The sequence below is a fragment of the Dromiciops gliroides genome, chromosome 1 (genome assembly GCF_019393635.1).
Source record: "Dromiciops gliroides isolate mDroGli1 chromosome 1, mDroGli1.pri, whole genome shotgun sequence".
In the NCBI taxonomy this organism is placed as follows: domain Eukaryota; kingdom Metazoa; phylum Chordata; class Mammalia; order Microbiotheria; family Microbiotheriidae; genus Dromiciops; species Dromiciops gliroides.
The window spans coordinates 90,897,184-90,969,272 of record NC_057861.1 but is presented as its reverse complement, the minus strand read 5'-3'; the positions used below and the strand labels follow the sequence as shown (position 1 = coordinate 90,969,272).

Sequence of the window (72,089 nt, the reverse complement as noted above, 5' to 3'; positions counted from 1 at the left end):
ACAATGCAAAAGGAAAGCCTTCAAAATGTGAGGTAGATACTCTATTGTGGATTTTTGGAAGGACATGAGCAAGAAGACATCTTAAATGATTTCCCATTTGGCGTATTAGAAATTGAATCCACATTGAGAAAGTTATGGATTGAGGATATCAATTATTCTGAAGAATTAAATGTATCTTCCATATCAAACTATAAACTTTTAAAGTCAATATGCTTCATCTACCCATCTATCTCCAAAATTTCTAGCAGTGTTACATAGTAAGTGTTTATTAAGTGTTAATTATATAGAAGGTTTCCTCAGTTTTCCTTTTAACATTGCCTATGGAGATAAGGCCAAACTTGTCTGGCTTTCTGAAAGCCAATGGATTTTTAAATCTCTGATTCCACAAGATTAATGTAATTGTATATTCCTAGAAAACTTTCTTTGCTTTACATTTAAAAAATAAAATGAAACAATGAAGTTTTATTATAACATATATTCATAGAGATTAATTTTAATTAGTTCATATTTCAAAGCATTTCCTAAATTTAATTAGACAGAGAGGGCTGCACAGTGTTCCAACCCTGGCTGTAATTAATGAATAAAGAATGAAATTAATGTTTCTCCATTACCCATTATGACATCATAGGTGTTAATGATCTGTTTATTGCTTCTTTGCTGATGGGTCAATATCAATTAAAAGGAGGCATCACTTCAGAAGAGGAAAACCTAGAAGCATCCTTTGTCTTTTGGGCTGATTTAGTTTACATACTTGTATAGGTAGCATTAGACAGTTCAGCTTGGCCTTAAAAAAAAGATGGGGTAAGAGACCCAGTACTTAGGAAAATTAAAATAAAACAAATAAAAACCTCCCCAAAAAAGTAAATTTTCACTATTTATGGAATAGTTGAATGAATTATGCTATGAACATTATTGTGTTATAACATATAACAGCAAAAGGGGATTTAGAGAATGATGTAAAAAACAAATATTTATAAAGTATCTCATATGTGTTAGGCACTGTGCTAAACTCTGGGGATACTAATAAGAAAAGAAAAGTTACCTCTTGCCCTCAAAGAGTTTGCAATCTATTGGGCAAATGTAATACACAAAATAAAGCAGCAAAATTTTGGAGATATTTCTAGAGAGTACCTGGCACAACGGAAGATGAATATGCTGGTGGAATTAAAACCTAGCATACTAGCTGGTGGCTATAAAGTGATGTGGAGGAAGTTTTGTGCTATAATCTCCACCTCTATAACCAGAGAGATATAAGCAGCTGAGGTTATTCATGAAGTGTGAGTAACAAAGGTAAAGCAATTTCCATGATGATGAATTTCATGGTGATGAGATTATCTGGTGACGAGTTATCCTGGGAAAGGCATGATGATGGAGTGGAAACCAAGTAAAGTATATGGTAGCAAATGAAAATATAAATGATGCAGAGTCAGAAAAACAATACACACAATGACTACAACAATATGAACAAAAACAATACTAAAAAGCACCTAAACTCAGATAAATTCAATGGCTCATTTTGGTCCTAAAAATCAGATCATAAAGTGCTTTCCTTCTCTGGTTAGAGAGGTTGGAAAAAATGGGTGTGTGATGTTATACAGCTGCTAGTCTTGTCTATTTAACTCTTTCTTTTCATGACAAGAAAATGATTCTATACAGAAACATATTGGTAAATGAAAATTATATAAAATTCATGTAAAAGACATCAAGAAAACTAAAAAGAAAAGAAAGGTCTCTTTCTTTCTTTCTTTCTTTCTTTCTTTCTTTCTTTCTTTCTTTCTTTCTTTCTTTCTTTCTTTCTTTCTTTCTTTGTTCCTTCCTTCCTTCCTTCCTTCCTTCCTTCCTTCCTTCCTTCCTTCCTTCCTTCCTTCCTTCCTTCCTTCCTTCCTTCCTTCCTTTCGGTGAGGCAATTGGGGTTAAGTGACTTGCCCAGGGTCACAAAGCTAGTAAGTATTAAGTGTCTGAGGCTGGATTGAAGTCAGGTCCTCCTGAATCCAGGGCCAGTGCTCTATCCACTGTGCCATGTAGCTGCCCCCCACCACCTAGCTGCCCCCAGGTCATTTTCAATGTAATTGAAGAATTGCAAAAAGGTCCTTTAAACTCTGATTTCAATAAATTCTTCCCCTGCATTTGCCTAATAATATTGCATCATAATGCTTAAAATTTGAGGTTTATAGTTTGTGACTTGAATATTTCTCAGGCTGTTTCTAAAATGCAAATATGTCCAAGATACATTGCAACATTAAGTTTAGAATTAAAAAACATCAGAGTAAAAATAAAATTAAAATGTTCACTAAATTCATTAGGTCCAAAGAGTTTGCACTATGAACTAAGGTGGAAGATAGAATCACAACTGAGACTTGAATTCAGATCTCCAGAACCCCACTCCAGTGATTTTTCCACCATATAAGATTTCTTTGGAGTCATAATATCATATAAAGGAGAAATAATCAAAATCAGTTGAACTGCCTCTTTCACATTACATTCTATTGAACCTTACTTTTCAGATACTCTCATGTTAATGACTAATAATGAATTTCTATAATTCTAGTATACTATTAGATTCAAGAGCAACAATATTGGCTAGGTGGTGCAATCAATAGAAATTTTATCGATACAGGAAGAAGTGAGTTCAAATCCAGCCTCAGACATTAACTACCTGTGTGACGCAGGACAAGTATGGAAGTGGGAAGTGACATGTCCAAAGTCACTAAGGGAGGCAGTGGAATGATTCTGGCCATAACTCTGTCTCTTTGAACTAGTGATCTCATAATATTTTAATGTTATGTGAGTTTAATCTATGAAGATAAAAATTAGACTTCTCAACATCATATGTTAGAATCATACCTAACCTCTCTAAGCTTCAGTTTCTTCATCTACAAGATATGAATAAGTAGAACACCTGTCTTGTCCATCTCACAACATCCTGATAGGCCAGTGAACTTATGTTTAAAAATTGGGAAAATTCTAGGATAGAATACTAAATAGATGTTTTGGTTAAATATAGAAAGAGAAACTACAGCTACAAAGCTGTAGCATGAGTTCATATTTTTCTAGAATAGATCAATAAAAATATGTTTTCATTATATCTAGAAAGAATAGTTGGAAATATAAAACTATGGCATGGGTTCACCCAAGCAGGAACCTGCAATGATAAAATAATATAATATATAAATATATTATATATAAATATAAATATATAAAATAATATAATTTTGTTTTTACATAGAATTACTTAACTATAGATTAAGCGATTGTTTCAAGTATAGTTTATATAGAATTTTCAAAGATTTTGAAAAAAATGTTTCATATAACTCTAGAAATTAATCAGAAGATGCTATATTCAAATGAATTCATAACTGGTTAAAAGAATAGATCCAAAAAAAGTATTTCTTAGTGAATTGTTCATGACAATATGGCCAGAGATCTCTAATGGAATAATTCAAGGTTTTGTATCTGGAATAGTGCCAAATACATTTTTATCATTGATTTGGAAAAAAGAATAGATGGTATGGTCTTCAAGTTTGCAAATGACACAAAGTTAAGAGGTATAGCTAGCATACTGGATAAGAGAACCAGGATTCAAAAGGATCTTGGCAGGTTATCTCCTAAATTGGATTTAATGATGTATTCAATCAATCAACATGTACTGAGCTCTTACTGACACTGTGCAAAGCACCAATGACAAAATCAACAAGGATAAACATAAAACCTTGCACATAGCAAAATACAATCACCTCAGGGGCAGCTAGGTGGTGCAGTGGATAGAGCACCCGCCCTGGAGTCAGGAGTACCTGAGTTCAAGTCTGGCCTCAGACACTTAACACTTACTAGCTGTGTGACCCTGGGCAAGTCACTTAACCCCAATTGCCTCACTAAAAAAAAATACAATCAGCTCCACGAGTAGAATGTACATGGGAGAAAGCACTCAGCCCTGATTCACTCCATTGGTGACTGGGAAAGTGCAAGAGGATCGCCCATTATCCAGAACTGCTGCAAGTGTGCAATATTGAAATGACATACACTGTTGCTCAACTTCTCTGATCACCAAATTTTGTCATAATTTTCCACAAGTCCTCTTGACTGATGGTATCAAAGACCTTTCTTAGATCAACAAACATTGTGTAGAGACTTCTATTCTGCTCCTGGTTTTTCTCCTGGAGTTATCAGGCAGCAAACACCATATCAATGGTTCCTCAGCCCTTTCTGAAGCCATACTGACTCTTGGGTAGACAGCTATCTTCCAGTTAAAGGATCAGCCTATTAAGGAGGATTCTGATAAGAATATTGCCAGCAATAACTAGAAGGAAGAGAACCCCTGGGATTGTCACAGGACAACCTCTTTCCTTTTCCTTTATAGAAAATGCACAATAGAGACATCCTTGAACTCTTAGGGGATAACCTCCTCTTGTACTTTCTCTCTCTCTCTCTCTCTCTCTCTCTCTCTCTCTCTCTCTCATATATATATATATATATATATATATATATATATATATATATGTGTGTGTGTGTGTGTGTGTGTGTGTGTGTGTGTGTGTGTGTGTGTGTGTGTGTGTGTACGCGCACGTGTGTGCATGTGTTTCTGTGTATACACACACAAGCACATATAAATCTTTTGTATGAGCTGCCTTATAAATACCAGCTGGAATAGAAATAGTACCAGGTGCTTTGTGACATGAGAGGATCCTTATGACATTTAAAACCTCTTCTCCAGTTGAAACTTTGACTAGAGATGAATTGACTTCAACCTGATATTTATGGTCAGTGTTTTCAGCACTGATTGATGATGGTCTGTTAAAAACAGTATGGGGCACTATCTCTCCAGGATCGTACCCTTATCACTCACTAATCAATGTAACTCCATCAGCACTAAGTAGCTGAGATGAACCACAGAGCTTTGGCCCACAAATCTCCTTAAGGGTATCATAAAAGCATGTTGGATTGTTACTATTAGTGTAAAACTGAACTTCATCTGCCTTCTTACTAGGCCAAGCATCCTGTATCTCTCTAAGCTTTGTTTGCACTTGACTTTTGATAGAAATGAATTCTGTCTCCTTAGAAATGGGTGAACCATTCTGCTGCTAAACCCTGAGGAAGTCTCTTTTTTCTTTTGCAGCTTATGCATTGCCTCATCATTTTTGTCAACCCAATCTTGAAGTTTATTAGTTTTCTGGCCCAGATAAATGAATGTGCTGTTGTACCCCAAATCTCTGAACGTTGACCATTTCTACTCCACTGTTGCCAACTGTGTCTAGACTCAGCTTTTTCTCCAAGTTAGCAATGAACTGTTCACATTCAGTGTGCTCTAATCCGTTGACATTAAGTCTTCTGGGGGATCATCTTGCCATGGGGCCACTGCTTTTGTTCAATGTGAATGTTTAAATCTCTGATTGGTCTAGCATGCTTCACCACAGGTCACTTTCATCACTCTCATATCCTGTCTGTCTCTTTTCCTTACAATGACATAGTTTATTAAATGTCAATGCTTGCTTAGAGGGTGCATCCATGAAGTTTTATTGTGTTTAAATGAACAGAAAAGAGCTTTGGTGACGAGAAGGTCATAAGAACACAAGTCTTCAGTAATAAGTGACCACTGATGTTGCTGCTTCCAACTTCATTCCCCAAGGACTCCCTGTCATGTCTGATAGTCTGTGATTACTCTGGAATTAAAATCACCCAGAATTATAAACTTGTCCTCTTTCAGCCATTGATAATGAGATTCTCCAGGACTTTTCTTTGACCTCATTAGGGTTTGTCATGCTGAGAGCATACACACTGATGATAGTGGTGTGACACTTTCCTGAAAGTGGCAACACATTGTCATGAGACATTTGTACACCCCTTTTGAAAGGCATACAAGCTTGTTGACTAGATTGATTTTGATGGCAAAACCTACACTACTGTCACAGCATTACCCATTACTGGCCACTCCAGGAAAACAAGTATCCATCTCTGACTTTGGTAAGCTGGCCATCATTCACTAGCTTCATTCACTGAAGTCTGTTATTTGGATATGATACCTTCTGAGTTCCCCTACAACAGAAACTATTTGTCTTTCGGGTCTACTGGATTTTGTGTCACCCATTAGTGTGCACACATTCCATGTTTTCATGGTGATCACAATCATCTTTGTAAAAAGTTTTTTGTAAATTTTTGTTTTGGATTTGAGCACAGAATGGAATCCCCATCTGCCATAGGAAGAGGGCCAGGATTGGGTGAAGCAGACAATTTTTAAAGTACCTTTTCTAGTTCCTTCCTCATGCCAGGATGTGAGCGGTGTGGTCCTTCAAAAGTTTACGCTAAATCGTTGCTGCTAAATCCCATTGCTACTTCAGTCCAGTGAGAAGATGACCTTATGCCTGTGTGCAGGGCTGTGGCTACAGCTTCCAGTAGTCAGCTTCATCACTTGCATGTCACAAGAGGATTTTTAGGTAGGTAAAAATGATAGAATGGAATCTGTGACATCTTTTGACTTGCTCATAAATTGGATTTGAGGTAAAGTTGTGTGAAGTTGTTGGCCTCACTGTCTTTTGCAGAGTCATCAAAGTCCAATGGCAAGACAGAAATCAACACAAATGGTGATGACTTCGAATGCAGTGGATGGCTTTGGCATTTTCAATATCTAACCAAGCTCTAAGTGTTCCACAGTGCTTTAGCTGCCTTTATGAGCATTGGAACAAATTGCTCCCATCTGCTTATTTTGTTGGGGGCAAGTCTTCACATGCTTAGTGTAGATACCCCCTAACTCACTGATGTGTTTGATACCCTTCAGTTCCTCTCCACCTGGTTTAGCCTGTCTGCCAAAATGTTTTTTTGGGCTATGATCATTGTATGTGCTACAGCTCCTTGGAGCCACACGTGAGAGTTGAGTGAATAAGATGGACACCAAAATTGGAAAGCCAGCCTGTAAGGCTCAGTAGCTCTGATACCAAGGCAACTAGTCTTCCCTGAACACATGCTAAACTGACATATAAGAATCCATTGAAGGAACCTAGCATGTTTACCCTGGAAAAGACTCAAGGTCAGGTAGAAGGATAATGAAAGGGGCCTTCAAGTATCAAAAGACAGATGCGTTGAGGACAAATTGTAGGTATCCTTTGGCTCTAGAATGCTATGGGATAGACAATGAATTGGCAAATTATGGCACATAGGTGAGACCAATTCCACTATTGCTTTTGTATGGCCCCTGGGGTAGAATGATTCCATAGGACATACCAGAAAGTAGGCAATTAGATGGATTTGGCCCTAGGACCATAATTGACAAACCTGTAGTATAGACCAAGTAGCTGACTTACTCTGTTTAGGCTCAGAAGCTAAAACTAGAAGTAATTGGTGGAAATTGCAAAGGGATAAATTTAGGTATGAAGTCAAGAAAAAAAATTGCTGATAACTGGAGTTATCTAACTTTAGAGGTGGCAGATTATCCTTCCTTGGAAGTCTTCAAGAAAAGGTTAATAAACACTTCTCAAATATGCTATAGCAGTGTTTTCATTGATATATGAATTGGATTGGATAGATTCCTTCTACAAAAAGTCCTTCCCAACTTTGAAATTCTATGATTTTTCTGGTTCTTGGATGTATCAAATAAGGCAACTTATATGAAAGCACTTCACAACATTAAACACTAAGCAAATACAATACAAATATAAATAACAATTTAAATTATCATCATCACCATCATAGTCAATGTCCTATGGGAATTATTCTCACAATAGGTTTTGGAGGGAGTTAATGTGGGCAGCTAGGTAGTACAGTGAATAGAGCACTGGCCCTGAAATCTGGCCTTAAACACTAACAAGCTGTGTGACCCTGGGCAAGTTCATATCAATTTCCTCATTTATAAAATGAGATGGAGAAGGAAATGACAAACCATTCCAGTATTTCTGCCAAGGAAACTGCAAATAGGGTCATGAAGAGTAAGACATGATTGAAAAAGAGAGGCCCTGAAAGCCTTTGTCATGCAATGGAGAGAGCACAAGATTCAGAGCTAGAAGATATTTTCAAATCCCAACTCTGCCGTATACTTTCTGTGTAACTTGGGATAAGTCAATTCTCTACTCTGAGCCTCAGTTTCATCATCTATAAAATGGCAGATTGGAATAGATGACCTCTACTATCCCTTCTTTATCTAATACTCTGTAATTTTAGTTCCTCAGTTCAGGGGTAAGATAGTGTGAGAGGAAAGATGAGAGAACAGGCTACTTTTCATGGCCCTTTTGGCACAAGTCCAGTGTTGGATTGGTAGAAAGTCTTCCCAAGTGAATGTTGAATCTTACTTAAATTGTTTTTAGCCTCCAAGCCAAGAAAGCTTGGTTAGAATCTGAGCCTTCCACCCCATCCATTTCTAATTTTGTTATATGGTGATTACATGGGCCGTGTAAGGAAAATGAGGCAAAGAATTCCTGCCATGTAATTATATTTTAAAAGCCAAGTAATAGCAGCTACTTTTATTAGCAATAACAATTATCAGGCCTCTTAACATTGCCTCGGATAAAGAAATTCTATGTAATGATTTGATGGTGACAGTTTTATACCCATGTCATATTAACATGAATAATTGATCTTATGTCAAGGGGAAATGATGTACACTTGCTTTATTAAACAGCCGTATACTGCAAGAATAGAAACACAAAATGGGAAGAAAGTGAAAAATAAACCTTGCTGTGTTATAGGGAATATTTTCCAACAATGCCACAATAATGGCCTAAATAAATGCTTGTTTACTGATATAGTGTAAGCCTTGAGGCTAGGAAGAATATATTAGCATTGCAGTCATTAATGTGGAAGGGATTTTAAAGATTTTTTTTAATCTAAACTTCTTCAGAATTTTTTTCATTCAAGAACTTAGAAAGTTGAGGCCCAGATTAGGGAAGTGATTTGGATGAAGCTAAACAAGATGGTTCCATCTTTAGATAGTTATGAATATTAGAAAGTCCTTCCTAATACTGAACTGAAATCCCTTTCCTTAAAACACCCAGACTTTATTTTGGTTCTGCATTTCAAACCAAGTAGAAAAAGTCTAATCCCTCTCCCATATGGCAAACATTCAATCACAAAAAGGATAGCTATTTTGTAATCCAAAGTCTTCTTGAGGATATCCTTATAGGACCTCCTTTCAAGTCCCTTCACCATCCTCCTCCTCCTCTGGATTTTTTTTCTGATTGAACAATGCCACTTTTTTGGATAATAAATATTTTTATTTAAAGTTTTGAGTTTGTGATTGAAGCAGACTCATGGAGGAGGACTTGAAGAAGAACCAAACCAGACTGGAACTCTAGGCTAGATAGGCATTTTCTTAACTTTCTGAACTCCACATGAATACCTGTATGCTTTAATAAATGCTCAATGCCCAAAGTCTGGTGCTAAAGCTTCTAATTTAAGGTGCACACACTTTATATTATGTATATTTTATATATATATACATATATACATATATATACATATACATACATATACATATATATATATATATATATATATATATATATAAAATATATGTACAATAGATCCTTTTCCCTTTTGGAGATGTCTTTGGGATATAAACCAAGCAGTGGTATTGCTGCACCAAATGGTATACACAGTTCTATAGCCCTTTGGAAATAGTTCCAAATTGCTCTCCAGATCAATGGCACTTTTAATTGAAGCATCTAGAATGAATAGGACATAAAATCCAGGAGTGGTCAGATGTGAATAGTGTATAACAGGGGAAAGGGAGGAAGAGGAGCATCAACTTTGCATGTACAAGTATAAATAATAACTCATTTAATCCTTCCTACTAACTTTGTTCCATTGACACATTTATGCCCTCCTCTATGTTTCTTAACATTACTAGGAAATCATAAGCACATGTGACAGTGATCTATTTGTGCCTTCTTTGCCCTAGTTTGTTTTTAGGGCACCATCTTCTGTCTGTCCCGGGTAGGGACTATGACTTTCAGAGAGGAAATGAGTTAGCTTCCTACATCCTGTTCACAGCTATTTCCCATGTAGGAAATAATGTCAAGATTAGTGTGCTCTCTAAGGCTGAAGTTTTTTTTTTTTTTCTGTTTTTGTTTTTTTGTGGGACAGTGGGGGTTAAGTGACTTGTCCAGGGTCACATAGCTATTAAGTGTCAAGTTTCTGAGGCCAGATTTAAACTCAGGTCCTTCTAAATTCAGGTCCAGTGCTCCATCCACTGCGCCACCTAGCTGCCCCCTGAAGTTAATTTTAAAGATCAAAGAAGAGTGAGATTCAATTCAATAGAGAAATATTATGCTAAAGATACAATGCTAGGTTGGAGGATATGAAAATGAATTTTAAAAAGACCCAGTCCATCATGTACTTCATAGCGTGTTGTTTAAAAATCTAAATGTGGGTGATAATCTGCCCCACCACCACCAGTTTTTGGGGGAAACTGGCTAAAATCACTGATAAATTCACCAAGAGTTTAGGCTTTTAAGGCTTTATTAAAAGATGTAAGATAGTAAAGAGAGAGAAAGATTGAGAATAGATTTCTTATAGCATGGAAATCCTAGCTTTCCTACCATAACACATGAAGTCCTCCCATCACACCGATGTCTCGAACAAAAGAGGAAGTCAGCCCTCAGCCAGCATCTGCTTCCTACTTCATGTTCTCCTCCCAGAAATGGGAGGCTCCTCAAGTTTATTGGCTGGTAACTTTGATAGACAGTAGCAATGAACAAACATCACTTCCTGACGCCAAGGAACTTGACCACAGGACTTGCCCTCAGATGCCTTCTCCTCATGGTGGAGCTTTCATGTGGCATCACTCCAATCATTACAATAGTTGCATATTATATTATTTCAATATTATTAATGTATCATTAATTATTTACTAGCATATTCTATAATAATTATATTTGATATTTTATTTGAGCATATATTATTGACTCATTGTTACTAATTTATTATATTATTTTCTTATTCAAAATATATGGGGAAGTAAGAAGGCAGATATGGAAACAGAAGAATAAGATATAGAAAAATATGATGGAACCTCAGCAACCACATTTTTCTAATTCTTTAGGTTCAAATCAAGTCCCAGATACTTATGAGCTATGTGTGACCCCTGGGCCTAGCACTTAACACCTGTTTGCCTCAGTTTCTTCATCTATAAGTGGGTATAATAATAGCACCTTCAAGGGTTATTGAGTGATAAAAATTTGATAATATTTGTAAACTTTATAGCACTATGGAAATTCTAGATTATTATTATTGTCGTTTTTCTTGTTATTATCATTACTTACTCATATTCCTTCTTATCTTGCTCTGAATGTGTAGACTACTGCTAATTCTCCTTCTGGAATACCACCCCACATAATGTCTGTCAATACATTTTTTCCTTTATCATTGGGCTGAATAAAATCACCCAAGAATCTTTCCATAACTAGGCTCACAACATTTATCACTCCTCTTCTCTGTCTTCTCCAAATACATATGAATGTAGCTTTTCCTTGATTATCCTAGGTTGTGTTCACCTTTGTCATAAACTCTTAGTAATTTTATGGTGCAATATTTGCTCTAAATATGGATAAATTCATCTAGCAGATGAAATAAGACAGGAAACTACTGTAGTGTAGTGGAAAGTGTTCCAATTCAACTTAATTTAAATCTAACCCTACACATCAGACATTTTTGTAATTGCTTAGGCATGTAATTTGTCCACCTCATTAAACCTTCAAACCATTCCATCCAGAATTATCAGGAGCCAGTTCCCAGACTTGGAGGAATAAGCACTGAAGGTGTTTCCAAACTGAGTTGAATCAGCTTGACAATTAATTTGAGGGCAGGGGGGTCTCGCGGGGGGAGGGGGGATTCCCTACTAGTGATTTAATGTAAACCAGTGTCTTTTCCACTCCTCTTGTCTGACTTTGTCTCCACAGCCCTTTTCTTTACATCTTCCTCCCTTTCTCCAATTCTTTGAGTTCCCCCCAATTTGTTTCTATTTTCTTCTGTTGTTCCTTCTTTTGCTGCTGACTCTACCTTTCTTCCTCAATTTGTTTATCCTAATTCCTTCCCTCTCCCATCAATTTCTCCTTCTTATCTATCTCAATCCCTTTTCTATATTATTTCTCTCTTTTTGTCTCAACCTCTCCTCTATCTCTTTCTTATTTCTGAGAACTCTTGCTCTTTTCTCTCATATTCATCTCTCTCTTGTCTCTATCTTGGTCTTTGTCTCTCCTATCTCTTTCCTCATCTCTTTCCCTTTGTTCATCTCTCAAGTTTCTCCCCCACTTTCCCCCTATTTTTGTCCTCTTCTTTTCATTCTGTGCCTCTCTCCTTTCTTGCTTCCCATCCCTCCATACCCATATGTGCCCATATATATGTAAGCTATAAGATAAAATTGTATTACTTACCTTAGACAGGCCATGATATCATTTTCTCTTGCTCACCCTGACCTTGATGCTCCCTTTGAACAATAGAAAAAATGTTCTTCTACTTTCATTCATTCATGTCCCTGCTGATTTTATAGTTATGCTGAGAATGTCACTTTTTCCTGCTCTGTCATATTTCAAACTCTATGAATATCATTCTCAGAAGGCTATAATATTTCTTTTCCATTTAATAGGTAACAAAAATAGGGTTCTTCACCAAAAACAGGTCACTATTTGGTGAATTAAAGAGTGAGAAATCATGTGAAATAGGAGGTAGTTATGTGGTGCTGTGCATAAAACCCAGGACCCGAAGTCAGAAAGACCTGAGTTCAAATCCCGACTTAGACACCATTTGTGTGATCCTGAGCAAATCATATAAATTCCCTGTGCCTCAGTTTCCTCATCTATAAAAGGGCAGTGATAATAGCACATCCTAGGGTTTTTTTTTGCAGCCAGCCAAGACAACTTTGAAGCACTGAGGAAAAGAAGTGGATAATGTTTGAGAACCAGCCAAGTCATACATGAAATAAGGTGTCATCCAGCAACGATGCCACATTTGGAATGGGGCCAAAGTATATAGACAATGTGTTGTAGAAATATTTTACTGACTTGGGCGGGGGACTAATCTAACTGGAGGACTAATCTGGGGACTTTCGACTGGCTGGCTATCTGACTGCTATTAATTTAATATGGGCCATTAAAAAAAATTTTCCCCACTGCTCTGCTTTTAATATAATAATGGCTGTTGCCACCTCTTGCCTTAGGGAGCTCCAGCTTTCTCCAACTTCCTCCTTCACTCCAACTCCCCTGTGCTGACTGCCCCTACCAAATAGCCCTCTGCTTCACTCTTTAACTTCTCTCTCACTACCGAAGCAATGAACCCCTGAAAAGCCCCTTACTCCATACCTCTCCTTCTTCTGTCTGTCTCCTCTCTTACTTTTGTCAGCTGGAGCTCTCTCACTTTCTCCAACCTCCACACTGTCCTTCTATTCTCTTAATTTTCCAGCCTCCCTCTCAGCATCTCTAGTATCTGAAGTTCTCTTCTCTTAAATTTTCAATACCCTCCTTCACTGTCTAACCCCCCTGTATATATCTTCCTTCTAACCCCTCAAACCTTGGGCTCTCTGCACACCAAGCTAATCGGCCAGTGGTGCTAGGACTGTGCCCAGCTGGGCTCAAGGGGCCCGTGCCCCATGCTGCGCCTGTGCACCTGGGAGGCCTCTGCATGGGCTATGCTAGGGCCTGGCAGGACAAGCCTGGGATCTCCATGGCAGCTCCCCTCAGGGCATAGGGAGCTGGGGCTTCATTTTTTTTTTCCCAGCCGTCTGACCTGGCATCCTGAAAAGCCCATGGAGCTTCTTTGGCTCAGCTGAAGTAGAGGGGGAGGGGCACCAGCCCCTCACACAGAAAAAAACCCTGAGAGCCTAAGGCTTTTTAATCTCAGCCCAAAGGCAGGGTTCCCAAATCAAAAGAAATTTCCACAGTGGTAATTATGAACTCATGCTCCTCAGGGACCAAAGTGGTATATGAGAAAGTATGTCCTCAAAGTGTTTTGGGGAAGAAAATGCTTAAACCCCTGTTTTTGCTATATCATCCAAGTAAATATTTCATTGTGAAAACTAATTGTTTCTAATTTGTGAAATGGAACTGGGTGCTAATCACTGGCACTTACCAATGTGGGGTTGTGCATGAACCATACTTCGAGCTTAAGTCAATATCATTACAGAAAAACACCCAAAATCATGAGGGGAGAAATTAGTCACTTTTGCTGTGGGAAAGTGAGGCTAGAATACTTGCTACACAACAATAAAATATTTTTTAAAAAACAGATTGCATGGAAGAAAAGGCCACTTAATTGATAATTGGGTTCAGCAGAAACAGTTTTGTCTTATTCATCATTGAATCCACTCTAGTTCCTGAAAATGCATTTTCAAGAGCCACCCATCAATGCTTGCTATAATTGATGAATAAGCTTGGGTAAATTACTTAACCCTGGGGAAACTATTATGTCGGTCAATCAGCATTTATTAAGCACCTAATATGTACAAGCTTCTGACCCAAATTATGGGGATTAAAAGAAAGCCAAAAGAAAGTCCCTTTTATCAAGGAGCTCACAGTCTAATTGGGGAGATAACATCCAAAATGTTATAGTTATATACAAACAAACCGTTAACTAAATTGGATATAATTTTCTCAATAGAAGGAAAACACTAGAATTAAGAGGGATCGGGAATAATTTCTTGTAGGAAGTGACATTTTATGATGAGGATGAGGATGTTTATGAGGATAATGATGATGATGATGAAACATATGGTACTTATTTTGCTGGCTATTGTGAAGAAAAGTCTTTGTCAGTATAAGGTACTATATAAATGTTATCTATTATTTTTTCAATAATCAACATCATGTGTATATTGTAAGGAAATCTCTCTTTAAAGTACTATATAAATGTAGTTTACTACAAAAAAAAGATGAGCAGGATGCTATTAGAAAAAGCTGGAAAGACTTACATGAGTTGATTCGAAGTGAAATGTACTGTACACAAAATAACAGCAATATTGTAAGAAGCTCTGCTGTGAATGACTTAGTTATTTTCAGCAATACAGTGATCCAAGGCAACTCTGAAGGTCTTATGAAAAATGCAATCCATCTACAGAGAAAGAACTGATGGTATCTGAATACAGATTGAAGAATAATTTTTTGTTAGTTCATTTTTGAAGGTTTTTTGTCTGTTTTCTTTCACAACCTGACTAATGTTGAAATGTTTTGCATGATTACACATGTATAACATATTGAATTGCTTGAGTTCTTAAGTAGGAGTGGGGAGGGAGGAAGGAAGAGAGTTTGGAAAACAAAGTTTTAAAAATCGATGTTAAAATTTGTTTTTACATATCATTTAGGAAAATAAAATTCTCAATAAAGGACAGTGCTATTAAGAACAAATTAAAAAATATATTTTAATCTGGGACTTGAAGGAGACCAGAAAAACCAGAAGGAAAAAGTGAGGAAAGAGAACACCATATATGGGAATGGGGGTTGATCCTTTTAAGATTTTGTGATGGTTTCATTATCTTTTATAGAAAACCTAGATATGACATGTATGTCATGTTTCCACCACAACATAATAGAAAGAACCCAGATGTGGTAAAGTGTAAAACATGCTATAAGAATAATTGACTGTTTTGTATAAAGTATAGAGCACCCTATGGACTACGTGATGATAGATTTAGAGATGAAATGTATCTTAGACGTCATCTAGTTCAAGCCCCTGATTTTAAAAGACAAGAAACAGAGGACAAAAAGTTAGGTGATTTGCATTAAAGTACATATGTGATAAGTGGCAGAATTGGGATTTGAAATCCTATCATCTTCTCCTAATCAATCAATCAATAAGTACTTATTCAAGCACCTATTTTATGTCTGGTGCTGTGATTAGTAATAGAATACAGAAACAACAATAGCAACAAAAAGAACAACTCCTTGCCCTGACATAGCTAATACTTTAGCAGGAAGACAACATGTACATCTATAAGTACACACAATAGATAGGTAGCTATATGTATATGTATATGTGTGTATACTATACCCTATATACCTACATACTACATTTATAAAACAACACAGAACTGTCAGAGGGGCTGGGTGGTCACTTGTCATTTCTTTACTTAAGGGATCCTTAGCTTTGGCCCCAAGTTTTCAGATCAGGTCCAGTTACCAGGGAAACTAGTCTCTAAAGAGAGAGTTTAGGTTCTTTGTCTTTTAACTCTTTGGATCTTATACCCACATCTTCACATCATCACTCAACTTAGGCCAAAGTTTAAGTTAGGCTCATGAATATGGTTTCCACTAAAAACTTTAAACATGAAAGACTCAAAAGTATCCATTAATATTGAGTTAAATATAAAGCAATAACTTATACCTAACATTATGCTCCAAAAGTACAAAAGGCATAAAATTTCCTTTTGGTCCCCATCATATGGCGAGTCCTAGTCCCAATTGCCCCCAGTCCCCTACTTGTTGGTCCAAGCTCTCTAGAGATTGTGAGGCTGATTCTTCCTCCCTAGACCCTTCCCAGTCTTCTGCTTGCCAGGAAATCCACAAACAGCAGGCTTGACTACTCTTCTTCCTCCCTTCCTACCAAGCTCAAGTCATTGATACCTAATTACCTGTGCCATAACATGGTCCTATTGCCAATGGCCAAAGTCAATAGGACAATACTGGAGCTGTATCAAAATTCTAAAGCAAAAGACAACACTGAAAATTGCTAACTTATGAAGTGATGCTGGTGAAGAGAAGGTTGAAACAGTGGAAAGGTTTCTGAACATATTGACTTCCCAGGATGAGGAACCTCTGTGATTCAGACCTGAAGAAAATTTTAAATGATAAAAGATTTTTTAAGCTCTTATTATGTGGCAGGCACTATGATAAGTTCTAGGATACAAGAAATGATCTCCAACCTCAAGGAGCCCCAATTCTAGTGGGAGGGGAGACAAGATACAAACAACTATATATATGATAATCAGAGAAAGAAGGCACCAAATGGGGGTGGTGGGGTAAAGGCGGTCATAGAAAGACAATGGGAAAAGTCCCTTTCAGCTTTCAGGATTTTATTTGGGACTTGAAGGAAGTCAGCAAAACCAGGAGGCAGAGATTAGGAGGGAGAGAATTCTAGGCATGGGGGAAAGTCAGAAAAAGGAATTTCTGATGCAATAAACAGCTGGAGAATAAGAGTTTCAGGATAAGAAATATAGCTACTATGTAAACAATTCAAAATCTATTCAAAATGTCAAGAAAATTATACCCCACATAAAAATAAATATTTTTACTGTTATCTTTCCCAGTGTGCTATGGGCAACTGATGGAGACTCTTGAAAGCCTGGATCATTTTTAACAAGATTTGAATCCAACCTTCCCCTTCTCCCATAATGTCTTCCATAGCTATAACAATTGATACTTTGCATTTTATATGTCTATTATACTCCTGAGTGGGAAGGAAATTGGAATCTTATGACACCAAGGCAAAACAAGGCTCTAGTAGTAAATAATTAAAAACAACTCTTTTATTTTTCCTGTGTAGGGGCCTGTTTTAACTCTTAGGTAGTAGGAGGTGGGCATGAGAGGTAAGAGAAACAAGGGAAAGATACAAAGAGAATTGTCTCTGGACCTCAGGCTCAATGGCCACTGTTACAAGAAAGAGGAGAAAGAAGAGTTTCAATGGTCCTGCATATATATCATTACTCCTTGGCTTTGGCTTTGGCTTTTGCCAAAGCAGTGGAGAAGCCAGATGGACTCCAGGTTCCTACATTGCAGATAACCTACATTAGAGCCAGCAGCCTATTGCTCCAAAAGTGGGCAGCACTTACCTATCCCTCCCCCAAATACACACAAACTCACACTAAGATAGCATACAGAAGTCTAGTGCACAGTGAATTTGTTTCTCACCTCTGATGTCTCAAGCAGAGAGGCACCAAGGGTTTCATGGGCCTAAGTAACTTCCCATCATGAAAAATTCTTGACAAAAGGAAGAGATCCAGGAAGAAAAAGAGGGGAAGCTCCCAAGGAAAGATAGTTTGTTCCAAATATAACTTTGCCCAGGGATCCATAGAAGTTTTCTGAATCATGGCAGCATTGTTCACAATAACCCAACAGGTAGAAGAGGTACCCTTATGTGACAGAAGAGGAAACTGAAGCTTATCCAGGATAACTGACCTCCTCATCATCCTAAATAAAACAAGATCATGGATTCATGGCTATAGAGCAGAAAGGAATCTTAGGGGCCACTGGGTCAAACTATGTCATTTTACAGAAGAAAAACTCATGGCTTAGATAGGTGAAGAAACTCATTGAGGCAAAATTTAAACTTTTCTGTCTTGCACTCTCAGGTAAATGTATTATCTACTATACTACCCTGCATGGGTCAGGTAGGTTGTGATAGGAAGAATAGTGGAGGAGACAAGCCCCTGGGCAAAACTGGGAAGTTCATGTTTCTTTTTTGTTCTGAAGTCTTCATTTCTGGTTCTCCCCTGTCCCCCATCCACCCATTCTAATTACTATTCTCATCTTTTCTTTTAAAACACAATAACTGAGGCACCTAGGTTGCCCAGTGGATAGAGCACTGGCCCTGGAGACAGAACTTGAGTTCAAATCTGGCCTTGGACACTTACTATGTGACCCTGGGCAAGTCAATTAATCCCAATTGCCAAAGAAGTAGAAGAAAGAAGAAGAAGGAGGAAGAAGGAGGGAGAAGGAGGGAGGAGGGAGAAGGAGGGAGGAGGGAGAAGGAGGGAGAAGGAGGGAGAAGGAGGGAGAAGGAGGGAGAAGGAGGGAGGAGGGAGAAGGAGGGAGAAGGAGGGAGAAGGAGGGAGAAGGAGGGAGAAGGAGGGAGGAGGGAGAAGGAGGGAGAAGGAGGGAGAAGGAGGGAGGAGGGAGAAGGAGGAGAAGGAGGGAGAAGGAGGGAGAAGGAGGGAGAAGGAGGGAGAAGGAGGGAGAAGGAGGGAGAAGGAGGGAGGAGGAGGGAGGAGGAGGGAGGAGGAGGGAGGAGGAGGGAGAAGGAGGGAGGAGGAGGGAGGAGGAGGGAGGAGGAGGGAGGAGGAGGGAGGAGGAGGGAGAAGGAGGGAGAAGGAGGGAGAAGGAGGGAGAAGGAGGGAGAAGGAGGGAGAAGAAGAAGAAGAAGAAGAAGAAGAAGAAGAAGAAGAAGAAGAAGAAGAAGAAGAAGAAGAAGAAGAAGAAGAAGAAGAAGAAGAGGAGGAGGAGGAAGAAGCCGCCTTGTGGGTGCTTTGTCTTCTCCTTTCCAATACCACTTCCAGGAAATCATTTACTATGATTCTAGACAGGTTCTTATAGATACCATAAGATTTGCAAAAAAAAATCCACAAGAAGAGTATAGCATCATATATAATAAAGTGGTCTGGATGGGTTGAACTCAGAACAATGGGTTTCAAGTCCTATATCTAACACATTCTTGCAGAATGACTTGTGGTAAGTCATTTAACCTCTGTTTCTTTGTAAATTGTGAATAACAATACTTGTAATTTATCTTAGGTTCCTTATGAGAAAAGTATGTTTTCTAGCAATAAAGGGTTATTAAAAGAGTAGATATTAAAGATTACATCTTCCTGGTTACCAAGTAACTTCTTCAAGAGGATTCATGTGAAATCTCACACCTTGAAAGAAACTTGGTAGAGTAAAAAGAAAAAAAAACATGGAACTTGGAGTCAAAAGACAAATTTTGAGTGTAGATACTATCACTTTGTAGCTGAGTAGCCCTGAACAAGTCTGATGGGCAACATAGTAAACTGTTAGACCATGAGATGAGAAGTCTCAAGATCAAATCCATCCTCAGACACTTAGTAATTTTGTGACCCTGAGTAAGCAACTTAACTTCTTTCTGCCTCAGCTTATTTGTAAACTGAGGATAATAACATCACCTAACTTTCAGGGTTCCTGTGAGGATAAAATATGACTTATTTTGCAAAGTGCTTTGGACACCTTTAAGCACCATTATAAATGCCAGCTGCCATGATAATGAGAATGATGATGATGAAGATAATGCTCCTTGAGCCTCAGTTTCCTCATCTGTAAAATATGGAAAATCATATTTACACCAACTACCACTGGGGTTACTGTGAGGTAAACACTTGGCAAGTGGAAAGTGATTTCATTTTCCAAGCATGAAAAAGGCAGCCTGTCACCATTAGCAGCTGAAAAACTAGATTGAATCCAAGCCTGAGTGTCACCAACGTAGATTGGATGCAGAGGTTCTGTAGAGGACACCAAGCAATCTATGAATAAGTCTCCATGAATCATAGCCCAGGCATCCACCAGGGAAGCTATTCAATTGTCTTTTATCCCAATCAGCCTCAAAGTCTGACAGTTATTTGAACATTGGTTATGCCAAGGGAAAAAGGCCTATTTGTGACCTTTTTTTCCAATACTTACTCTTGGATTTTCTTGGGAAAAAGAACAGGGTAGAAAGTAATGAAATTTTCTTTCATCCAATTAAAAATATTCTGACTGAACTCTCACACCCACCCATGCCTTGCCAGGAATATTTTATAACCCATGTTCTAGGTCTACTCTCTCAATCTCTAACCACACGATAAGACAAAGACTACATTTTACAGCTACTTTATTCCCTAAGGGATCTGATCTAAGGTGAACCCTGAAGGGACAAGAATTGATTATTCTAATGCTATAGCTCATGAGTCCCAACTGGTGTGCTGTCTCCACATATCATGATCAAAAGTTGATATCATTTATCATTTAGTCAATCAGATCATACTATATATAAATTATATTCACTGAGGTGGTTTTGTAAGAACAATTAGTAAAAAAAAAAAATCTCACCAAAAAGTCTACAACAAAGAACTTTCCTACCAGAATATATGGACTTAGAAAACAGGCATGATAAAGAAGTGACTCACAGCTTCTGGTTCTTGGACATCCTTTCTTCTCCTTTATGGGGTTCTTACAAACATTCACCTTAGGTACAATGTTCCTTCCTCTCCTGGGCTTCTTGTAGAGGTTCGGAAACTGCTTTTCCTTCAAGTGGATACTTTGTTCTCAGCTTCCAATGCTGCCACTACATAGGTTGTTCTGAGAAAATCGATAGTGCTAAATTATTAGTGGGAGATTAAAAAATTCTAGAACTCTAAAGCATGTAATGTTTTGCTCTGGTCAATGGTAAAGGCAATAGAGACCAAGACCAAGAACAAAGCTAAAGTTGGGGCTCTTTTCCTCTCATTCAAGTAATTTTAAATTTTTATTATTATTATTATTATTATTGTTGTTGTTGTTGTTGTTATTATTATTATTATTGGTGAGGCAATTGGGGTTAAGTGACTTGCCCAGGGTCACACAGCTAGTAAGTGTTGTTGTCTGAGGCCGGATTTGAATTCAGGTCCTCCTAACTCCAGGGATGTTGCTCTATCCACTGTGCCACCTAACTGCCCCCTCAAGTAATTTCTTATAGGTGATTGACTGGGGGGTGGGGAGGTTCCACTACTAAATTGCCAGAGGTTTGACTTCATGAGTTCTATAATGACATGCTATTTTATACAAAATTTAGAGACAATGACCAGTTTCTCAAACAATCCAAACATATTTCCTGTGTGGTATCACTTTACTTTACCTAATGGCTTTCAAGGACTTCTGAACCAATGAAAGCCTATCTCAATTTAGCCTAAAATCTTTTATCAATTGACTGATGTTTAGGCTTTCTTAATACTTATTTCACACTGCAATTGATCCATTGTTTTCAACTGACAAATGCAACAAGGCATACCATGTTATCATTTTTAATAGATGATCGATTGAATCAATTGACCTCCAAACACATAAAATTTATAATTTCTTCAATGTATAAAAGGTACATATTATGTTTATGGCAGAGTAATGGGTCCTTGAGCATGCAGAAGACAAGACATGTACATTCATAAATTCAATGCCAGGTTGATTGTAATAGAAATAATGTAAGAGAAACAAACAGAGAGCCCTAGGAAAACCTCAGAAGGGAGAACTTATCCCTTCATGTAGAAAGTGGCTCCAAGCAAAGGTCTGAAAGACAAGAAACGTTTAACTAGTGAATACAATCAGAATGATGCATGGTGAAACTGGGTTGGCAGTAGTGGATAGAATACTACAGTTGGAGTCAGGAAGATCTGTGATTGAATATTGTAGCAGCAACTAGCTATGTGATTCAGGGAAGTCATTGCATCTCTCTGTTACTCAGTTTTTTGTTGTTTTTTTGTTTTGGATTTTTTTTTCAGATATAAAATGAAGCAGTTTGACTCAATAGTCTGTAGTCTTTCTAATTTTAAATTTAAGATCCTATGATTGCTTTCCATTTGAGAGTGCAATTTAATGGAGGCAAATGTGCAGAGATGAAAAGGAATATAATGAGATAATATCTCCATGATTAATTCAGTTTGACTGGGTCATAAAGGAAGTGAAATGAATGATGATCAATCAATCACTCAGTATGTATTAAGCACCAATTGTTAAGCTACATAGCACTGTACCAGGCACTAGAAACACACATAAAATAATAAAGGGATTCCTATTCCCCAAGTGTTTACAGTTTATCAAGAACATTTAATTTAAGAATAAGGTTTTTTAAATTATTATTCTAAAGGCAATGGAGAATCACTAAAGGCTTTTGGAAGGGTGTTTTGTTTTGTTTTGTTTTTTTACATAGCAGTGTGAATTATGGATTTGAGAGGGGTGATGGATGGTTAGTGGATGAAGAAAAATGGAGACAAGAAGATCAACTATGATTCAACTGCAAGTGTCCAAGGGAGATGATAAGAAACTTGAAGTAGGTTGGTGATTGTGTGAATGGAGAAATTGGGGTCAAATGTGAAGAGAAAGCACTTGACAATGAGGTTTAAGAGAAAAAGAAGAAACAACATTGACTCTAAATATCTCTTACTTGCAAGGCACTATGTTAGGTGTTGGAGATGTAAATACGAGCAAAAAATTCTACATTTGATGCATATTGGCCTAGTGAAACTTGGCCTCGGTTTCCTCAGTTGGAAAATGAGATCAGCAGGCTCCAGGACCTGTGATGTCTCTTCTAGCTCTAGACTCATGATTTTATGAACTTTTAGCTTTCCTCAAGGCTTTGATCCCATGTGCCTCCCATTACCTTTGGCAAGCCTTTTCTCATACTCTTACTTGTTATCATTAATTCTATCCTATAATTATCATTTATATGAATTTGTTTACATGTTATACCTCACACCCCATCAAGTGCCATGTAAATGCCTTGAGAGCAGAAAATATTAGTCTCTTTATCTCTAGAGAGGCAGCATGATAGATTGAGAGATGACTTTGGAGCCAGGAAGACATGGGTTGAATTACTATTTCTGATATATAGTGGGATGCAGACCTAGGAAAGTAACAAACTCAGATTCAAGCACTTTATACGGTTTTAAATGTTAGGTAAATTTTAACTAATATATATTAGTTACATTATTACATGTTAACTTTTGTAAATGCTTCATCACAATATATATCCCCTAAGATACTTACTGGGTTGATTCAAGGGAGGTATTTTAAGATGTAAAACATTATATAATAATAGCTTTCATCTTTATAACCATAATAATACTTAAAAGATCTACCATTTATAAAGCAAATTAAGATTTTCAGAAAATTTACATGTATATTTCATTTGACCCACACAACCTTGTGAACTACGTACAACCATTATTCCCATTTTACAGATGAAGAAACTAGGTCTAAGAATTATTAAATGATTTCTTAGGATCCCACAGTTAGGAAGTACTTGAATCAGAATTTGTATCCACTATACCACATAATAACTGAAATTAACATGATGCTTTGCAAAAGACAAGTATAATAAGGTACTGGCCAATAAGCTCTATCCTCCTGTGCCTACAGAGTTCAGAAGTCCAAGGAACCTCTTGCCAGGAAAGGAGTGATGATGTGTAAATACTTTAGAAATACTTTGGAGAACATGTAGACCTGTTATTTGGTTTAGTCTGCAAACGACATGGAAAATGGGAGTTTCTTTGGCAGGGATTCTGGAGCTGGAACTATACTTGGCCTTGGCCTTTTTCCCTTATTTGGACCATTGTTTTTGGTTTTAATCCTGTGCTAACAAACTCCACTGAGACAGTGCTGTAAAATGAATTTAAATTGTATTGGTTAAGATCCCCATGACCATACCACCTATTAGTATAGTAGGCAAGTATGTGAATTGTCAATGTAAAGTAACAAGAAATAGGAAATACAAGTGTAAGGGGAAACATGGAAATCACTTGTCAAAATGACCCTTAAATTAATTAGGTCACAACTAGAAACTATGTGCTAAATTAGGAGAAGCCAGTTAGGCCCCAATAAATGGTCCGCAGAATGCAAGGTGCAGAAAAGGCACCAGATATGCTCAGTAAGTCCAGAGAAACATTATGCTAAAAAGGAAATTTTACGTTGGTCTGGATAACTTTGAGATGACATTCATATGCTAATGAGTATACCCTCATGTATGGATAAGACAAAATTTTCTTTTTTCTCTCTTTTTTTTTTTTTGATGCAAGAAACATTTATTTTATTTTTTTCCAGTTTCTTGTAAGGGTAGTTTTCAACATTCATTTTCATAAGATTTAGAGATCCAAATTTTTCTCTCTCCCTCCCTTCCCCCCCTCCACAAGACAACAACCAATCTGATATAGGTTATATATGTGCAATCCACAAGTGCTCTTTTTATCAGTTCTTTCTATGGGAATGGATGGTATACTTCATCATTACTCCATTGGGATTGTCTTGGATCATTGTATTCCTGAGAGTAGTTAAGTCATTCATAATTGCTCATAGAACAATACTGCTGTCACTTTGCACAATGTCTTCCCAGTTCTCCTCACTTCACTATACATCAGTTCATTTGTGTCTTTCCAGGTTTTCTGGGATCATCCTGTTTTTCATTTCCTATAGCAAAATACCATTCCACTACAATCATATACCACAGCTTCTTCACTCATTCCTCAATTGATGGATATTCCATTGATTACCAATTCTTAGTGACCACAAAGAGTTGCTATAAATATTTTTTGTACAATTTCCCCCCTTATTTCTTTTTCATGATTATTATTGTTAACTGTTTCCCTCCATCCTATTCCTTTCCCCTTAATATTTACTCTATTATCTATCTTCTTTCACCCTATCCCTCTTCAAAAGGTATTTGCTTCTGTCTGTCCCCTCCCCCAATCTGCCCTCCCTTCTTTTACCCCTCTCTCTTTATCTCCTTCCTCTCCTATTTTCCTTCAGGGTTAGATAGATTACTCCACCCAATAGAGTGTGTATGTTATTCCCTCCTTGAACCAATTCTGATGAGTGTTAATCTCATTTACAGCCCATCTTAAATAGATTAATCCACTCAATTGTGTGTGTGTGTGTGTGTGTGTATGTGTGTGTTACTCCTACCTTGAGGCATCTCTAATAAGATTAAGGTCTTTGAGCCTATTCTGAAGAGTGTAAAGTTCATTTATTGTCCTGCTCCTTCCCCATCTATTCTCCCACTTCTTAAGCCCTTTCCTGTTTCTTTCTTGTGGGATTTCACCCCATGCTACCTCTGCCCTTCACCATCCTCCAGTGCATCCCCCTCATTCCTCAATTTTACCCTACAGATGTCCTCATGGGACAGCAGGGTGACACAGTGGACAAAGCATCCACCCTGGATCTAAGGGGACCCCAGCCAAAACCCAGCCTCAGATACATGACAGTCACACACTGCACAACCCCAGGCATGTCTCCCAACTCCAATTTTTTCATGGTTCTCTAGGGTCTTATATTTGAAAGTCAAATTTGCCATTCAGTTCAGGTCTTTTCATCATGAATACCTGAAAGTCTTCTTTTTCATTGAAGTCCCATATTTTCCACTGAAAGATTATCATCAGTTTTGCTGGATATGTGATTCTTGGTTGTAATCCCAATTCCTTTGACCTCTGGAATATCATATTCCATGCCCTCCATTCCTTTAATGTAGAAGCTGCTAGATCTTGTGCTATCCTGACTGGGGCTCCACGGTACTTGAATTCTTTCTTTTTGGCAGCTTGCAATATACTGTCCTTGACCTGGGCCCTCTGGAATTTAGTTATAATATTCCTAGGAATTTTCCTTTTGGGATCTCTTTCAGGAGGTGATCAGTGGATTCTTTCAATTTGTATATTACCTTCTGCTTATAGAATATCAGGTCAATTTCCCCTGACAATTTCTTGGAAGATGATGTCTAAACTCCTTGATCGTGGTTTTCAGGTAGACCAATAATTTTCAAATTATCTTTCCTAGATCTATTTTCCAGGTCAGCCATTTATTCCAAGAAGTATTTCACATTGCCCTCTATTTTTTATTCATTTGTATTTGCTTTATTGTGTCTTGGTTTCTCATAAAGTCACTAGCTTCCATTTGTCCAATCCTCGTTCTTAGGCAATTGTTTTCATCATAGAGCTTTTCCATTTGGCTTTTCAAGCTGTTGACTTTTTTCTCATGTCTTTCCTGCATCACCCTCATTTTTCTTTCCATTTTTTCCTTTACCTCTCTAAGTTTATCTTCAAAGTCCTTTTTGAGTGGCTCTATGACCTGAGACCAATTCATATTTTTCTTGGAAGCTTTAGATATAGGGGCTCTGATGTTGGAATCTTCCTCTGAGGGTTAACCTCAATCTTCCTTGTCACTAAAGAAACTTTCTTTGTTTCTTTATTGAATGTCTGCTCATCTTGGCTTTCTTTTACTTGACTTTTAGCTCCTTAAAATGGGGCACAGTTTCCAGGCTGCCTATCCCAAGCTTCGGGAGGTCCCAGGTGGTATGATTTAAGGAGGAGTAGGTTCTTTACTCACCTGGCCTGTTCCCTGGCCTGTAGATGACCCCAGACCAACTTGCTAATCAACCAGCTTTGTGTGCTGTGGTTATCAGCTCCAACGAGCCTGTGCCCCTCCCCACCTGGCCCATTGCTACTCAAGCCTACCTCCTGGTTCCCAGCAGTGGTAAAAAGCCCAAGTTCAGTCTCAGCACCAGCAGAGACCCCTGTAATCTCCCCCCTGCCAAGGGCTCAGTCCTCTCACCAGACTTTGAACCTAGTTCCAGACGACACTGGCACTGCAGCTGATTCAGAGGTCTCTTTCTCTGGCAAGGCCTTTCTGGGACTGGATCTTTGTCAGGGTGACCGTGGGGTTGGACTCCACTCCTATCTCAGCACAGCAGCTCCCTCCTTCTGACCTTCCAAGCTGTTCTTGGTTGGAAAATAATCTCATCACATTCTTCTGTGGATTTTGCTGCTCCAGGAATTGTCCTATGGCATTATTTGGATGATTTTTGGAGTGATAATGTTGTGAGTTCAAGAGCTCACTGATAAGACAGACTTTTCAACCTCCATTAGAACCTTCTAAGAATGGAAACCCAAAACCCTGCCCTCATGTTCAGGAGTACCCCTGCACTCTTCAAACTGCTACAGGTACATGCTTTCTGATGGTCCCTCTTCTTCCCTTGTCTCTTCCCCACGGTATACGACACCTTCTCCTACCCCATTCCCCACACAATCCACATGTTTTCTGCTTCTGTAGTCTCTATACCTTATTAAAGTGTGATTGATGCATTATTTTCCACTTGCTGCTAGCTTGATATTTCCTGTTGAGTATCCAAAATACTGGGCTTGCTTACCCTGACTCAACCAGAACTCCCTTGTAGCCCTTTTTCCTTAAGTCATAAGTCAGATAACTTGGCTGGGACAGTAATCTGTTGTTAGCTGCAACTTTCTTGGATGAGCACAGTACCATGAACCCACTGGCAGAAATCAAGAGCTGAAAACTGAACAATTTGTCCCACCAAATAAGGACTTCCCCTCACAGCTGGATTTAATAAAATATAAAGTGAGAGAACTTGTACCCTTTCCCTCTGAGGCTAACATGCCACTGTGAATGCAGACTTTTTTTTCTTAGTCTCTCTTAGTCTTTGTCCTATTGAGAAACAAGAGTTTGAGCCCATTCTCCAAGAGACCAAAGTATTATAGGGGAGATTATACTCCTAATGTCTTTGGTAGGGTGTGGGGCTCCTATGCTTGTATTTCCATTCTACTCTATCTTCTAGTAAATACCTCTTTTTCAAAGCTAATTGATTTAAATTGGCTAAATGGAATTAGGGTACTGGTCAATAGTAGTTAACAATATCAGGGTAATATATCCAATATGGGAGATCAAAGAGATAGTACTAGAGATACATCTAACCCCTCAGTGGTCAGCTCAAGAACCCTAAAGGAGAATATAGTTTGCCTAGATCCAGAAGAATGGCTCAGACTAATGATAAATAGTGATATAAATATAGATATTGATTGATTTTAGATATATCATGAATCTGATCCTATTTTATATATCTGAATGCATAAATACATGTAACATATATACATATATATATACATATTTATAACATATACTCACATACCTGTAGACGTATGTATGAGAAGACTGAGAAGACATTTGTTCTCTTTGATGGGGTGGTGGGAATTGATTCAATGTACTCAGGTTCAGAAGTGGAAGATATTAATAAAATAGAATAGGAATCTATAGAGCAGAAATATCCTCCCTGCCTTCACTGGGGTAGAGCTTTTTTAAAGAAGAGAAAGACAGACTATCTGAGTCAAACTGTAACAGAAAAGAAATTGGATTTTTAATAATCAAAAAGAAAGTCAGAGCTGCTTGATTAAAACCCATCCAGTTGTTGGATTTAAGGGGCAGAGCTCTCCAAACTTTCATCATCTTTTGAAATCAGTGAATACATTTCTATGTTCCAGCATCCCTTCATCTGGTGAGACTCTTAAAAAGGGTATCACTCATAATGCAGTTGGCAAATACCAGCAAATTATTTGCCCCAGCAAATGAAAATCCAATGCAGGCTCCAATAAGTGTAACTCATAAATGTTTAATCCACTCAGAAGAAAACAAATTTTATTTGATTTAAGAAGAAAACTCTTTTGCCCAGCACAGCAATCTCCAGGCAAAAACAATAAGATTCATTGTTAGTGAGTTTGCATTTTCATAAATTCTTTGAGCAATTGGCAAAGCATTATTGCTATTTGTAAGTTACTGAGCTAGAGTTCTCCCCACCCTTATCTGCCTAGTCCTATTGGTTCAGGAGAACTGGATCTTTTCGGGGGAAGACCCACAGATCTGAGGATCATAGAACTAGAAAAAGATACAACATCTACCTGCAATTTTCCTGAAAATAGCTACCATTTAATGATATCATACAGTTTCTGATTAAATGCCCTCAGTGGCAAGAAACTCACTACCTCTTTAATGTAACCCATGCTACTAAGAAAAAGAACTTAAAAGGAAAAAAGACATCCCATCACTATACTGATCCAAAGAGAAAAAGGGTAAAACCAGCCATCATTTCATGCATGTAAATTATTTCAGTCATAGTCAAAGTGAAATCAATAAAACTTCCTCCAACAAATCATATTTATAAAACCTTAGAGTTAAGAGGTCACCTAGTCCAAGGTTTGTCTAAAATAAGCAGCAAAATCATGCCATTATATCACTCAATTTGAAGTCAAAACATAAAATATTAATTAAGAGAACTGAATTTTACCCAGGTCTTTGATTCCAAATATGTGCAATTATAAACAAAAAAGTTCCTCACTTACTAATACAGGGCTTTTCACACAGTAGCTCTTTAAAATGCTAGTCAATTGATTCAGGTGAAGGTAGTGAGGTGATAATAAATGTTTAACAACCAGTTTTCTAAGGGGAGATGTACATGTGATACACTTTTAAGCTTAATCTGCATATTTACTATTTTCTCTATCACCCTCTTAAGTTTATACAATCAATTAGGAAAAAATCAGGACCTTATTTGTACCATTTTCTTGTCTTATGGGGTATATAAATTCTAGTACCAAAAATTTAATAAACCAGCTCAATGCATTTTGAGCTGGCTACATTAGACCTGTGGGTGGAATGTTAAATTTATTAAGATGGTTCTCTTTATGAGGCTACCTACTTGTCTAACCTTGGGCAAGTCAGTTAGTATTCTAAGAGGATGAGAAGAACATAGCTTAACATACAGAGTCCAACCTCCTCATTTCACAGGTTACTTTGTATAGATAATCTTCTTTATACACAATTGTTTGTGAATTGTCTTCCCTATTAAACTGTGAGCTGTTTGACATCAAGGGCTGTTGTTTTGTCTGTCTTTGCTTCCCTAGAAGTAAGTATAGTGCATGGCACATTGTATGATCTTAATAAATGCCAGCTTACTGAGGCATAGAAAGGTTCTATTGTTTGCCTAGATCACATAGCTAATGAGTATTGGATGTGTGATTTGAATACAGGTCTTCCCACCTTCAAGTCCAGGATTATCCACTGGCTATGCCTCTAACTTGCATTGGCAGTTTGGGTCTTACTAAATACTAAAGCCAAATTGAAGGTAGTCTTTAGATTTGTACTGCTTGTAGGGGCCAGATTTATTATGGAAGAGTTAATTAGATGGCTCGCCATAATATTGTGGTTCAGAAAATAATGAGGGATCTCTAGGTCCAAAGTTTCCTCTCTTCCAACCTGCCTTTTTAAGTCATTTCTCCCAGACTAATAAGAAAGGAGATTAACAGCCTCTTTTCCACAAACAAATCAGGTTTTATTAATGGTAATAAAATATACAACAAAGGCAAAATTAATAAAGCCAGGGACAAGGGAATAGGGGAAGAGAAAAATGGATAAGCTCCCTGACTCTAGGAAAGACTGACTCAATCCCCAAACTTTCTTCCAGCTCAGCTAATTTGAAGAGCTGGCCTCGTTTCTATTAACTCTCCACCTGGGGTCCGTAGTTTCTATGGGAGTCAGCTGTTCAGCCCTTCTCCAGTCTGCTCTCAGAAGCTCACCAACAGGAAAGAGAGCTCTCAACCTCAGTGTTCTCCTTTTCTACTTTTTCTTCTCCCTCCGCCAAAAGGGAGGTCCTTCAAGCTGGATGGCCGAGAGTGGTCTCCCTGGTGACATCAGTAGTATACTTCACTCAGCAGACCAGGTGTGGCCTATATCTAATCATCTCAAGTAGGTATTTAGTTGATTTCTCAAAGAATACTAGATCATTCAGGTGGGATCCCTGGGGGTCTGCCAAATTCCATTATTTTATCACATGCTAAAACTATATAGCTCATGAGCCCCTGCTAGTGCATTTGTAATTAGTTGTTAGCCAGTAGACATAATTATCTCAAAGTAGACATTTACTGCAATAGTAATAACCCCCCCCCCATAGACTAGTCATATACTCTCCCACAACTACATGGCATCAGTGGAGACGGTGGACATACACATGGAGTAGCCTAGCAAAGAGGCGCACAAATAAGGAATGTGCAAGCCTTGGACAATTAGTACATCTGGCACTATAGGGTCCCAATATCTTTTCTTTCTTTATGGTGTCTTCACGTTTTCCCCCTGGGCTCAGTATCTTTGCTAGGCAGTTTGCCGACTTGTGCTCCCTAGGCATATCCCTTTCTGTAACTATCCTTTTTTTGCGGGGCAATGAGGGTCAAGTGAATTTCCCAGGGTCACACAGCTAGTGTCAAGTGTCTGAGGCTGGATTTAAACTCAGGTCCTCCTGAATCTTGGGCTGGTGTTTTATCTACTGCACCACCTAACTGTCCCCTTGGTAATTATCTTTTGATGGTGAGGGCTGGCTATCTTGTGAAGTCATTATATTAACACAAATTTAGAAAGGTTTGAAATTGCAAAGTCTTCCACAAGGAAACATGGAGCTCACAACAAGAAATTAAAAGAAGCCAGATTTACTAAGGGGAGATACAAAACAAAGGATAGTAAGGGAAATGATGGAATCATATCAGGTCCTCTGAGTCCAGGAGATGGGCATCCTATCTTGTGCCCTGGAGGGAGTATAATACCCTCTACCTCAAAATATTTAAGTCTGATAGGTTTTTATAGCATTCTTCTCTGGGTCTTCCATTACAAAGCAATGGGAAAAGAGAACAAGGAGACTGAACATGGGGATGGGTACTGATTCTTATTAGTAAGGGGAGTGAAAACTGGGCAGTTAGATAAGGGAAAAGGAACTTTGGGCTTTCACTACTTTTCTTACTCTGAGAAAATGACTCAGCTTCTGCCTGGCTTTTTTCTTTTAGCTGGTCAAGAAAATTACTGTTGTAATGTTTAAAATCTAATGTGTGTCCTTACCTGCCCCCCTGCCCAGTTTTGTGGGGAAACTAGCTAAGATTTACTGATAAATTCAGCAAGAGTTTAGGCTTTTAAGTTTTTATTAAAGAGTAAAGACAACACATGGAGTACCACACCGCAAAAAAAAAAAAAAAAAAAAAAAAAAAAAAAAAAGCCTATCTACTTCTTTCAGACCCAACATGATAAAAGGCTGATCTAGGGAGTCAGCCTTACCTTTCTACTTCCTCTCTCCATCCCTGGAAGGGGAGGTCCTTCAAGCTGATTGGTTGAGAGTGGTCTCCTGTTGATGTAGTCCACAGCCTCTGAGAACAACACCCAACTCAGGGCCAGCCCAGTGTGGTCTCTATTTAATCAACCTTAAGTAGGTTCAGAGTCAGTCTCTCAGTCTTACCCAATTCAATCAATTCCAAATTAATCTTCAGGGGGGAGGGGCCCTGGGCATCTGCCAAATCCCATTATTTTATCACACTGTATTCCTTATAGTCACAGATGCCAAACTACTCAGAGTTTTCTACTGCTTTGACTGCTGGGCTAGCTTTCTCTTAGGTGTTTTTACTGATCATATGGATCTGCTAATATATGTCATAGCCAATCAATATCCCTACCCTCCTCTTTCACCAGGCAGAAATAATTCTTTCTCAAAGGCTGGCTTCTTTTCTGTTTCTTAGGTTCACATTAAGAACTTTTTCCTTACTTAACTGACATTTAAGTAGTGTGTCTTGACTTTGAAAGGGTTACCAGGGCATAACTAATCCTTAATTGTCCAATGATTTCATTAATTCCTTCATTTTTTTATCTAAGGACTTCATACCCCATAAGAGGTCAAAGAATGGAGATGCTTCTCTGTACTTCCTTTAAGACCTTAATACCTGGTGATCTCTGTTAACTGTTTCATCTTCTATGATGCCAACTGATTTAGGAGAAAATCAACTGATCAATCATTCACTCCATCCCATCTTCACATTACAGTAGAATATACTTGACTTCTCCTCTAGGGCTCTTTTTTTGTGAAAACTCAGCTGGTTACTCTAACACCAAATCAAGTGTCTTATATAACTACCTTCTATTCTCATTGTGCATATTATACAATTACTCACCTAGTGATTTGTCACATTGCTTCTTCCATGTGTTGCAAGAATGTTAGTCTTCTGTGCAGCAATTGTGTTTTACATGTGTATTCCTCACAGGGCCAAAGAAAATGTTTCTTACAAAATTAAGTATTCCATAAATATGTGCTGCAGAGAAATTTTTTCTGGTTTGTGTTCCTCTGATATTATTTGTTTGAGACAGTGAGTCAAATCACTGGCAAGAGTATGCAAAATTTAGCTGAGATAACAAACTTTAGTTCAGATTATTATTAGTTAGTGGTAGGGGAATTTCTGGCTCATTTTTATTAACTTATTTAAATAAGATGAGATTCAGTATTAATAGTAAGTCTGGAAATTCTTTTAACTTCAGTGTTTGCCATCCAGTTTATTATTTTAGTTTATATAATTTTTCTCCATTTGCTAGCTGTTCTTTTATGTGTAAATTTTTACCTTCCCTTAATGTGCTCTATAAAATTTCATTGTATCCATCTTGCCTATACCTAAGCCTTATATAAGGTGGATGAATCTACTGCCTGGGGCACACTAGTTTTGTTTTTGTTTTTGTTTGTTTGCTTGTTTGTTTCTTTGTTTTGTTTTGTTTTCTAATACATGAGTATATGCTCTGAGCATTTAAAAATAAGTTTTTTAAAGATTTCTGCATGTTACTTTTGATTGACAACAGTTCCTATAAATGAATCCCTGAACAATTTGTATGTCACTTGAATGCATATGAATGAATGAAAGAATGAGTAAATAAATGATTCATAGATCTTGTTCCCATTTTTGACTAATTGCTTTTCTCATAATCTTTTTCACTATCTAAATGTCCTCCCTGTAACCTGGTATTAAAATTGATCTGGTATTTATCCAATACTCTAATCACACAATTTTATCATAATTTACTAAAGAACATTAGTGCCTCAAAAAATATACACACCCCCACACCAATATTATTAATTCCAATATTTTAAAATGAATTCTCTAAGCCTTAACTCAAAGATTTGACTGAAAACAAAACCAGGTGGTAGATAATTCTTAGCTTTGGTGTCTTTGAATTTGATTGATCATTCAATTACTAAAAATTTATTAAGTGCCTACTTATGTGCCAGAGCTGCAAAAGACCTTGGATTTCAAAGGAAAAAAAATAGTTGTTGACTTCTGGACATTTATGTTTTAATGGTGTGAGTGAGGAAGGCTAGTACAAAAGATAAACAGATATAAATGTATACAAAGTGTGTATTGTTATGGGGATTTTTGATTTCCTTTTATTCTTCTCACAACTTTTGGTTACCTTAACCTCACATTATTTCTTCATTTTGAATAAGAGATAGAGAGCAGAGTGAAGTGCAAAATGGATAATTTTGATCACATTAAATTTAAAAGGTTTTGTATAAATAAAACAAATGTAGCCAAGATCAGAACAAAAGCAGTAAATTGGGTGTGTGTTGGGGGTAGGGGAAGGATGTTATAGACAGTTTCCCAGATAAAGGTCTCATATCTCCAGTATATAAAGAACTTTTTAAAAATTTATGAGAATATGAATCATTTCCCAATTGATCAATGTCCAAAGGATATGAATAGGCAATTTTCCAATGAAGAAATCAAAATAATTTATAGTCATATAAAAATGTTCTAAATCATTATTGATTAGAAAATACAAATTAAAACAACCTTGAGATATCATTTTACACCTAACAAATTGTCTAAAATAATTTAAGGGAGAAATGACAAATGTTGAAGACAACATAGAAAAATTGGGACACTAATTAATTATTTTTTTTAATTTTGTTTTTTGTGGGGCAATGGGGGTTAAGTGACTTGCCCAGGGTCACACAGCTAGTAAGTGTCAAGTGTCTGAAGCCAGATTTGAACTCTTGAATCCTGGGCCAGTGCTGTATCCATTTCACCATCCAGCTGCCCCCACCAATTCATTATTGATGGAAATGTGAACTGATCCAACCATTTTGGATAGCAATCTGGAATTATGCCCAAGGGTTATTAAACTGTCTATATCATTTTTGAATTATTTATTTAGGCTTTTGTTTTTCCCCAATTACATACAAAAAAATTTAACAACCCTTTCTAAAATTTTTATTCCAAATTCTCTTCCTTCCTCCCTCTCCACCCCCCACCTTTGAGAAGGTAAGTAATTCAATATAAATTATACATGTACAGTCATGCAAAATATTTCCATATTTGTCATGTGAAAGAAAACAAACTAAAAAGATAAAGCCAAATAAATTATGTTTCACTTTGTATTCAGACACTTTTAGGTCTTTATCTGGAGATGGATAGCATTTTTTATCTTAAGTCCTTTAGAGTTGTTATGCATTATTGTATGGCTGAGAATAGCTAAGTCATTCACAGGTGATCATCTTACAATATTGTTGTTACTTTGTATACATTACATTTCACTTTGCATCCGCTCATGTAAGACCTTCCAGGTTTTTCTGAGAGCATCCTGCTCATCATTTCTTATAGCACAATAGTATTCCGTCATAATCATATACCAAAATTTGTTGTCATTCCCCAACTGTTGAACATCCCATAAAGTTCAAATTCTTTGCCAAAAGAAAAGAGCCACTATACATATTTTTGCATATATAGGTCCTTTTCCTTTTTTTATTCTTTTTTGGATGCTTCAGACTATCCCCTCCCCCAATCTGCCCTCCCTTCTATCACCACCCCATTCCCTTCCCCTCCTTCTGTTAAAAAGTAAGATAGATTTCTATACCCAATTGATTGTGTATGTCATTCCCTCTTTGAGACAATTCTGGTGAGAGTAAGGTTCACTCACTCCACAGAACCTCCCCCATCTTCCCTTTAACTATATAAGCTTTATTTTTACTTCCTTTATGTGATATATTTTATCCCTTTCCACCTCTCCCTTTCACTCAGTGCATTCTTCTCTTACCCCTTAATTTTATTGTTCTTGAATATCATCCCTTCATATTGATGCCAAACCTGTTTCTTCTGTCTATATATGTTCCAGGCAACTACCCTAATAATGAGAAAGTTCTTATGATTTACAAGTATCATCTACCCCGGTCGGAATGTAAACAGTTTAAAACTTTTAAAATCCCTTGTTATTTAATTTCTTGTTTACCTTTTTATGCTTTTCTTGAGTCTTATACTTGAAAGTCAAAATTTCTATTCAGCTCAAGTCTTTTCATCAAGAATAACTGAAAGTCCTCTCTTTCACTGAATGTTTATTTTTCCCTCTGAAGGATTATACTCAGTTTTGCTAGGTAGATGACTCTTGGGTGTAATCCCAGTTTCTTTGTCTCTGGAATATCATATTCCAAGCCCTCCAATACTTTAATGGAGAAGCTGCTAAATCATGTGATATCATTACTGTGGCTCCACAATACTTGAGTTATTGCTTTCTGGCTGCTTGCAATATTTTCTCCTTGACCTGCGAGATCTGGAATTTGGCTATAATATTCCTTGGAGTTTTCATTTTGGGATCTCTTTCAGGACGTGATTCATGGAATCTTTCAATTTCCATTTAACACTCTGGTTCTAGAATATCATGGCATTTTTCCTTGACAGTTTCTTGGATGATGAGATCTAGGCTCTTTTTTTTTTTTTTTTATCATGGCTTTCAGGCAGTCCAATAATTTCAAATTATCACTCTTTGATCTATTTTCCAGGTCAGTTGTTTTCAATGAGATATTTCACATTTCCTTCTATTTTTTTTCATTCTTTTCATTTTGTTGTATTGTTTCTTGATTTTTCATAAGGTAATTAGCTTCTACTTGCTCAATTCTAATTTTTAAGGAGTTATTTTATTTGGTGAGCTCTTATACTTCCTTCAACATTTGGCTAATTTGACTTTTCAAGGCATTCTTTTCCTCAGTGGCTTTTTGTATCTCTTTTACTGGTAGGCCTACTCTGTTTTTTAAGACGTTGTTTTCTTAAGTATTTATATTTTTGTGTTTCCTTTACCAAGCTATTGACTTTTTTCATAATTTTCTTGCCTCACTCTCATTTTCTCTTCCCATTTTTCCTCTACCTCTCTTACTTGATTTTCAAAATCCCCTTTGTGTCCTTTCATAACCTGAGACCAATTCATTTTTTTTTTTTTCTCGCAGGCTTTGGATATAGGAACTTTGACTTATTTTATCTTTTTCTAAGAGTATGTTTTGGTCTTCCTTGTCACCAAAGTAACTTTCTATGGCCAGAATTTTTTGGTTATTTCCTCATTTCCCAGGCTAATTTCTTAACTTTTAACTCTTTGTTAAAGTAGAGTTCTGCTTCCAGGGTGGAGAATGCACTTTTTCAAGCTTCAGGAGTTTTGTGTAGCTGTTTTCAGAGATACATCTTGGGATTTATAAGTTTTCAGTTCTTCCAAGGTGATATGATCAAAGAAATGGCATGTTTACTGTTTTTCTGACCTGTACTCTTGTCTGTGAGTAACCACAAACTTGCTTTTCTGCCCTGGAACTGTGAGTAGAGTCCCTGCTGCACTTTGGCCAAAAGCTCTAGTGTGGTAGTACTCCCCCTTTGCCCTGGGACTGCCACCCAGGACTGGGATCTGGATCCAAGTATGGACAAAACACCAGAGTCCTGCCTCAATGCTAGCAAAGAAACCTCTATAATCTCCTTCAGTCCAGTTGTTTGTCCCCATTACCATCTATGGATTAAGAGGTCCAGAAGCAGTAGCTGTTGATGAACCAGTGACTCCCAAGGCCTGCTCTTGGTTTCCTTGGTCTGGGACTTTGCTGGCTGTTATGAGGGTGGCAGGGCCTGCACTGTCCTGCACTCTACTCTTATCTGGGAGTGATAGCCCTTTCCTTCTGACCTTATAAGTTGTCCTTTTGTGGGTTCTGCTGCTCCAGGAATTGTCCTATGGCATTACTTGAAAGTATTTGGAGGGGTAATGGGTAAAGCTCAGGTGAGTGACTGCCTTTCCTCTGCTATCTTGGCTACACCTCCTTGTCTATATCATTCAACCTGGGAATACTACTAGGTCTATTTCCAAAGATGACTAGAGAAAACAGGAAAAGAACATATATGTTTGAACGTATTTATAGCAGCTCTCTTTGTCATGTCAAAGAACTGGAAATTGTAGTCAAGTCTGGCAATTGGTGAATGACTGAATAAGTTGTGATATATGATGGTGACTTAATACTACTGTAAAATATATATATGTGCATATATACACATATACATACATACATGTATATGTATATGTATGTGTGTGTGTATATATATATATGTATATATATATGTGTGTATATATATATGTGTGTATGTGTATATATATATATATAAAGATGAGCTTGATGATCTTAGGAAAACATGGATAGGGGGCAGCAGCTAGGTGATTCAGTGGATAAAGCACCAGCCCTGTATTCAGGAAGACCTGAGTTCAAATCCAGCCTCATACACTTAACACTTACTAGCTATATGACCCAGGGCAAGTCACTTAACCCTGATTACCCTGCAGAAAGAAAAAAAAAAAAGAAAAAAAAAACATGAATAGACTTGCACAAAACAATGAAGAGCAACATGAGCAGAACCAAAAAAATCAAACCAAACCAAAACAAAAAACCAAACAAAAAACCCAACCCCAAAACATTGTATACAGTAACAGCAATATTGTTTGGTTTTTTTTTTTTTGTTTAGTGAGGCAATTGGGGTTAAGTGACTTGCCCAGGGTCACACAGCTAGTACGTGTTAAGTGTCTGAGGCTGGATTTGAACTCAGGTACTCCTGACTCCAGAGCCAGTGCTCTATCCACTGTGCCACCTAGCTGCCCCAGCAATATTGTTTTAAGAAAATTATTGATAAAATAAGTCATTTTGACTCTATTAATACCCAAATTAACTACAAAGGTCATTTGAAGGAAGATGCTATCTGCATCCAGAGGAAAAAAAACGGATAAAGAGAAGTGTATATAGAATGATATATATAGAGATATAGATCGATAGATATAGACATATATAGATACACACACAAATATATACTTATAAATATATATAAACACATATTTGAATATATATTATATATATGCACACATACACACAGAAACATCTATATAGTTACAAATCTACATCCATATCTATATCCATATTTGTATCCACATCCACACCCACACTCAGACCCATATCCACATCCACTAATCATATCCTCACTTCAGCTGTGCTCATGACCAGCCCTGGATGTAAAGAAATTCTCTGCACTATTTGGAAACACTTTCACTACTACAGATCTCTGATTAGGCAATTAGACCAGCTGTGGAGCAGGAATTGATCATTCTCAGAAAGTTTTTAGAAATAGGCAGACTCAGTGGAGATATTAAGGTATTTCGCCCATGTCAAACCTGGTCTTCTGCCCAGGAATATCAACGCAATATTCTGCCATTCAGCCTTTATATCCTCATTGTTGGTGGTCTGCAAGGATCATCTTTTGAAATGCAAATATTCCTATAATTTGTTAAATCTTCACCTGAAGCCTTAGTCTTCAGCTAACACATTCTTCTTTAACATTTAACATCTTTGTTATAAATTAACACATTACTTATCAACTTAGGTATCATTTAACAGCTTCCTTGTAAGTTGAAACCTTAGTTGAAAGTGTATTACGAATAAAACCCTGTAGGGATTAGAAAAGGGGGCACATCTATGGGAGAGGAAGAGACTACAGAGTAGTAGGACTCTGAAGAATAAGGTGGAAATGCAACCAGGAGAACCTTGGTAATGGGCCAGTCTTTTGTATAACTCACTATACCAAGAAGAGAAGAAGAGGAAGGTCAGGCTGTATCATTGCTTGAGTGGCAAAAGCTCACGTTCTTAAGGAACGTGATATGGGGAAGGCATATGAATAGATTACATGGAAATATTCAAGTGTCATCCAATACCTTGGCCTGGACTTGAAGGGCTGCCATTTCCAGCTGTTGTCTTAACAGCTTGGATGCCACCTAGGAGAATGAGGATAGAGGGAGGAAAGGCAGGAAGGAATGTAGGAAGGAATGCGGGAAGGCAGAAAGGAAGGGAGGAAAGAAGGAAGGAATGTGGGAAGGCAGAAAGGAAGGGAGGAAAGAAGGAAGGAAGGAAGGAAGGAAGGAAGGAAGGAAGGAAGGAAGGAAGGAAGGAAGGAAGGAAGGAAGGAAGGAAGGAAGGAAGGAAGGAAAAAAATTATACTTCAATCTGTATTCAAATACCATCAATTCATTCTCTGTTGATGGCTTGTATTTTTCATACATCCTTCTGATAGAATCCTGCTCCTCATTTCTTTCACAGTTATTGATGCTAACTGTATTACCCTTCATCCTATTCCCTCCCTTTGATATTTACTCTATTTCTTTATCTTCTTTCACCCTATCTCTCCTAAAAAGTATTTTGCTTTTTACTGCCCCTTCCCCTAATCTGCCTTCTCTTACTTCATCTCTTACTCCCTTTTCCTTTTCCCTCCCACTTTCCCCCAGGGGAAAACATATTATGAGACCCACTTGAGTGTTTATGTTATTCCCTGTTTGAGCCAATTCTGATGAAAGTAAGGCTCATTCACTCCTCCACTCCTCATTTTTCCCTTCATTCCATAAGCTTTGTCTTATTTCTTTTTTTTAGTTACTTTCCACCTTTCCACCTCTTCCTTTCCCTTTCTTCCAGTGCATTCTTCTTACCCCTTAACTTTATTTTGAAGATGTCATCATGGGCCAGCTAGGTGATGTAGTGTAAAAAGCACCAGCCCTGGACCCAGGAGGCCCTGAGCCCAAATCCATCCCTAGGCATAAGCCACCCAACCCTGTCTGCCCTATGAAAAAACTTCCTACAAAAAACAAGAATAAAGTCTTTACATATATCATCCCTTCATATTCAATTCACACCTGTGCCCTCTAAGTATATTTCTTTCAGTTGAGCTAATACAGAGAAAGTTCTTATAAGTTGGAAGCATTATCTTCTCATGTAAGAATGTAAGCATTTATCCTTTTAATTTCTCTCATGATTTCTTTTTCCTGTTGACCATTTTATACTTCTGTAGGGTCTTGTATTTGAAAGTCAAATTTTCTATTCAGTTTCACATATTTTTCATCAAGAATGCCTGAAAGTCTTATCTTTTATTGAAGTCCATTTTTTTCCCTGAAAGGTTATATTCAGTTTTGCTGGGTAGGTGATTTTTGGTTGTAATCCCAGTTCCTTTGCTTTCCCAACTACCATATTATAAGCCATCGAATCCTTTAATGTAGAACCTGCTAGATCTTGTGTTAACCTGACTGTGGCTCCACAGTATTTTAATTCCTTCTTTCTAGCTGCTTGCAATATTTTCTCCTTGACCTGGGGATCTCTGGAGTTTGGCTATGAAATTTCTGGGAGTTTTCTTTCTGGGATCTCTTTCAGGAGGTGATAGGTAGATTCTTTCAATTTCTATTTTACCTTCTGCTTCTAGAATATCAGGGCAATTTTTCCCTGACAATCTCTTAGAAGATGGTGTCTAAGCTCTTATTTTGGTCATGGTTTTCAGGTAGTCGAATGCTTTTCAATTATCTCTCCTGAATCTATTTTCTAGGTAAGCTGTTTTTCCAAGCAGATATTCATATTTCCCTCTATTTGTTTTATATTTATTTGGTTTTGTACCTCATTTTCCATTTGGCTTTTCAAGCTGTTTACTTTTTCTCATGACTTTCTGAATCACTCTCATTTCTCTTTCCATTCTTTCCTCCACCTCTCTAAATCTTCCTTCTATCTCTCCTACTTTCTCTTCAAAATCCATTTTAAGTGCCTCCATGACCTGACACTGCTTTGCATATAGGAGCTTTAACTTTATTATCTTCTTTTGAGGGTGTATTCTAGTCTACCTTGACCCCAAAACAGCTTTTAATGTTCTGTTGTTTTTTTTCTCCTTACTCATCTTGATCCCCTATTTCTTGGATTTAACTCCTTCTTAAAGTATAGCATTACATCCATGACCACATGTTCAGAGCTACAGCATGGCCCAGGGGTGTGATTGGGCTTTTTCTCAGCCTGCCTGGCCTGTAAGTAAATGCGGCCCACTTTTTCTTTTACCCAGAAGCAGAAGTCTGATTAAAATCTGATTCTCTATGGTCAGAAGCTTTACCTGCCTGTGCCCCACCCACACTGGGTGGCTCTCCTTCAGCTTTGCTTGCTGGTTCAGAATGTGGGCTCCCTGCCCCAGTTCCAGGAATAGATTGCAGCTATTCCCCCCTAACTGCTTAGCTGTCCATGAGCTGAGCCTAAGAAGAAGTATCTGAAGATTCTGAGGCTTTGGTTAGAGGCACTGCCTATTCAAGGCTGGTCCTTCTCCAGTGCAGTGCTCCTCTCTCAGCCTGAACAGCAGGTGATCCTAGTTATCTAATTAAGTCATTTTGGGCTGGAAAAGAGTCTCACTCTGGTCTTATATGGGTTATGCTGCTCCAACAATGTCTTTTTCACATTATTTTTGGAGGTATGTGGACAAGTTTTCCAGATCTGGGAGTCACAGCCTTTCTTCCACCATCTTGGTTCTGCCCCCCCACCCCCCATGTTTAAAGCTTTAAGTAAATTTTCACATTCTGTATATTTATAAAAAGAAAACTTCAGTATATTCAAAAATAAGATCATGATTAACTATTAACAATCTTAGAAGTGTTATTTTCATTGTTTTATTCTGACATTTGCATAGATTTGTTTTGTTTTGTTTTGTTCTGTTCAATTCTTCTTCTGCTGCCTCCTTGTGGCATGGAGAAAACTCTTTGGGCCTGAAGGCAATAATAGCTGTTTCAGTACTTGCAAGACTATAGGGCAGAAAACAATGAGTCTTGTTTTACTTCTAATCAATTAATAAATCTCTTGATTCTATCATTACAACATTTTATATATACATTTCCATCTTAGAGGAAGAAGAAGTAGGAGAACGAAAAGGTAACTTTAGGTTTGATAGAAGGAAAAACTTTCAATCAAAACTATAGAAATATGGAACTCATGGCTGCATAACTACCTCTTAGAGTGGTTGGGAATACTTGTGTAGCATGGCTTTGGAGATATCTATGGGAGATATCTATAACTCTATCTATCTATCTATCTATATATTTATAGATAGATATGCCTACTTTCTAGTACCATTTATGTTTGTATATGTATGTATGTATGTGTACATACATGGCCATGTACATATGTATCTATAGCTATGTATTAATCCTTGAACCCACAAATTCCGTGACTGGGATTTTAATCCGTTTTTCTATTATTATTCAGGGCTATTTCAGAACTAGGTATATGATAAGTCCTTATGAATTCTTTTGGTCACGGAGACTTAAAATATTATTAAAGAATGGACTGTGATTAGTTTATTTATTGGAAAAGCATTGATTATGTGCTGACTACTGAAGTTTCTATCTAGGCACCATGGATACCAAGGAAAACAAAATAGTTCCTGCTCTCAAGGAGTTTATGCATATATATGTATGTATATATACATATACATATAAATTTGTGTATGCTGCAAAGTTATGAAGACAGGGGCTGCTAGAAACTGGGAAGATTAAAAGAGACATACTGTAGGAAATAACATTTCACCCAAGTAAGGGATTCTTTGAAGAAGAGGAAAGCACAGAGGGCATTTTAGTCCTAGGGAGTGGCTGGTGCAAAGGCATAGAAATCGAGGATAAAATGTCTTGAATGGAGAAAACTAAGTAAACCAGCTTTGTTATTATGTAGAATATACAAATAGGCATAATGTGTAATAAGCCTGGAAAGGTAGGCTAGAATAAAATAAAAAGGGAAAGACTTTACATGTCAAACACATTAGTTTACACTCTTCCATGCAACAAGACGCCCTTGCAAGCTGGAAGCAGGCCAGGATTCTGTCAGACCTGTGTTTTAGGAATAGCAATTTGGCTACCGTGTAGATGACATATTAAAGAGATTTGAAGAATGGAGACCAATTAGGAGGTTATTGCCATAGTCCAGATGAGAGGTGAGTTAGGTTGTTGGCCTATTGAGCAGAGAAGAGGAAATGGATTTGTGAGATTTGTGGAGGTAGAATCAGTAATATTTGATAACTCAATGGGGGAGGGGAGTGATATAGAGTGAATATTGAGAGCAACTCTGAGACTGTGAACCTGCTAATCAGGAAAGATGATGATGCACTCAAAAGATATGGAGGTATTCAAAACAAGGATGGGGAAAGATAAGAAATTTTGCTATAGACATATAGATGTTAAGATTCCTGTGGTACATCAAGTTGGAAACTTTCAATATGCAATAATGTTATAACTGACACCAAAAGAAAGAGCACTCAAAGCTTGAAATAAAAATAATAAACATTTATATGACACTTAGTATTGTGTGAAGTACTTTACAAATATCTCTTTTGATTCTTACAACCACCTTGGGAGGTAGGTGCTATAGTGTGTTGTTAAGGGCTAAAATTCTAGCTAAACTGTCTAAAATATCTAATGAGTGGTCGCCAATCAATTACAAGCTTTAGCAAGAGTTAGACTTTTAAGCATTTATTAAGGATAATAAGAATTTGGTAAAGAGAGAGAAAAAGGCCTAGATTCCTATCTATTAAAGGGAGAGCACATTTCTAGCTCCCTTCTCCGCCAGCATCCTCAGGAAAGAGCCCCAGAGTCCGCGCCAGTCTCTTCCTTCCTCCTCCCACTCACTCGCGTCACTTCCTGACTCCTGGTCTTGCCCTCAAAGACCTTCCCTTCATGGGCAGAACTCTTCTACAGTAAGTATCCAGCAGGTGGCGTTATTCCAATCGTTACAGTCCCCCCTGTTGTTCCTCAAGAAACAAAATGTTTCCTTGACGGAACAGTGTATAATAATAATTACATTATTTTACCACAATAAGTAACTGAGGCTGAGGAAGAGACTTGTTCAGGGAGAGACTTAGTAATCACAAAGTTATTAAGTGTCTGAGGCTGGAATTGAGCTCTGGTCTTCCTAATTCCAAGATTAGTCCTCTAACTACTGTGCCAACTACCCAATATGGTTTAAAGCCTACTCTCTTAAACTGTGGGTCAAAACCCCATATGGAGGTCATATAAACAAATGTAGGAGTTGCAAAAATTGGCAACAGTAAAAGCTTATGTATACATATTTTATATACCTATGTAACTGGGGTCGCCTAAAACTTTCTTGGGCAAAAAGGGGTCACTAGTGGAAAAATGTTTAAAAAGCTGACATGGGGCTTAGGATAACTCAGAAGAAGTTTCTCCTGTGAGAAGCAAAAACAAAGATGACCAGATAACAGGACACATATATGGAGGAATCAAAGGATTATTAAAGTTTAGATTGACCAACTAGATATCAGGACAGATACACCTAAGAAGGGGCAATAAAATTCGTTAGCAGGAAAGTCACTTAGCTATGGCTACTACGTGACCAGAGCTAGGAGACCGAGATTACCCCAGAGCTCAGGACCATTATTCCAAAAACATTCCCCCTGACTCTCAGGAATATGATAAGGATCTAAGATTTCCTCATCCCAAAAAAGAACTTTCCATTTTCAGATGGTCTTCGCATCTATCCTTTATAAAAGCTTTTGCTGGGGCAGCTAGGTGGTGCACTGGATAAAGCACCAACCCTGGATTCAGGAGGACCTGAGTTCAAATCTAACTTCAGACACTTGACACTTACTAGCCGTGTGACCCTGGGCAAGTCATTTAACCTTCATTGCCTCACAAAAACAAAAACAAAAACAAAATAAAAAAGAAAAAGCTTTTGCCTTCCTTCTGTTCTGGGGAGAGAATGTTTCTAATTCACCTCCTCCCCAGGGGGGGAAGTCTTTGTCTTCCCACTCAGTCACTTTCTCTAGAATCATTTTGTGGGAAAGTATAATTCTTTGCAGAGGAATACCTAAGGATCCTCACCATTCCCCCCCATGACACAAGCCCTGTTCTATAATAATAGGCCCCCTTTTTTTTTTCTTTTTTTGCAGGGCTATGGGGGTTAAGTGACTTGCCCAGGGTCACACAGCTAGCAAGTGTCAAGTGTCTGAGGCCGGACTTGAACTCAGGTACTCCTGAATCCAGGGCTAGCGCTTAAACCACTGCACCACCTAGCTTCCCCCAATAATAGGCCCTTTTTAAACAAAAAGCTGAGAATTGTAAACTGTTGTTACTGTTATTGTTGCTGGTGGTGGTAGTGGTGAGGAGTAGGAGAAAAGACAAAGAAACTAAGAAAAGAAGTGACGTCCTTTCACAGAGCTAGTTGTAAATAAGGAACATAAGAATTTGACATGGGAGTCAGAGGTTGATTGATATATCTAGATCTAGATCTATTCATATGTATATGGATACATATTTATGTATATGCATATGTGAATATGTGTGTGAATAATAATTGATTTGAAGACATTGGCCCTGTTGAGTGTAACACCAGAAGACAGAATTGGAAATAATACATGTAAGTTACATGGGGAATAGATTTTAGCACTATATAAAGAAAGAATGAATTTTCTAATAAGTAAAGTTGTCAGTTCTATAGAACTGTTACCTGTCATAGGAAGTTAACTATCACTGAGAATATTCCTGTAGAATCTTGAGAACTAATTAAAGATTTTGCAATGATGATTCCTAATATTAGGTCAGAGGGTGAACTAGATAAGGGGTCAGAAAACTAGAGGCCCTGTCTGGTTTTGTGTGTCCTGCAAGATAATGTTGACCCACGAACTATAGTTTATTGATCCCTGCTTTCTTTAACTGAGTCCCTATGATTCCTCCAGATATTTAGATTACACAATTCTGTGCCATTTTAGTTCAGGGGTTATTAAACTGGGTTCTGTGAATATATATATATATTTTAAACTAGGTCTCTGTTTTACCCAGGATAGTAGATGTTCAGTGGCCAGGAGTAGCCTTATCTATCCCACTATGGATTGGGGGCTCAAACATTGACTTAATCTGTTTTTGATACAGGCCAGTTCTACTCTCTGCAGTCTAGTGACTTTATGTTCTTAGGATCTCACCAAATCGATCCTGGGCTAATTAAGGACATTTGATGTGTTTGATCCCTACTAAGCTCAGAAATCCTAAACTCAAATGATCTATCAGCTTCAGCTTACCCTGTAGGTGTTTTATTATATAAAGATTATAGTACATCACCATCTCTGGCCATAAATTTTTTTTCAATATAACTTGATTTCTATCCTATTTATTTTATATTATTAATTTAAAATCTCTTTTCTAAAAAGAGATCCATAGCATTTACCAAATTGAAAAAGGAGTCCATAGAGGGTAGGGGGAAACTTTTAAGAACCCTTACTCTATTTATTAATTGATATCATAACCTGATTCATCAGAAGACATTTATATATGGACATAACACCTAATGTTTTTGCCTGACACCCAACCCCTGCCCCCATTAAACAAAATGTATTCTGATGAATCAGGTTATGATATCCAATATGTGTGATATATATACACATACATGCACATGCATATATATACATATGCATATATGTATATATACATATATATGAATATTATATATACACATTTGTGTGTATATATGTGTGTTTATGTTGAGTAAAAGTCCCTAGAATCACAAATGTATAGAAAAAAATTTTCTCAGAAGGCCCTAATGTGAGTTCTTGCACCTAGGTGGATTGGTGCAATTGAAAACCCTTTATAGTAGATACCTATTTTTAAGTCTTGACCCTAAAATGTGACTTATTCTAGATTGTTTCTTTTTTTAATCTTTTCACTAGCTAAGTGGGATAAAACACCTAAGCTTTCTACATCAAAGGGTTGTTTTGATGATCCAATTAGTTAATGTCTGCAATTCTTTCCCAATGTGTTAAGGACCATAGTCATATAAGAAATACTTATTAAGGGGCAGCTAGGTGGTACAGTGGATAGAGCACCAGTCCTGGAGTCAGGAGTACCTGAGTTCAAATCAGGCCTCAGACACTTAACACTTACTAGCTGTGTGACCCTGGGCAAGTCACTTAATCCCAATTGCCTCACTAAAAAAAAAAAAATAGAAACCAAAAAAAAAAAAAGAAAAAAAAAGAAATACTTATTAAATTATTTTAGAGCTATAAAGGACTACAGAACAAAGGATATTAGAAGAAAATGTAACACTTTGATTCAGTAGTAAGAGAGAAAAAATTCAGTTTCTCTTTTTCCTTTATTATGGTGTGATGATAGATATTCAACCATTTAACTCAAAGTTTTAAAGTTTCAGATAATCTTTAATTTGTATTGGTAAATATTAGTGAAAATATATGTATTCACATATGTAATTCCCTACATTAATAAGTTCAGTGCAGAAAGTCAAATCCTTCATCAACCCCCCAAAATATTTCCACAACACACATATGTATGCATATATACATACACATATATGTATGTTTATATATATACATGCATACATTCATTTAGATTGCAAAGTTCATGGAAAACTTTAAATCAATCAGGTATTTAGTTCTAGGTAATATTATTAGCCTACCTTTAATTTAATTTTCCATTCCCCTCTCCTGGCAAATCCTATCCTACTCCCCTGAGGCTCAGTGCTTCATGATCCTAGGTGACATCCCTAGAGAATCACCAAGGCTCCCAAACTGAAATGCTCAAAACACCCTGGTTAAAATTTCTGATTCCAGAAGTAATGTGGTTTCAGTTAATTGTTAGCTGGAAAGTGATATGAACATTCAATTTATAGTAAGGTATTAATGGGCAATAATGTCTTAATATGTTACCTTTTAGGTATATTTGCATTTTAAAGATAGTGTAAAGATGTATTAGTGACCCAAAATATATAATTAATAATCCAACAAAGGAAATTTTTTCTAATGGTAGAATTTCAGGGACAATAGTTCCTTTTGGTTATAAAACATGAGAACATCTTTGATTATCTTGTCAATTCATTGCCATGGTTGGGTTAATCAGGTAATTTCTTGAAGCTTAGCTATAGACAACATATTATAGACTCCACTTCTGGGACTATTGGCAATTCCATATTATAACCTTTTGAAACTCACAAGATTACAGCAATCACCAATATTTCTTAATATAGCAGCAGGAAAGAAACAGAGACTGAAAAATTACTAATGGCTACATGTTTGTTGTCCTCATAGGGGTGAGTAGACCCCTAGGGCTATCTCTCTTTCATTATGTAAGGCTTAGGGCTATCTTTCCTTGATCATTACCAGGAAAGAGAGAGATTTATTTAACCACTTAATATCTTTTCTATGTGCACTTCTGGTTGAGAATTCCATCAAAAACTCCAACAACAAAGCATACAGGAAGCACTTATAGAATACTTTGTAAAAAATTAATAAGCATTTTTTTTTTGCAGGGTGATGAGGGTTAAGTGACTTGCCCAGGGTCACACAGCTAGAAAGTGTCAAGTGTCTGAGGCCCAAATTGAACTAAGGTCCTCCTGAATCCAGGGCTGGTTCTTTTATACACTGTGTCACCTAGCTGCCCCAAGCATTTTTATTTAAAGTTTTGAGTTCCAAATTTTGTTCCTTGAGGGGAGAGAGTTTGAGTGAGAGAATTACACAGCAAATAGCCACACATCATTCCCCTGAGGACCAGATTCAACTTCTCGTCCGTTCTATAACTTTAGACTTTTTATTCTCTCTAGGTTTATTGTGCAAACACTTAAATATATGTTTGTTTTCATTCATATTAGATTCTAAGGTCCTGGAGAGGATGTATTATTTCATTCTTTGTATTTTTTTTATCCTGTATACTTGGCACATAGTAGGTACTTTTAAAATATTGCTTGGTTGAATGATTAATTGATCTTAAGTCAGCTGGAAATAAGATGTTTCCCATCGTGCATATGTGTCTCTTTGTCAGACCTGGTACCTAACAATTGAGCCTTCTTAGTGCTTTGAAGGTGTCTGAAATCTTAATCATGTTTTTTGTTTTGTTTTGTTTTTGTCAGGTGTGGTCTCTATTATCCTGTTCCTTGTGGTGGCAGGTATACTGCTGTAGTATCTAAAGCTCCCATTAGTCCATAGCTCCAGCTTTGTTTAGATTGGAAACAAATCCCAGGATATCCCATTACGCAAATTCCTCTGTTTGAGAAACAAAAGACAAACCAGATCAGGGACAGTGTGGTTGAGAATTTTCTCAATAAATACCAATCAGTAACATTCTGAGAAATCAAAGACTGAGGACATTCAAATTGGGAGCCTTAAGAGGCCAGATGTAGGAGGCCACGCCTGAAGCAGATAAGGGGTCAGAACTAGGACAACCTGGAGGAAAGAGCTGCTGAGAAGTAGTAGCTGAGGTTCTGATTGAAAACTTGAGTACTACGCCAATAACACAGCATCAAGCTAGACAGTCATCTCCATATGCCAGACATAGTTGCTCTGTGGTTGAATGTGAAGTTTTAGGTCAGCCTAAATGTGGCAAGCTCTGCCTCACCATTTATTCTGAAGTCCCTTCAGCTAGAGGGCTCCTGCCAAGTCTCTCCTCATTATTCTCTGAATGTATATGGAAAAATATCACAAAGCTGAATGTAGAAGGCAAAGAACATAAAGGGTGAAACAAGATCAAAGAGCAAAGAATCATCAAATTAAGGGGTACAGGGAACTTAATTATAATAACAATAGCTCACCATTTATATTTCAGGATTACACAGTATTTCACATGCATATTAGCACCATAACCCTGTGAGGGGAGAACTATTTTTCCTCCTGGGGCAATGAGAGTTAAGTGACTTGCTCAGAGTCACAAAGCTAGAAAGTGTCAAGTGTCTGAGGCCAGATTTGAACTAAGGTCCTCCTGAATCCAGGGCTGATGCTTTATCCACTACACCACCTAGCTGTCCAGGAAAGAGCTATTTTTAATCCCCATTTTACAGATAAGTGAATTTTGAAAACAATACTTGAACTTTTATGGGGTCATATAACAAAAATAATAATAATAACAACTTACATACACTCTATTATATGCCAGTCACTGTACTGAACACTTTACAAATATTATTCACATTTTACTTTTACAACCATCATGGGAAGTAATTCTTATTACCCCATTCTGCATATAAGGAAACTGAGACAAACAGGCATGAAGTGACTTACCCAGTAAGTTTCTAAGTAAGCGTCTATAGTTGGATTGGAACTTTGGTGTTGCTGACTTCAGGCTGAGTGCTCTAACTACTTCACTAGATGTCTCCATTACACAGAAAGTATTCAAAGCAATAATTTAACCAGGGTCTCTTTAACTTTAACTCTGGCATTATACTCTTTACTACTTCTAATTTAGTGTCATTGATGATGGCATATTTTCCAGAGTATACTAGGTCCTGGACGTGTGATTTCTTTGACTTAGAAAATTCCTAGGTAAGGAAACTCCCTTTTCCAATGCTCACTGGTACCATGTCTATAAATTATAATATTTGAGGACCACCTAAAGCACTGAAAAATTAAGGGACTTGCCCAGGGTGACACAAACAATATACTTAGAGGTAAGTCTTAAATTCAGGTCTTCCTGGCTTTGAGGCTGGTGCTTTAGCCACTGAGCAATGTCTCTTGACCATTTGTATCCTCAATATAAACCTGGCTTTCTCTTCTAGCCAACCACCATATTGTATAAGAAAACACAGAACAAAACAAAACAAAACAAAGAGCTGACCATATCATTCCTGTTCTCTAAAACAATCAGTGGATCTTTCTAAGATAAAAGATGAACTTTTCCACCTCATTTAAAATCCTCTACCAATCATGATCCCACATATTTTTTAACTTTATTCATGCTACTTTCTTCATATAATCAAAAAAATTTGGAACTTGAAAACAGAAGACAGAGTTCTGAATGCTTTCTCTGCTACTTATTTTCAGCCTCTGGAACCTTAGGCAAGTCACTCAACTCTTTAATATGTTTCCTTTGTAAAATGAGGGGGGTAGATTATATGATGCTTAAAGTCTAATTCATTTCTAAATCTATGTTTCAATCTTGCTCACTGTTCTATCCAAAGTAGACTACAATTCTTTACACAGTTCTGTGGTCCTTTAATAAACTCCTTTTCTACAAATTCAAACAGAACATCACATATGCCTGTAATACACACCTTCATCATTCCTGCTTCTTAAAACTCTTCTCATCTTATTAGGATCATTCCCATCTCCCTTCTCTAAAAAAACATGATTCCCCTCTCCCCCCTTAAAAAAGTATTTCAAAGTACTTTCTCTAGATCATTTGTACTCCTTCCACATTTTCCCTTTTATTATACTAATATTTTGTAGACACTATATGGTCCTAATGTATTAAAGACTAGACCACTTTTCATCCTTGTATTTCTTTATTTTTTACTTCATTTAAATTTTATTTTCCAAAATATATGTAAAAACAAATTTTGACATCAATTTTTAAAATTTATTTTTTATTTTTAATTTTAATTTTAACTTTAAAATTTTTATTATTATTATTGGGGGGGGGGGCAATGAGGGTTAAACAACCTGCCCAGGGCTACACAGCCAGCAACTGTCAAGTGTCTGAGGCCTGAATCCAGGGCTGGTGCTTTATCTACTGTGCCACCTAGCTGCCCCTTGACATCAATTTTTTAAAACTTTGTGTTCCAACTTCTCCTCCTTCCTCCCTTCCCACCCCCCACCCACAAGAACTCAAGCAATTCAAATTAAGTTATACACGAGTAGTCAAAATAACATTCCCACAATAGCTAGGTTGTGGGAGAAAATAATTAGAAAACAAAACTTAAGATTAAGGAATTGTCAAAGAAAAAAAAATTAAAAATGTGTTTCCGTCGGTTTTCAGATACCATCAGTTCTTTCACTGTAGATGGATAGCAATTCTCATAAGTCCTTCAGGGTTATATTGGATCATTGCCTTGCAGAAAATAGCCACATGCTTCCTGGCAGATTATCTTACACTATTGCTGTTACTTTGTATATAGTACATTTCATTCTGCTTCAATTCATGTAGGTCTTTCAAGGTTTTTCTGATAGTATCCTGTTCATCATAACCTGTATATAGTGCCTTAAACTTGGCAAATAAATTTCTTCATAATAGCCCAGAAAAGTAGATACCATATGTTTTGCCATTATAATCAATCATCATAACTATTTCCCTCCATCCTATTCCCTTCCCATGATATATACTCTATTTTCTATCTTCTTTTACCTTATTCCTCCTCAAAAGTGTTTTACTTTTGACTGCCCCCTCCTCCTCTCTGCACTCCCTTTTTTCACCCTTCCTTCCTTATCCTCTTCCCATCCTACTTTCCTGTAGGGTTAAATAGATTACTCCTCCCAATTAGGTGTGAATGTTATTCCTTCCTTGAGCCCATTCTGATGAGATTAAGTTCTTTGAGCTAAGTCTGTGTTCTAAATTTTTTCTTCCTCCCTCCCTCCTCAACCCTCCCTATGAAATGAAGCAATTCAATATATATATATATTTTTCCCTGAGGCAAAGAGGGAGGGGAAGGAGATAAGGGGATGGGGGGAGAAGAGGTGAAGGAAGGAAGGGCAGATTGGAGGAGGGAGCAGTATAAAGCAAAACACTTTCGAAGAAGGTGAAGATGTTCTGCATAACTGCACATATATATATATATATATATATTATATATATATATTATATATACATATATATATATTATATATATATGTGCAGTTATGCAGAACATATAACATAACTGCACATATATATATATTATATATATATATTATATATATATACATATATATATATATATTATATATATGTGCAGTTATGCAGAACATCTTCACCTTCTTCGAAAGTGTTTTGCTTTATACTGCTCCCTCCTCCAATCTGCCCTTCCTTCCTTCACCTCTTCTCCCCCCATCCCCTTATCTCCTTCCCCTCCCTCTTTGCCTCAGGGAAAAAAAATATATATATTACTATACCTACTGGAGTATGTATGGTAGTCCCTTTGTGAGGCAATTCTAATGATATTAAGGTTTACTCACTCCCCCACTCCTTCCCTCTCTTCCCCTTCTTCCATAAGCTTTTATCTTGTTTCCTTCATGTGAACTACCTCTCCCCAGATCATCTCTCCCCTTCCCCCTCCCCCAGTCTATTCCTCCTACTCCTCAACCATGGGTTAGTTAGATGACACAGTGGACAAAACACCAGCCCTGGACCCAGGAGGCCCCAAGCCCAAATCCAGCCCTAGACATAAGACACCCCACCCTGTTTGCCCCACAAAGAACAAAGCATAAATGCTTTACCGATATCATCCCTTCATATTCAGTTCAGACCTGTGTCCTTTATGAATTCTGTACTGAGAAAGTTCTTAATTAGTTTGAAGTATTATCTTGAATTCCTTACTGAGAAAGTTCTTATGAGTTCAAAGTATCATCTTCCCATGTAGGAATATAAACAGTTTGATCTTCTAATGTCCCTCATGAAGTCTTTTTCCTGTTTACCTTTTATCCTTCTCCAGGGTCTTGTATTTGAAAGTCAAATTTTCTATTCAGTTCAGGTCTTTTCATCACAAATGCCTGAAAATCCTCTTTTTCATTTTTTTCCACTGAAAGATTATACTCAGTTTTGCTGGATACGTGCTTCTTGGCTATAGTCCCAGTTCTTTTGCCCTCTGGAATAGCATATTCCATGCCCTCTGGTCCTTTAATGTAGATGCTGCTGGATCTTGTTTTGTCCTTATTGGATCTCCACAGTATTTGAATTCCTTTTTTCTAGCTGCTTGCAATATTTTCTCCTTGGCCTGAAATTTGGCTATAATATTCCTGGAGGTTTTCCTTTTGGGATCTCTTTCAGGAGATGATTAGTGGATTCTTTCAATTTCTATTTTGCCTGCTGCTTCTAGAATATCAGGGCAATTTTCCCTGACAATCTCTTGGAAGATGGTGTCTAAGCTCTTATTTTGCTCATGGTTTTCAGGTAGTCCAGTGATTTTCAAATTATCTTTCCTGAATCTATTTTCCAGGTCAGTTGTTTTGTCTTAGGAGATATTTCATATTTTACTCTTTTTTTTATTCATTTGGATCTCATTTACTGTGTCTTGGTTCCTCATAAAGTCACTAGCTTCCATTTGTTCAATCCTAGTTCTTAGGCAATAATTTTCATCAGACAGCTTTTTTATCTACTTTTCCATTTGGCTTTTCAAGCTGTTGATTTTTCTCTCATAGCTCTCCTGCATTGCTCTCATTTCTCTTTCCATTCTTTCTTCCACCTCTCTAAATCTTCCTTCTATCTCTCTGACTTTGTCTTCAAAGTTTTCTTTTGAGCACTTCCAAGACCTGAGACCAATTCATATTTTTCTGGAAGCTTTGCATGTAGGGGCCCCGAGGTGTTTATCCACTTCTGAGGGTGCTCCTCAATCTTCCTTGTTGCCAAAGAAATTTTCTATTCTTTTCAGCATTCTTTCCTTGCTCATCTTGCCATTTTTTAATTGACTTTTATCTCCTTCTTACAGTGGAGCCCTATTTTCATGCTACACTGTGTCAAGCTTTAGAGGGTCCTAGGTGTTTCAGTTTGAGGGAGGGAAGGTTTTTAATCTTGCTTGACCTGTTCTCTGGTCCCTGGCCCGAAAGTAACCTCAAGCCAACTTGCTAGTTAACCAGCCAAAAGAGTGCTGTGATGGTTTTTAGCTTTGACAAGCCTGCACCCTTCCCCCATCTGGGCCTCCCACCACTCAAGATTTCTTCCTGGTTCCCTGCTGGGGTGGGATATCCAAACTCTTCCTCAAGTCCCCCAGATACCTCTGTGTTTTCCACCCCCAAGGCCAACCATTTAGCCCTCTCACCTGATGGTAATCTTAGTTCCAGAAGACACTAGTGCTTCAGCTAATTTGGAGCCTGGGGATAGGTTCCCCTTTCACACTGTGTTTGGGGTCTGTGTCAGCACAATCAGGGGTTAGATTCTGCTCACAGTCCAGTATGGCACCCTTTAATCTGGAAAATAATCTCCGTGTCTTTTTGTGGATTTTGCTGCTCCAGGGCTTGTTTTATTGCTGTTTTGGGGGTAATTGTGTCAGGAGCCCTGTGTGTTTAATGTCTTTCCTCCACCATCTTGGCTCTACCACCTCTTCCCCCTGTTTATTCTTAAGGGAATGAACAGCCTTTAGCTTACATTGGCCAGCTTAGCACCTTCTCTCCCATACTGGGTACCTCGCAGCCCACATAAAGTTCTGCCACCACAAGCCAGTTCCAGACAGAGTCATCCTTGTATTTCAAGTGCTATGCACAGTTGCTATGTCATAGTAGATATGAAACAAGTTTTTGTTGAACTGATCTAATGTAAATATTTTCCCTCTTGACTAAAACCACAGAATTCTCTGGTTCCTTATCCTGGCATTACTCATGATTGCTCATTTTCACCAGCCATCAAAAGCCAATACATGGGCCAACATCGTTAAAACTCCATTGTCAAGGCCATATCCAGATTGAGTGAATCACCAAAAAAGTGAGTGAAATTTATATAGTTTCAGCATTTCATAATTAGGAGAACACAACATTTGGATCCAGTAAGACTTGGGTTCAAATCCCATCCCATACATTTACTAGTTGTGTGACCCTGTGCAAGTCCACTTAATTTCTCTGTCTCTATTTTCTCATCTGTAAAATGAATATATATTAGCACCTACCTTGTAAGATTTTTGTGTTCTAAAATGTGATAATGAATGCAGAGTGAATTGCAAACATTGAAGTATTTTATAAATGTGAGCTATGACACCTTAACATTTGCAAAGCACTTAATAGGATCTCATTTTGAGATTTGCAATGATCTTGTGACAAAAATACTATAGGCACTATTATCTTGATTTAACAAATATACAAAAAAGGTGGACTAGTAATATTATGATTTGCTTTTGCTCATCAAAGTAATAAGCACTGGCATAATGTCAGAAACCAGGGGTTTTGGTTTTTGTTTATTTTTTACTGTAAGTCCATCACAATACTTGGAACCAGGAAAATATCCCAACATCATTTCATAGAGAAAGTGATAATACCATGCAAATCCTTCTAATTACAAAAGGGCAAGGAATTTCTTTAAAACACCCCTGTCTAAATATTGCCTTAAGTACATCTAAAGGTGGGAACGATGGCTGAGTAAGAGTAAAAAGTTGCGTATAAATCCATCTCTACATCATTATTTCAAATAGCTAGAAATGCATAAAATAACCTAAAAAGACAACTATTACAGTATGGGAAAGGAAACAAATCCTTGAAAAATAATTTCCAGGGAGAAGGGGGAATGTTCAGGGACAAGGGATACACACACACACACACACACACACACACACTCTGAGGAAATGAGCAAGTAAATCTCCTAGAACAAGGGAAATACCATTGGCAGAAACAAATAATAAATAGATAGATGATAGATAGATAGATAGATAGAGATATAGATAGATATATATAGATAGATGGATGGATGGATAGATAATATATAGATAGTAGATAATAGATAGATATATAGATAGATGGATCAATAGGTAGGTATGTGCAAGCAGACATATATGCCTGTATACATACACACATAAATGCGTTATTTATTAAGTACCTATTACCTGCCAAGCACTGGGGATAAAAATATAAGAAATCAAGCCAGTAAAATCTGGCCAAATAATGTTCTAATTGGTACACCATGTGTTAAGATGTAAGTGGATTATTCTGCTTTTAAATGACCACTGCCATACATCTTCCCTTCTGAAGCAAACATAGAACTCCTGAAGATCCTCCCAATGTCACAGGGCCTATCTTTTGGCAGTGGGGAGTTATAGATGGAAAACAAAGGCAATTTCCTGATTTTCTGTTTCCTGGCAGATCTCCATTTACTCTCCTCTAGCTTATAGCTATCCTGTTCCACAAGGTATTGTGACCCAGGTACTACTCACTCTATAAGACAGGTGGTTTAAAAGCACAGCCTATTATTCTGCTAAAAGATAAAAAATGAAAACTCTTTTCTTCTTTTATAATTTCTAAGACAAAATTCTTTTAAACTCAGTGACGGAGACCTAGTGACAAATCCCACGTACCAAAAAAAAAAAAAAAGTGTTGTGTTTTACCCAGTCTCCAAAATTACACTGCTGTCTTCAAAGATGTAGTTATTCAGAGGAGGCTTTAAAAATTGTCATTTTTTAATTAACAAATATTGTTTTTCTAGTGGGTTATAGGATTTTGAATAGTCTCAGGTTGTTATGGAATGAATAAATTCAACATCATATTTTCATAATAAGAGCTACAAAGCTACTCTGATTCCTGTGCAATTGCGGTTAAAGGCTTTTTGTATGAACTTGATGAGGACAGATACCAACATAATTAAAACAACCACACAAAGGAAGCCATCATGCCACAATCTGAGTCCTTGTTAAATTACATAAAGAAATCCAGATGGATTGAGAAAAGTGTTTGTCTTTTAATTAATTTATTTTAACTATAATAGCATTATACTATGGAAGAGGATACCAGAATGAGACAGCTGAAGGTCTATTCCTGGAGCCTTTTGAAAAAGAACCAAAGGTCATAGATCAAAATCATTAAGGCATATTGGTTATGTTTTCATATGTAACATGCATTGTGCAATTTCTTTTCTGTCAGTGGTATAGTGGAAGGTGCCTTGCAAGCAAAGATGAAAGGCTAAACTTCCAGTCTTGGTTCTGCAATGAACTTACACAAAGCTCTTGAGCAAATTGTTTCCCCTTTCTAGGCTTCAGTTCTGCATTTGTAAACATAAATGGGTTGGATTAGATGATTTTTGAAAACTTCATGGGGTCTTTGTGGACTTCTTAAAAGAGGCAGGAAGTGAAATTGACCTTGGGAGATGGGGAATTTCTAGATAAGTGAGAAAGAAGAGGAAGGGAAAATAAGAGCACATTTATTTGAAACATAATAGTCCTCTTTAAATATTTAGGAGGTTGTCTTGTGGAAAAGGGCTTGGCCTTACATGGCAAAGGTAAGCTGATGGGTTTCAGAGAGGTAAAATTTGTAGTAACTTAAGTTATTCAAGTATGAAAATTGCTTGTCCTAGACATTAGTGGGTTACTCCTCCCTGGAGTTCATCAATGGAAAATTTGATGACTCCTTCTTAGGACTGATGTAGAAAACATTCTTAGCTTATTATGCATGGTACTCAGTGGCCTCTGATATACATTCTATCTCTGAGATTCCATGATACTCTAAGTCTTTGCCCAGGTAAGACTGTATCTGCAGTATTAAATTTAAATCAAAGCGACACATTTCAGAAGGGACATTGAAAAGGTAAAGCAACTTGAGAGGCAGAGAAGGATAACTAAATGACCTCTAAGATCCCTTTCAGCTATTAAATTTCTATGATTCTATAAGGGCAACCAAGACAGAGAAAGCATTATGAGATATAGAATTTGCTCACTGATAGAAGCTAAGGTACTTTCAAAAAAAAGATTCCTTTTGAGAAGTCTCTTCTCTTCTCTTCTTTTCTCTTCTCTTCTCTTCTCTTCTCTTCTCTTCTCTCCTCTTCTGCTCTTCTCTTTCCACTAAACCCTATGTACTTCCACTTTGTCACTGACTTTAAAAATCAAAGAAAATCAAAGGTACTTCTATATGACTCTCAGTTCTCTGGAATTTAGGAAAACTGTTTGCTTTTGTGGGTAGGAATGTCTGTCTATGGAAGCCTTGTGGCGAAAAACAAAGTGTGGACGGATGTCATTATTTGTTTGAAACTATTTCACTCATGGGCTGTGATATTTGTTGTTAATTATTCTCTTGCAAATGGTGAAAAATGTCAACACAACATTTGTCCTTGGTTATTTCAAGGCATCAACTGACAGATTTTGGCTGTCTTTATGAGATTTATTGAATACAACTTTTCTCTGTCCTCTCAGTTATTTCATATTTTACAATAATCTTTTTTTTTCACTTTCCTCCCCTCTAGCATTTTCCAAAAGAAGCATAAAAGTAAATGTTCTGACAAAGAAACACAAATAAATTGGGCAAGGTGAGCTCACCCATTGCCCCAGCTCTAAGAAATAGGTGGTTACAACTTGGCCTTTCACAGATGGCTCAGAAAAAGAAGTCATCCAGTGGGGAGTGAAATTGGTAGGTTTCAGTGTTGATGGAAATTTCATTGGGAGAGTGTCAGAAGACAAATATGGTCTTTAAGTCTTTCTTTACTATCTACCAAATGGCCACAAGCTTATTTCTCACTGCATCCATTTTGAATTAAGAGATATTTCAATCCACAAACCAGAAAAATGTTTCTAAAAATATAGGATATAAAAATATATCCTATGCTTTCTGTTCTCTCCAGGCTGTGTCTAAATTAGACTTGCATTATGATTGTGGTTGGCTCACCCCCCTTTTCAGGTTTTTGCTCTTAAGCTCTTGCTTTACACTGCATGGTGCTTTGGACATGGTTAGCACATAATTAATGTTTCAAAAATAAATGAACAAGTGAGTGAATGAATTATGACAAAAATTTATAAAAGGGAATATTCAGTTGGTACAAAGTAAAGGCATTTGTGCTTGCAATAAAAGTGGCTCTAGACATGGACCCTAATACCTATGTTTGAATCTTTTTTTGCATATTTACTAGGTGCATGATCTCAAACAAGTTACTTTATCTCTCTTGGGCTCAGTTTTCATTTTCAAAATAAAGGGTCCATTCCTTCATTCAGATGGCAATGAATCACTCAATAAGCATTTACAGAGTACTTACTATGTTCCAAGCACTGGAGATACAGAGCAAGACCAAAAAACAAACAAAGAAAAAACAAATCATGATACCTTTCCTCAAGGATCATACATTTTATTTTTTTTATTATTTTTTTTGCAGGACAATGAAGGTTAAGTGAATTGCCCAGGGTCACACAGCTAGTATGTGTCAAGGGCCTGAGGTCAGATCTGAACTCAGGTCCTCCAGAATCCAGGGCCAGTGCTTTAGCCACTGCACCACCTAGCTGCCCTAGGATCATACATTTTAATGGAAGAGATTACCTGCAAATAATTAGGAACAGCCCAGATTTCTGTAGAGTAGTAAAAAGTAACATGAAAATGGAAAGCATTAGCATGTGAGGGAGAGGGAAAGAAAGATTTCACAAAGAAGGTGAGGTCCAAGCCGAGTCTTGAGGAAATCCAGGCAAATTAAGAAACAGGTGAGGTGATAAAAGATTCTAGGCAAGGGGAAAAGCTAGGGAAAAGGCACGGAAATTAGACATAGAATATTATTTGCAAGGAATAACAAGAGGGGCAGTGTTGTTGATGAGTTAATTGAAGAAAATAAGATTTAAGAGAGCTGGAAAGGTGGGAAAAAGGAGGGTAATTAAGAGCTTTAAATGATACCCTGAAAATTTTATATTTGATCCTAGAGATAATAAAGAACCACTAGGACTAGGAAGTGTGTCAGGGGGGTATGCTTTATATTAATGGATTTATGCATAGATCTATGGTTAGATCCATGCTTTAGAGGAGGTGAAAATCACCCTGGCAAGTAAATGGAGGAAAGATTAAACTGCCAAGAGACTTGAAGCTGGGAGACCAATTAGAAGGCTACTGCGTTTTTCAAGGTGAGAGGTGATGAGCTTGTATCTGTATCAGTAGAGAGGAAGACATACAGGAAAGTAGGCTTGGGAAGCTCTTGTCAATGAGTGAGGAAAAAAGTAAATAAAGGAATTCATTTTGTTGTTGACTGGTTCTGATCTCAATGATTGTCAATTGTTTAGTTGGCTAAAAATAAACAAAACAAAAGTAATTTCAATTTGTCAGCAAGAGACCTTGTGTAGTACTTAACACAATACGTGGCACATAGTAGTTGCTTTATAAATGTTTATTTATAAATTGATTCTCCTACCATTTTCCACCACATACTTGTGTGAGTGAGCATTTTCACTTTATACTTGTTTTAAATAAAAATAGGGAATAAAGTCAATATGCATCCAAATTTAAGACTGTTTAATATCGGGCCAATTATCAAAAACCTTTCTTTAAGTAAAAAAGTTCAAATTTTAAATTAAGCATACATGTGATGATTATATTATGTTAAATATTTTCCTAGTTATAATATTTTCATTAAAAGGTAATATATGTACTATATATATATATGTTTTTATACATATATATCCCACAAAATGTATTTTTAAAAGATAATTAAAGCGAAATATTGAAGATAATAGTAAGTATATAAGGTCCTCCAGGATTACTTTACTTAATTTTTATAGAATGACCTATACAAAATATTTATAATCATTTTATAATCATATTTTTTAATTTTATGTTTGAGTTTTCATAATTACAGGTAGAATACATTTCATAAGTATAATTACATTTAATTTTAGGCCTTTTGTAGAAATGTTATTGTAGAGATTGTAAGATATATGTATATATATGTATATATGTACATATATACACTTCAATATGAATATTATTAGAACCTTATTAAATTATCATTTCATTCACAATACTTTTTATTGTAACTGAAAGGGATTCTTGGAAAAACAACAGAAGAAAATCTTTGGGAATGCAATAGAGGAAAAGGAGACAATACTCTCCAAAATAATGGAATGATGTAACTCTGAATCAAGACAGTGTTGAAGAAATTCAATGATGAGTGAGAAGCAAAGGCTCATCAAAAATCTATTAATGATTTTCTAGATATCTTTTCACTTGAAATTCATTATGACTAAACTTGAGTAATTGTAGGACATAGAAAGGTAGAGTAGGCAGGGCCCTCTTATCTCAACTACTGGTGAAAATTGAACTATCCATGTTAAATTTAAAATTTGGAACATTATTTCTTTTACAGGTATAATATTATAAATTGTTTGAGGATAAGTAAAGGGACTGTCATTTCAATGGTATAGAGGTACTTTCAGATGATGAAATTCCTCCTTCTAATGCAAATCAACCCCTTTTCTGTAACATATAATATTAGATCAAGTTCTTTACAAGCCCACCATAGAAAATAATTCCTTAAAATTAGAATTTGGCAAATGGAAGCTAATGACTTTATGACAGATCATGAAACAATAAAACAAAATCAAAATAATGAAAAAATAGAAGACGGTGTGAAATATCTCAGTGGAAAACCAACTGACCTGAAAAATATAGCCAGAAGAGGAAATTTTAAAATGATTGGACTGCCTAAAAACTATGATCAAATAAAGATCCTAAATATCTTATTTCAAGAAATTATCAAGGAAAACCACCCTGATATTCTAGAACCAGTGGGTGAAACAGAAATTGAAAGAATCTAGCAATCACCTCCTGAAAGAAACTCCCAGTAAAATTATACCCAACTTCCAGAGCTCCCAGGTGAAGGAGAAAATATTGCAAGTAGCCAGAAAGAAACAATGAATGTATTGTGGAGCCACAGTCAGAATAACACAAGATTTAGCAGCTTCTAAATAGAAGGATCAGAGGGTTTGAAACATCATGTTCTAGAGGCCAAAAAGAGCTAGGATTACAATCAAGAATTAATTACCCAACAAAACTGAATAAAATCCTTCAGGTGAAAAATATGAACATTCAATGATAAAGAGGATTTTCAAGCATTCTTGATGAAAAGACAGAGTTGAATAGAAAATTTGACTTTCAAATACAATGCTCAAGAGAGACATAACTATATAAACAGGAATGGGGAATCATAAGGTATTTTAAATAGGTTAAACTGCTTACATTCCTACATGGGGAGATGATTCCTGTAACTCTAGTGAAATTGCTCATTATTAGGGCATTTAGAAGGAGTTCTTATAGACAGAGGGCCAAGGTGTGGGTTGAATATGAAGGGATGATATCTAAAAAAAAAATAAAATTAAGGAGTGAGAGAAAAGTGGAATGGAGAAGGGGAAGAGGAGAGGTAGAATGAGGTAAATTATCTCACATAAAAGAATAAAAACAGTTTTTAAGGTGGAGGAGAAAATGTGGGAAGTGAGGGGGAGTGAGTGAACATTACTCTAGTCAGAATTGGTTCAAAGAGGAAATAACAAATATATTCAACTGAGTAGAGAAATCTATCTTACTCTGCAGTAAAGTAGGAGGGGAATGGGATAAGAGAAGGGTAAGGGTTAATAGAAAGGAGGTCATATTAGAGAGGAGGTATTCAGAAAGAAAACACTTTTTGGAAGAGACAGGTGAAAGGAAGAAAAGAATAGAATAAATAGGGGAGGAAATGGGATGGAGGGAAATACAGTTAGAAATAGTAGCTGTGAAAAAAAAATTGAAGCAAATGTCTCTGATAAAGGCCTCATTTCTCAAACATAGAGAATTGAATCAAACTTTTAAAAATAAGAGCCATTTGCCAATTGATAAGAGATCAAAAGATATGAACAGTTTTCTGATGAAGTAATCAAAGCTATCTGTAGCCAAATGAAAAATGCTCTAACTCACTATTGATTGGATAGGTGCAAATTAAAACAATTCTGAGGTACTACCTTATACCTATTGTTAAGGGTTAAAATTCTAGCTAAACTGTCTAAAATATCTAATGAGTGGTCGCCAATAAATTATAAGCTTTAGCAAGAGTTAGGTTTTTAAGCATTTATTAAGGAGAATAAGAATTTGGTAAAGAGAGAGAGAAAGGCCTAGATTCCTATCTATTAAAGGGAGAGCACATTTCTAGCTCCCTTCTCCGCCAGCGTCCTCAGGAAAAAAAAAGAGTGAGACTGAGCGCCCGTCTCTTCCTTCCTCCTCCCACTAGTCCGCATCACTTCCTGACTCCTGGTCTTGCCCTCAAAGACCTTCCCTTCATGGGCAGAACTCTTCTACAGTAAGTATCCAGCAGGTGGTGTTATTCCAATCGTTACAGTCCCCCCTGTTGTTCCTCAAGAAACAAAATGTTTCCTTGACGGAACAGTAAAAAGAATATAATAACTATTGCTAACTAATAATATGTGAACAACAATATAGAAAAGGAAGAGAGGAAAGTTTTGTCCAGAGGGGCGATTTTTTTTTTTTCCTCATGAACCGACGCTTTGACATTAGTCTTGCAAAGGGAGGGCCTCTGCAGAGAATACATGTTACAGATGGTGTATATTATAACAGAAAGAGAAAAGAGAAAAAAAAAAAAAAACAACAAAACAAAACTGTTCATTTAAAGTCTCTGAAAGTCTTTTCTCAGATGTCCTCTAGGTGTAGTCGTAGAATGGAAGTCTTTTCAGGGGTTGAGGTATGGATGCTGGTAATCAGCCAGGAAATTTCCTACAAAATTGAGCTTAACACAACTTTAAAATAGCTTTGTCAATAATAAAATCAAACAATGAAAGTTCTCAAAAACATGTCTAAGGGAATTCAGAATCTTAGTTGTTACACATGAAACATATAATAAAACAAAAATTGAAACATTCTTTAAAATTATAATCTTACTATAGTCCCCCCTCATGGAGGGTAATTGAGAAGACAATTGCTGCAATATTAATTAATAAAAATAATTTTTATCTTTGTTTTATCACTTTTTGCATCATCTGCCTAATTATCCTCATGCCATTATGAGAAATTTAAAAATCTAATATAATTGGTAACAGGTGTCAAGGCCCAAATTCAACACTGTATTTATCATGGACACCTGAGATAATTATGGGGGTTACCATAAAAGAACAGAGAAATGATGGGATATGAGCATTCCCACACTTGAGCAATATATACTGCCCATACAGTATGCCAGGCTTAAAATAGGTGGATGGAATATACGTCCATGCCACCGAACATATTGGAGGAAACTGAGTCAGACTTAATCAGATGCATGGGATTGAGATGTCCATGGCATCAGGCATATAGGAGGGAGCATAGAAGCCAGGTGTAGAAGTGAGATGGGTGGGATCAATACTTCCAGCCATCTGTACAATATTGTGGGGAAAAAAGAGTATAAAATATTAAACCAAGAGAATCCAACCTCAACATTTGTCAAAAGCCGTTCCATCGGCCATACCTTGACTTCATGCATGTCTCCCCTCATGTGACAGTTCAGTGTCTGCTCCTTGAGCAATATGTATTCCTCTTGTGATTGGATGGCACCTTGGCCAACTGGCATCTGATAACTCAGAATAAAGGCAATTAATGTCTTAAATGATAAGTTCCCATAATCCAAGTCTCATATGGATTTAAAATTGAGGATAATAAATGATTGCAAAAAATGTGAATACATCTTGACTCAAAATATAATATATAATTATGCAACAATTTCAAATAATACCCTTTTTTTTTACTTAGTATACAATTACTTTTGTGAAAAATCAGAACATACTTAAATACAAGTTAAAGCACAACAGAATCTCAAAGAACTTTTTTTTTGAAAAAAGAAAACTTTACAAATGTTCCCCTCTTTTTTTTTTTTTTTTTGAATATGCTTATCAAAAATAATACTTCTAGAATCAATTTACACTTGCCATGGCAACCAATTTGCCAGGGAAATGCTTTAAAGAGTTTGATCAAATAATCAGTTGAGAAAAATAACAAAAACAAACAACTCAGAATATGGGAGCACAATACTCCTAGAATTAACATTGTATTATGAAATCAAAACCATCTTGCAATGTTTCAAAATTAGATAGACAAATGAATAGAAGAAAATACACATGGAACAATAAAAGACAATGAAATTCAAACTAAGGAAATCTAAATGAATATGAACTTAATATCAATAAGAGTATTATAAAATATAAACTTGATCACATGACTATAAAAAGCTTTTACAAATATTCTCCTTGTTTTAAAAACTAAGTATAAAACACAATCTCAAAAGCATGAAAATCTCTATGAAAATAAACCCATACCATTAATTTCAAAATGTAGATGTAATAGCATAGAAATCCTATGTAACCTCTGAACTGACATTAATACTCTGAGTGAATTCAGAACACTTCTGATTTCGGTATCTAAAATCCCCAATACTCATATCAATACTTGCTGCTTACTTCTACATTTCTGTACAATATATACCCTTCCTGGCAAAAGAAGCGGAGTCTTGAACTATGGTGATGATTGTCATTCTTATTCAGCTTAAGTTTTTCTTCTTTAACCCCTCTATATTGTCTGTCGGGCTTTTCACCATACAAATGCTTTATAAGATTACTAATTAAAGACAAAAGCAGGTTAGCAAAATTATGAACAAAACGAGCATATCTGGAATTTAAAGAGTTTTCTAAGATTGTCTCAAAAGCACAGCCAGGCCAGGGAAGGGCTGAGCCTGAAGCTGCAAATGCAGGTAGAAAAAGTTGAGCATGCGCTTCAGATCTCTGGACTTCCCAGGCAGGGGAAGCTATGGGCTTGGCCATAGGAGGAGTAGAGGGTGGGGTCTGGAGAGGAGGGGAGGGACCAGAGCAATTTGAATCAGACTTGATTTTGAACTCAGGCCTGGATTCCTCTTCCCCCACTTTGCCTCCAGGTGCTAGGGGATTAAAAGCTTCTAGAGGGTGGGTCATTGCCTCCAGGCATGCAAAATTAGAGCAACAATTAGTGTTAGAATTGGGAAAAGCTGCAGGAATCTCTTCAGGTTTCTCTGAAAAAGCATGGTTGGGAGAGGGAGTGATATTTCCTTGTGTGAGTAAGTTGCTGGCTCTTTTAACAAAAATAAAAAGAAAAATAGAAATCCACAAAAACAAAGCATTAACATGATCTTATCTCCCATTTGTCTGGTTAAACAGACTAAAATCAAAAATAGGGTAATTAGGGAGTTTAAAAGGTCCATTCGAAAAAATTTAAAGGAAAACACAGCCAGTGCGCCAGTACTTAGCAGTTAAAGGGAGAGGGAGGGGAAATTTCTTACCCAACCAGCAGATCAGAAGACTGAGGGTTAGCTTTCCTCTTCGTGGTCAGCCATCTGTTAAGGGTTAAAATTCTAGCTAAACTGTCTAAAATATCTAATGAGTGGTCGCCAATAAATTATAAGCTTTAGCAAGAGTTAGGTTTTTAAGCATTTATTAAGGAGAATAAGAATTTGGTAAAGAGAGAGAGAAAGGCCTAGATTCCTATCTATTAAAGGGAGAGCACATTTCTAGCTCCCTTCTCCGCCAGCGTCCTCAGGAAAAAAAAAGAGTGAGACCGAGCGCCCGTCTCTTCCTTCCTCCTCCCACTAGTCCGCGTCACTTCCTGACTCCTGGTCTTGCCCTCAAAGACCTTCCCTTCATGGGCAGAACTCTTCTACAGTAAGTATCCAGCAGGTGGCGTTATTCCAATCGTTACACTATTATATTGGCTAATAAGGCAAAAGAGGACAATAACATGGTGCTGTGGGGAAAATGAGACATTAATACTCTGTTCCTAGAGTTGTGATCTGATTCAATCATTCTATAGAGCAATTTGGAACTATGCACAAAGGGCTATAAGACTATACATACCATCTAGCCAAACAATACCACTACTAGGTTGTATCCAAAAGGAAATTTTTTAAAAAGAAAAATGACCTATATGTACAAAAATATTTATAGCTGTTCTTTTCTGGTTGCAAAGAATTGGAGATGTAGGGGATGCCCATCAATTTGGGAATGGCTGAAAAACTTGTAGTATGTGATTGTAATGAAATGCTATTGTGCTATAAGAAATGATGAGCAGGGTGCTCTCAGAAAAACCTGTAAAGACTTACATGATCTGATATAAAATGAAATGCATTGTGTACAAAGTAACAGCAACATTGTAAGATGATCAGCTGTGAATGACTTAGCTATTCTCAGCACTACAATGATCCAAGACAACTCTGAAGGACTTATGATGAAAAATGTTGCCCATCCCCAGAGAAAGAACTGATGGTGTCATAATACAGATTGAGGCATACTTAAAAAAAATGTTTCTTTATTTTTCCTGAAGTATTTTTGTCCGTTTTATTTAAAAATGACTAATATGGAGATGTTTTGCATTGTGAAATTGAAATTAATTACTATAGACACATGTTTTGGATAAGTTTTTATTAATTTATCAGTATTACACTAGAAAGGGATTGACCACAAGTCTCCTTAACTTCTCATGGTCCCAGGTCCAGGTCGCAGAAGAGGAGACAGAGCGAAAGCTTCAGCATGCTAGTTTAACATGAGCAGGAGAAAAGGCCCCAAAAAGTACATGTGGTCTCCCAGAGAGACAGCATGTGTTCCTAAGGAGACCCATGAGAGAGAGAAAGAGAGAGACAGAGAGAGACAGAGACAGAGACAGAGAGACAGAGAGAGACAGAGAGAGACATCAAGAGGGGGGGGGGCACATGGTTTTTTGTCCCTTTTGATAAGATGTGGGTCATTATACAACAAATCAAATCTAATTGTGTCATTATATATCAAAGAAATCTAATTTCTTAGTATTATTCAAATAGACTTAGTTGACATGACTTGAAGGTGGGTTTATTATAATGAAGTCCAAGAATGACATCAGGTAAAATAATGCAAGGACCTCACTCAAACTGATCAGGGCAAAGCCCATTCACCTAAACCTGGTTTAATCTCATCAGTACATTCTTGGGATATCTAGACAAAAGAATCTGTCTCCACCTAAATCTCCTTTTCTTTCCTTCTGTTTGTCCCAGGTGAGATTTGATGACCAAGTCTCAAGGATACTGGACTTTTTGAGGAGGGTGTATCCCAAGAAATTGATTATTAATTATTTTCTCACAGTAAAAATAATGTATAATATTTGTTTTTAAAACTTTGAGTCCTACCTTTTCCCCCCTCCTCTCTCCCTACTTTATTTTTCCCCAATTAAATGCAAAAATAATGTATAATATTTGTTTTTAAATAACATTCATTTTAAATAAATGAAGTTGTAGATTTCATTTACATATTAGCAAAAATAAAGATATATTTTTCTCCTTCCATATTCATAGACTACTTGAAATCTATCCATGGAGAGAGGTCACTGGAATTCAGGTAAAGAACCCCCTCCTTTAAAGAATTGTCTTGAGCACTGAGAGGTTAAACTACTTAAGCAGGGTCATATAGCTAGTGTATGTCAGAAGTAAGAATTGAGCCCATCCGTTGAGTGGGAATGTCGGGGCCGGAGCCCGCAGAGCCGCCGCCCCCCTCCCAGCACCCGCCTGCTTCCCTCCCTCCTGCTCTCCTTTCCCCTCCCGGTTCTTGCCGTTGAGGCCCCCGGGGTCTGGTCAGAGATGCCGTCGGAGAGCGGGGCTGTGAGCCCGGACGCAGCAGCGGTGGCGGCGGCTGCAGCGGCGCCCCCAGCCCTGGTCACCCCCGCGGCAGCCCCTCCCCACAAACGAGACGGGCTCAGCCCGGAGCGTTGCTTCGGCGCCCCACGACGGCGCTTCACCCGGTCGAGCTGGACGCAGGTGCAGAGACTGGACGCCCTCCTGGGCGAGGAGGTCCCCATCCACGGCCGGGGCAACTTCCCCACGCTGACTGTCCAGCAGCGCCAAATCGTGCAGGTGGTCCAGAGCCGTCTAGAGCAGCTGAGGGTCCCTATCCACAGCATCCGCCTGAACGGCTCAGCGGCCAGCCACGTCCTGCACCAAGACAATGGCCTGGGCTACAAGGATGTGGATCTCATCTTCCGAGTGGACCTCCAAGACGAGGCCGCCTTCTAGCTGGTGTGAGACGAAGTGCAGGCCTGCCTCCTGGACCTCCTTCCGGCTGGCGTGAACCGGTCCAAGACCACGCCGCAGACCCGGGCCAAGATTATGCCGCAGACCCTGACGGAGGCCTACGTGCAGAAGCTGGTCAAAGTGTGCACGGATGCGGACCGCTGGAGCCTCATCTCCCTGTCCAACAACAGCGGTAAGAACTTGGAGCTTAAATTTGTGGACCGCCTGCGGCGCCAGTTTGAGTTCAGCGTGGACTCCTTCCAAATCATTCTAGACTCCATGCTTTTGTACAGCCAGTGCGCCTCCACCCCCATGTCTCCACCCCACGGTCATGGGCGAGAGCCTGTATGGAGACTTCGATGAGGCGCTGGAGCACCTTCGGCACGGGCTGATCGCCACCCGCAATCCCGAGGAGATCCGAGGCGGGGGCCTGCTCAAGTATTGCCACCTCCTGGTGTGCGGCTTCCGACCCTGCCCTGGCACATCTGCCCAGGCCCTGCAGTGTTACATGTGCTCACGCTTCTTCATCGACTTCCCGGACTTGGGCGAGCAGAGGCGCAAACTGGAGCGCTGCCAGCAGGCCCACTTTGGCAGAGGCTCGGGCCGGCCTGCTATGCCTGCCTGGTGACCCTGCACAGCGTAGTTAACGAGAGCACTGTCTGCCTCATGGGTCACGAGCGGCGATAGACGCTCATTGCCATGTTGGCCTTGCGGGCCCTGGCTGAGCAGGGCCTGGTGGCTGGCACCACCTTGGCCTGGCACTACGAACCCACTTCCTATCCTGGCAGTGACGGGGCCACCCCTACCCTCAACTACTATGTGACCCCCCTCCAGCCGCTGCTGGCTTGTGGCCACTCCTCTTACCCGACCTGGCTGCCTTGTAACTGAGCTGAGAGGGGTGCAGGAGTTGGGGTGGGTGGGGGGGAATCGGTCCCCAACCCCAGCAGGCTCCAGCAGTCGCACACTCTGGCCTATTTGCTGTTGGGTTGAGGTGGGGTGTGGTTTGGGGGGTCTAAGGAGTTGGTTCTGATCAAGCCCAGCTAGAGGGGGCAATGGGGGTCGCAGCCTGGGGGGTGGGGGAGTTATTTCACAGTGTGGGGTCAGTCTAGTCCTCAGTTCTGTTAAGTCTTGTCAGACCTACTCCAAGCAGGACCCCATCCTTCCAGCTGTGGCTCCCCCCTCCCCCCCTGCAAACCAGGCTCCCTGCCCTCCAGAAGAACAAACTTGGGCTCCCCCCAAATGTGCTTTGGGGGAAGAACAACTAGAAGCTGCTCAGAGCCAAGCCTAAGGAACAAGGGGGGAGGGTGGCAGCAGATATGGAGCTGACAGGTGTGTGTCCAAAACAAGGCATGCCTATGGGGGGTTGGGGGGTGTGTGTGAGAAATTTCCTGTACAGGAATTTCGCCATGTTGGAACAAGATCAGATGAGGGAATTTCTGTGTAACCTCCCCTGGGGCTACTGCTGGGTGGCCTTGATGAGGGCCTGTCACTGCCCCTGAGTATATGTCAGGTAGGCCAAGACAGGCCATTGGAAAGGAAGAATTTTGGGGGGACGGTGGGGTGTGGGGAGCCATTAAAGACATTTGCCAGCTTGGCTTT

At 37.7% G+C, this 72,089-nt stretch overlaps 1 pseudogene; it reads left to right on the top strand.

Annotated features, from left to right (window-relative positions):
* Positions 1-24,248: 24,248 nt before the first annotated feature.
* LOC122746055 lies at positions 24,249-71,378 on the top strand (annotated as a pseudogene).
* The last annotated feature ends 711 nt before the right edge of the window (positions 71,379-72,089 follow it).